The sequence below is a fragment of the Lygodium microphyllum genome, chromosome 30 (assembly GCF_053477565.2).
Source record: "Lygodium microphyllum isolate KBCC chromosome 30, Lygodium_microphyllum_v1.1.10, whole genome shotgun sequence".
Classification (NCBI taxonomy): Eukaryota; Viridiplantae; Streptophyta; class Polypodiopsida; order Schizaeales; family Lygodiaceae; genus Lygodium; species Lygodium microphyllum.
Genome location: NC_141164.1, coordinates 100,440,429 through 100,512,517, shown reverse-complemented (window position 1 = coordinate 100,512,517; position 72,089 = coordinate 100,440,429). Strand labels below are relative to the sequence as shown.

Sequence of the window (72,089 nt, the reverse complement as noted above, 5' to 3'; positions counted from 1 at the left end):
AGGGAATGGGCAACTAGTGATAGCCATTTGTGACATAAAATAGTGGCATCACTATTAACATTGCTATATAACATCACATTTGTCACAATGTTAGTGACGCTAATATCAACACCATTGTGAGAAAAAAAGTGTTGAAAACCCAAGCACAACATTTGCTACAAACATTTTCAAGAGAGAGTGAGAGAGATCATGTCTTTGAGAGGGAGAGGGAGAGGGAGAGAAGGAGAGCATCTCATTGCCGCCACCATATGTGAAGAAAAGGGAGAAGTGCACGAGGGAGAAAGAAGGAACATTGTGAGGAGGAGATGAAGAATCCATCCTTGGGTCTTTGCAGTTGTACATTGCCTCTTCTTGCTTTGTTCTTGTGTTTTCTTCTTTTCTTTTGTTTGTTTTTCTTTGTAATGAGATGCATTGAGAGAGAAAGAGAGGAAAGAAGAGAGGGAGAAGAAGGAAGGAAAAGGAAGAGAGAACGAGAGAGAGAAAAAATAGGAAAGATAACAAAGAAAGAGAGAAAGAGAGAGAGAAATGGAGTGAGAGAGGAGAATGAGTAAGAGAAACAACGAGGGAGGGAGAGAAACAAAGAGAGAGGCAATAAAGAAAGAGAAACAGAGGGGGAGAGAAAAAGAAATGGAGAGTGAAGGGAGAGATGGATAAAAGGATGAGGTAAAGAGAGAAAGGAGAGTGAAAAAAAAGAGAGCTAGAAAGAGAAGGGGAGAAAAAGGGATGGAAAGAGGGAGAAAAAGAGAGATAGAGAAAATAACAAATAGAGAGCGAGAGAGAGAAAAATGGAAACAATGAGAAAATTAGAGAGAATGGAATGATAGAAAAATAAAGGGAGAGGGGGAAGAGAGACACAAAGAGGGGTGGGGGGAGAGGGTCTTTCAATGTCTTGTTTTATGAGTTTGTTATTTTCTATATTTGATTTTGATAACAAGATGCGATGAGTGTGAGTGGAGAGGAAAAGAGAGAAAGACATAGAGAAAAGAAGGGAGGGAAAGGAAAAGAGAGAAGAAGTGAAAGTGGGGAGGGAAGATGGGGGAGAGAAAGAAACATTGAGAGAGAGGGGGGGATAGAGAAACAAAGAAGGATGAAGGGAGTCAAAGAAAAAAAGAGAAAGAGAGAGAATTTGAAACGTGGGAAGAGAAATAAATAAGGAGGAAGGGAGGCAAATAAAAATAGAAAAAAGACAGAGAAAAAGGGACGAGGAGAGAAATAAAAAGGGATATAGATAAAGATAGAGGAACATGGAGAGAAAAGGAATGGATAAAGAGAGATGGAGGGAAGGCAAACAAATAAAGGGAAAGGGAGAGAAAGAGGAGTAGAGATTAAAATGAAGGAAGGCCATAAATGAGGGGAACAAAAACCTATTGTTTGTCATAATGTAGACCAAATGGAGAACGATGATAGTCGTTATGTCCAAGATCGCGAGGCATATCTTAATCAGCATGTCATGTGACCTTGTTCTCGATGTAAGCTGGCAATTAGATGAAAGCATCGCTTGTCTATAGAATATGTACGACGCTTCGGCGAGTTTCAATCATAGATCATTGATTAGGTGATCTCAAACTTTGAGTGAACGGTAAGAAAAGTGTGTATCCATTATGCCTTACATTCGCAAAGTAATTGAATATCATATACAAAAAAAAACCCATAAAATTTATACAGGGATGTGACACTTCATCCCAAGGAATGCACCCATTGCGGCCAGTAGAAGAGTTCGTGGGCGTGTGATGAATAGAGTGCCTAAGCCAATATACCACAATTGGAAGGCATGACTCACTCTACACCCTTGATACCAGAGGAGACAGTCAGGCTTTCGGACCTTCCTCTAACCTTGGAGCCTGAGATGGAGGCAATGATCTATGCATTGATGCCCATGGATGCTGAGTCATCTGATCCACTAAGAGAGGAAACATCCATACCATTATATGATGGATACTGAGTATCTCGTGTGAAGATGTTGCTTGCACTCATAAGTGTGTAGGCAAAGCACAGGTGGAACTATGCGAGTGTGACTGAGTTATTCAGGTATATTCTACGCTCCATTGATCTTTTTGATTCCATTATAAAAAACACTTGTACTTTTTAAAGGCGTCTTTTGATTTTTTTTTTCAAGTTGCTTAAGTTTCATATATTACCACCTAGAAACACGATACATGAGTCTCGCGATGATGCACAATTGGTATTATGAAAGTTTGGCATGGACTACAACAACATCCATGCATGTGTTAACAATTGCATGCTCTTTTGAGGAGATTACGGGACTATGGAGATATATCCAAAGTGTGATGATCACAGATATCGATAGGACTTGCAAGGAGAAACCATCTCTATAAAATTTCTTAGATACTTTTCACTTAAACCGTGTATACGTCACATGTTTCATACATTGGGCATGGCAAGCTTGACAATGTGGCATACAAAGAATAGATCCACAGATGGAGTCCAACGAATATCAGTAGATTCACGTGCATGGAGCCACGTTGACTCCACCTTTCTAGGCTTTGCATGAGATTAGAGGAATCTTTGGCTTGTTGAGATATTTGCAATTATATCTACTTCAGTCTCTTTGTAAGAAGTAGTGAGGGCTCAGGACCAGAATCCCATATGCGTAGTAGGAGAAAGTACCACCACTCAATTCCTATAAAGCATTATACTTGCACTCTTTTTCGAATGCAATGATAATATTCTTTTCTTTCCAGTAAAGTGTCTTGTCACTGTCAATACACAAGATTGTGTTTATGAGTCCAAGTCTCAATCTTGGAACCTAATGCACTTGTGTGACAATATGTCTTTGTCAGGGTCAATGTCTTCATGAGTTTCTTCTTCCTCTTTCAACCTCCATAGCTTCCGCATCTACCATGCTCTAGATCCCATGTATTTTAACATGGTATTAGAGCACAGCTCAGTATGGCTTATCTTGTTTTAGTAGCTCTTCACCTTTGGTCCATCTCTACTTAGCTCAATCTCAGCATATGAACTCACTTTCCATCTCCACCTTCAAGCTTGCCTTCATGGCTGCCATAGTCGACAACACCTTGTCATATTGAAGCTTTCATATCTCTCTCCACAGGTCAAATCTCTTTGAAATTTCTTTTGGAGAATTGTTTCTCTGCTTCTAGAGCTCCTCCATGTCATCTCAAATCTCAAAGTTAGGCCAATTCAAACTTAGCATTGTGATTCTTCACAGTTGTTGTCGTGTGTGTCAGCCATAGCCTGTAGGACCTACCTAACTTGGAGGGCTGAGATCTCTTCAACCAAGGCACATCTCTCAAATTTTCCTTCTAAGAGGATCTTCCCCAGGTCAAGGCGCTCCATGCTATCACAAAAATTATTGATATTGATGCACAATGAGACCATCATTGTCATTTTTACAGGTCGCTGTCAAAATCTACGCCTGATTAGGTTGCACTGCTATTGCATGCTCTACAGGGTGCAATGCTAGCCATTACCATAGGGAATTGATAGCGCTTGAAGTAAGCTTAATCCTCATATAAAAGGCTTTCAGAATGATCAAGAATAGCTCTTGCAATGTCAAAAAAAGTAGACTACCCCTAGAAACCCTAACAGTGACTCCATAGTCAAAACTTCACCAAGCTCAAAAATCTCATCATTTTCTCTCTCCTGCCACTTGGAAAAACCCACTATCACTCAGATTTTGAAGGTCCTAGCATAAAAACAAGAAGGGGAATATTTGGATTTGAAATAACTTGAAGGATTTTGCATATTTGGAAGACTCAAGGAAGAAACATAGTATTTATTGACACTCATTTTAGTGCTCTAAACACTTGTGTCTTTTCCTGATGAAGAAGGGTCTCTGGGCCATTACCATCGGAAAAGAAAAGAAGCCTCGTGATGTAGACCTTGCTATCACTTGGCAAAAGAACAATGATAAGACTCAAGACATTATCAAACTAGAGCTAGACGATAGCTATATCCACCATGTGGATAACTGTGAGACTTTAGAGGATACTTGGAAGAGACTTGACACCTTGTTTGGTGCACGGTCTAAATCATCAAAGTATGGTCTCTTGATTGAGTTTTTCAGGCTTGAACTGAAGTCCAACACATCACTTGCCACACATCTAAAATTACATGGAAGGACTTCTAACCCAACTTGCAGGAATCAACATTAAACTGAAAGAAGATGCTTGCATCAATATTCTACTCAAGAGTTTGCCTCCTGAATATAATAATGTATCAACAACTTTAATCAACACGCCAAACTCGGAACTTGTTGATATACATGCATCATTGTTAGAGGAGGAAAAAAAGCAAGAAACAAAGGAAGAACCAAGCACATCTAGAGATGAACATGCATTATATGTTGGCAATAGGTACAAAGGCAAGAAGGATTAGCTCTTCTCTGACTTCTGCAAAAGGACCGGACACACCGAGAAGTTCTGCCACACTAGAAAGAGGTCCCAAAAGGCCTACCTAGTTGTAGTCAAAGAAGAAGGAAGAAGAAGACCACCAGGAGAAGGAAAAACCTCATCAGTCCTTCTATTCAGATAGACTTTTTTAGCTTTGTATTTCCTAGCCCTAATACCTCAGACATAAACTTGTAAACTGCTACAGCCTCTATACACTTTGTAAGACCCCTGCTATAGCCTCTAGATGTCCATCATGTTTGTGGTACCCACACTTAGCCTTTTTTGCAACAATCTCTGGAGTTTTGCCATGCCCACACTTTGCAGGTGTTGCTTTCACTAAAGCCTCTACACACTTTGTACTTCTGGTTGTGATTAAGGAGGGGTGTTGAGATAGTTGCAATCACATCTACTTCAGTCCCTTTGTAAGGAGTAGTGAGAGCTTAGGACCAGAATCCCATATGCACAATAGGAGAAAGTACCACCACTCAATTCCTATAAAGCATTTTACTTGCACTCTTTTTCGAATGCAATGATAGTACTCTTTTTTTTCCAGTAAAGTGTCTTGTCACTGTCAATACACAAGATTGTGTTTATGAGTCCGAATCTCAATCTTGAAACCTAATTCACTTGTGTGACAATTTGTCTTTGTCAAGGTCAATGTCTTCATGAGTTTCTTCTTCCTCTTTCAATCTCCATAGCTTCCTATCTGCCATGCTCTAGATCCCGCATATTCTAACACGGCTCGGTCTTGCTATGGATGGTGTGAATCCATTTGGTCTTCGCTCAACTTCTTAAAGTGTGTGGCATGTAGTCCTTGTTAACTACAATATCTCGCCATGGCTTTCCATGAAGAAAGGACACTTGATCCTTAGCTTGCTTGTTTCTAGGCACTACAAAGTCAAGAATATGGATGTCTAGCTCCATCCATTAGTTGATGAGCTCAATATTTTGTGGGATGAGGGGGTCACTGTGGAAGACATGAGCAAGCGCGATAGTCGATCGTCCGCTAATATACAAGCCATTCTCATGTGGACTATGTATGATTTTCTGGGATTCAAGGAGTGCTCAAGTAAGTAGGCTTTTGTTCTCGTTGGTGATATCTAACATAGCTCATTCAAGTTTGTGTTGATGACTAAATAGGGGTGTTGGGACATGCCTAGTTACCTCAAGTTATCATGCATGTCCATTGTGTGGGCCACAGTTTAGACTCCCGAAGGTCATGATCCATGAAGAAGATGGTATATCAAGGACACATTACTTCCTTACCAGAGAGTCATGAACTGAGGGAAAGTTTTCTTGGATGACCTCTACTACAAATGAACACCCAAAGCTTGTAAGAGTTGAAAATGGTCCACATGGAGTCACATCCAAATGGAATGTGAAGGCTCTCACTTTACTAGGAGTTGCCATATTGGACCTACTTACAGATCAACCATTTGTTGGATCCCATGAATATTTTCATGGGATCAATTTACTAGGAGTTGAGATTCGATATGTGCATAGACTCAAGGGTTCCATATTCTCGACTTCCCTTAGGTAGTATGTACTTGGAGTCATAGGAAAAAAACAAGGTCCTCTGCGAGTTGCTTAGCTGTGTCAAGAATTGGATTAGAGGGTCTTACACGGGGTTAATACAAGGATAGCACATGCGAATACCCAGTTACACGGATGGGATATTTAAGGTGTATAAGGACATGGTTAGGGTACCATTTTATGAATATACATCTGTCCTTTCACCTTCTTCCCTGTCCTTCCATGGCTACTAGCCATTTCTCTCTCCTCTTCTTGTCTTTCTCTCTCTTCTGCTAGTCTTTCTCTCTCATCTTCTTCCTCTTTCTCTCTCCTCTTTGTAGTCTCTCCCTTCTCTCCTTCTCTCTCCTAGGTCTCCATTACAGTTGGTATCAGAGCTCCAATCTTTGATCCTCCTCTCTCTCTCTCCTCCCTCTAGTTTTAGTTTCTTTTTAGTTTAGGAACCCTAGTTACTCAGGTGCACAGGTACATAAGGATGGGTACAGCATTGAAAGGCCACATAAATCAGGATTACTAGAGATGGTAGCCTTCGTGGAGTTTGCACAGAAGCTTTGGATGTATTTAGAATGTATTTAGAAGCAAACCACCAAACTGACCATTTCTCCGCTACCACTGCATGTTGTGGATAATGGAGGTCCACAGAGCCACGATTGCCTGTAAATGAGCTAGCCATTTCTGCAAGGTTTGCTCCTTTGCCTCCCAGTAATGACTTCATAGACTTGTCTTCTTGACCCCTGGCCACCATCATCATGCCCCAACCCTCTCAATTTCCAAGTAGATGACCTCCTTGACTTCTCCCACACCGATGAAGAAGACACTGGTGAGCAAGAAGCTTCCGCCTTGACCGAAGAAGACTAAGGATAAGAGACTGCGCCTGACTGCGCCTGGCTGCCCGACAGAGGGCACAGACAAGACATAGAAAAAATAGCCCAGAGGCTTTTCTTTTCCTACAGGTGGTGGCCTGCCAACCTACCTCTAGTAGCCTTTGCTGAGGTCGAAGGTTTGGGTTTTTCTCAAAACCCAAAGTCGGAAAATCCACGAGCAGAAGATGGGCGTCCACCAGATTTAGCAGATGCAGGTCAAGGGGACTTTTAACCAAGCCTCCTGCACTATTCCACCAGCCATAGCACCCACTCGAGTCCCACCACGAGCCACAGCATAATTAGAACCAGGCCCTGTTCCAGATGCAGCTGCATGTCCGCCAGATTCAGCTGATGCAGGTCGAGGGGGACTTTTAAGCAAGCCTCCTGCACTATTCCACCAGCCATAGCACCCACTCCAATCCCACTAGAGCCATCTCTGCACATTGTATGAAGTCCCAACACAGTGCTTGCAGATCCATCCAGGGAGCCAATTGAGTCATGCGCTACCTTGTTTCCTTGAATAGTAGCGGTTTGAAGTGCTTGCCGCTTAAGCCCCTTCTTCCCTGTAGCTAGCATTTACTATTTGCAGCAGCCTGACTACCATTCCCTATCGTTGTCCCTTGATCTATAGTAGAAGAGGAAAATGTCTCCCAATTTGAATTGGCCTTAATCTTAGTGTCAGGGAAAAGAGGCCCGGGCCAGTTGTTTTCATGCTCTTTAGATGTCATCGTAGGTTCATCCAGATTCAGCAGATCACCAAGCTTTCCTGACTTTTGATACGCTACGCATCTTAGAAGTGCATCTGTAAGATTTAGAGTTTCAGTTGTGCCTTCAGAAATCAGCATCGGTGCCACTTGACCAATTTCTGTAAGTAGACAAGCAAGTCCACCAATCACATGCTCATTATTGGTAGCCACTACTGACAATGCTGGACAAACCATCCCCACTCCTTTGCGGAGGGATCCATCAGAAAATTGGGAAGCCTTCTTCAATTTATAAGAATTCCAAATCTCCATCTTATCCTCCATGTTGGCATCAGGATAACTCTGCCACAGGCCTTCCATTTCTAAGCAGTAATTCACCATCCGGTTGTGATATTGTCTCACGTGATGATAATGCTCTTTCCTCTGTAGGCATCTTAGGGCTTACTGGTATCTCACTGCTTGGGGACGACAGAGGCCAGTTTTCAGAAGCTCATGCAAATCTGCCCCAGAGGGCCCGTTCTTTCCTTGCTGAAGATGCGACTATAAATCCAGAGGAGCACGATGAAGTTCTAGCTGTTTTGGCAGATGAGAATCAAAATGCTTGTGCTTTGTGTGGCGAACCATTTGAAGACTTTTGTAGTGAGGTGACAGAAGAAATGAGGGAGTTCCAGACATGGATAACCCCAATCATATTGCAGAAAACAAATTTGAGAATGAATGAGCTCTGGAAGCTCAAAGGAATACAGTCTCTTGGATCTTTACTCTGGCTGTGGTGGCATGTCAACGGGGTTGTGTATGGGTGCAACATTGCTGTCTGTAAAGCTTGTCACAAATGGGCCTTGATTTGAATGAGTATACATGCAAAAGTTTGAAATACAACCATCCAGAGACAGAGGTGTGCAATGAAGCTGCTGAGGAATTTCTCATTTTACTAAGGGAATGAAAGAAGCTGTGTGAGAAGTATTGCAAGGATGAGGATGTTGAAGATAAAAAGGCTCGTAGGCGGCGATGTTCACTCTCTGTAGTCAGTTCATCAGCAGATGATGAGAGTGATAATTCAGATATTGAGCCTGGTGAGTTTGAAGTTGAAAAGATAATTGGCATTCGGCATGTGAATCCGTCAAGCTCAAATAAGTCTGGAATTCAAATGAAGATTAAATGGAAGGGCTAGTAGAGAGAAATTCTGAAGCCAGCAAGGTTCCAGCAGACAGATGGTTAGAAAGTGCAGTTGGCAAAGGCTTGGGTAATTCAAAGGTTGTATCTGATAAGAGATCAGAGACTGGTAATGAGAGGGGGTCAGAACACCCAACTGGATTGGATAGTAGATCAGACAGTGGGGTTCAGAGAGAAGATCAGAGACGATTGCTCCTGTAGAAAGTGATGAAAGAAAACCTTTCAGGATTCCCTTGCGCATACAGGCAGCATTGATTCTGTCAAGTGCAAGAATTGCTTCCTCCTCCACTCCCATCATCAGGACCATCATCAAGACTGCAATGCTGTGGGAGATGTTTTCCCCTGAATTGTCTCATACAAGAATACACTTGCTTGGGCAGCAATCCAGATCAAGAAGACATTGTCTCCCCATGGCATTCCTTGTTCATCGAAACACATAATAATTGAAGGCATTGCAGGGTTGTAGATTGCATCTCTATCCTCGAAAAATCATCCATGCTAATACAGCATGAGCCCAGAATGTAGCCTATAGGAATGCATGAGAAACTGGAAGACATTGTGCCTTTCTCTCATAGCTATGATGTATGTGAATGAATTGAGTTGATTACCAGCTTATAGACATATTTGAGAGTAGATTTGTGAGCCTCCTTAAGAACAATGATGGAACTAAGGATGTATGACAGAGAGCAGGTGCAGATTGGCCCATGGGGATATCCATGCCTATCAGGGTTGAGAGGCGTATTGATAGACCTGGATTGTTGCATATTGATGGACAAAACATGCCTAGAAGGATGGATGGCCCAGTTTTGCCATGCCCGCATGGCAATCATGTTTTACAAAGAATGGAAGGCCCTGGTTTACTGCACCCCGAAGGTGTTGGCATTCTACCCCTTAGGGCCCTGGTATACTGCACCCCGAAAGGGATCTCACTTTAAGGATGATTGATGGTGTTGTTATGCTTCACCTTGAGGATGACAACAGTTTACAGAGAAGAGAAGGCCCTGATGTGCTTCACCCTAAAAATGTCAATGCTCTTAGGAGGATAGATGGTCATGGAATACTATGACCTGCTAGTGACAAGACTCTTAGGAGAAGGGACGGACCTGGTATGCCACAACCCGAAGATGATACTCTTAGGAGAATGGAAGGGACTGGGATTCCTGGTCCTGAACTTGATGATGTATTTAAAAGAGTACAAGGCCTCAGTGTTAATGCAGATCGTGGCAATGATTTTAGGCGGATGGAAGGGCTTGGTATGCAAAAGTCAGATGGCAACAATTTTGATAACCAAAGTATTGTACAATGCGACTTTGGGCAACACCTAGGCTATGTACCTTGTCATGAGGGTGGATCATACTCCAATGGATTTGATCAACAGTATGGCTATCATGGGCAGCACGATTATGGCCATTATGGATAGCATGATTACGCTTACAAGCACTCCTTTATGTAGCAACATAGTTCTTATGCAAGTCATGATCATAGACATGTATATGGTAGCTCATATAGCATTGGTCAGCATCATGCATATGGAGATTCTTATGTAATGTAGGAGCAGCAAGCAAGTGATTATGACCGACATTGTGCCGATACCTATGCTCATGGACTTGCCACTTATCATACTCATGGTCAGCCTAGGATGCAAGGACACTGTTGTAGTCACGTTGGACAGTCATCATGCAATCTTGGGCATCATGTTTATGGGCAACAATATGACCAAGGTTTTGGTAGTAGGCAGCAAAAAAATAGATGTATTTAGGAAGCAATATGAACATTTTTGTGACATGCATTCTCATAGAGATTATGGATAGCATGACCAATGCTGTGAGATCAATGATCAAAGGCAACATGCTTATGACGGTTATGCGTGTGATGCACAGCAGGGCTATTATCAACATATGCAGTATGGACATCATGAATATCATTATGAGCAGCAGCCACATTGGTATGACCATCCATATGGACAACATGAGCATGGACAACCATCGGCTGTACATGAGCAACAAGATGACTATGAGCAGCATGTCAAAACTATTACTGAGCTAATCGATGGTAATGAGCTTGTGTGTAAATTGCTATCTAAGGCTAAACTCATTAGACACCTTACTAGTGATACGATACGGGAATTGCATGCTGCGGGCTTATGCTATCGATGTGCTAAGCCAAAATCTTGTAATCATTAAGCCACATGTAGGGCAAAGACTGCCAAAATACTCTTGGTATTAGAGTACTATGATGCAAAGGATGGAGAAGATCTTGTTGAAGACCATTTTGGTATGGGTCCATAACAAGAACTTCAGTTCAAGAAAGAAGATCATGGGCAGCATGTAGATTTGGATGGTCATGACCCCATGCGGGAGCCTCTTCAGTCCACAGACCTGCAGTTTGAATGCTTGGACATCACTAAGAATGCAGGGTCCATGAATATGTAGCACTTAGGGGCTGACACAATAAACTTTTTAGCTTATGCAACCCCATGTGTTGTTAACAACATCCAAGCGCAGACCGAGCTTAATCATATGATGCTTATGGCAGACTCGATGCAATAGCTAGTGGTTCTGACCATTCTAGCTTTACTTGTGGATGGTAACCCAATGCATGGAAAGGATAACCGCTTTCCATTTGACCCTGTTGGTAGTGCAGAGACCCACGCTTGCATGGATGACCTGTATGCTGGTGATGCTTACCATGGAGGTTATTCATTTGATCCCGAGTGTTAAAGAAAAGCTCTATCTACATCAGCACTCCCCCGGTGTAGTCCCCTCACCTTGAGGCGGAAACCTTGGCTGAATGACAACTCGATTTGGGCATGTTTTGCAGTAGACAGCCATCTGTTTTTGAATAGTTTTGGGCTTGCATTAATTTCACCCATGCATGACCTACCTGGGCTGAAAGTACGCTCAACGAGCTTCGTTTTGACATGCGGAACGTCTCGTTTGGAGTTGCCCATGGCAAGTTATGATTAGTTTTCCACTGCAGGCCTGTTTGGGACAGCATGCTGTCCGGTGTTGTCCAGCCCTTCTTGTTTGGAATTGGTGCCTATCTTTGTATTGAGTTACCCTCTCCCCTCATACTCACATTGCATACATGCTCATAGGCCACCGTTCCACAAGATTCCCCCCCCCCCCCATCCCCATCCCCCCCACCCAGCCATACCAATACGCCCTCCTTTTGTTTTTGAGGGCAAAAACCTTCCGAGTCAGGATGGAATGTAAAGAATGGGATTAGAGGGTCTTACACGGGGTTAACATGAGGATAGCACATGCGAATACCTGGTTACATGGATGGGGTATTTAAGGTGTACAAGGACCTGGTTAGGGTACCATTTTATTAATATAAATTTGCCCTTTCACCTTCTTCCATGTCCTTCCATGGCTGCCAGCCATTTCTCTCTCCTCTTCTTGTCTTTCTCTCTCTTCTGCTAGTCTTTCCCTCTCTTCTTCTCTCATCTTCTTCCTCTTTCTCTCTCCTCTCTATAGTCTCTCCCTTCTCTCCTTCTCTCTCCTAGGTCTCCTTCATTGCAAGTTGTACACCCCTCAAAGAGCAATCTACCAATTTCGAGGTGGTAACACTTAAAAGAACTAGTGAAACTCTCAACATTTTTCCACTCACAGCAATTCAAAGGGTATAATTCTGTAAATACAAGACAAGTTGTTACATAGGTATCATGAAATTTCTCATTCTCAATGAGTTACAAATACTTACTGTTTGCAATGTTTCGTTGAAAGGGCACAGTGGGCACAATATATATTTATTTTTGCATGAATGCATGTTGTACAAACGCCTCTGTTACAAGGTGAGAATCGACATTGCTTTGTCTGAGAGCTAAAATTTTACCCTTCTAGTGCTTTGATATATCTGCAATTTCATATGCTTTTACCCTAAAAGCTCCCTTCATACTTGGACGCATATGTACCCAAGAAGAGCAATGATATGTATCAGTGATCCAATTCCCTTCTTTATCTTTTCTGTTATGTACTTCTATCGAGAGAATGCTTGTTCTTCTCTCGGGCATTATAACCTACGCATTAGATGTAAATATGTGTGTATTAACCCCTAAATAATAAGCATTTTAAGTCTGTCCAGTAATCACCAATATGCCATACAAATCAACATGACATTAAGAGATGTTTACACTTTTGTAAACAGACATAAACATCGATATCAAAACGCATGTGGATATATACATCAACATAAAGTATAGATTTAATTTCAAGACATCACTTTAATCATACCATTTATATAAAATATAATGAAAAGAATAGCATAAGAATACTTAGAGAATTTTGCCAAAATAAATTTTATTATAATAAAGAGGAGTCTGATTTGACTCAATACATTGTATGAAATGTGGGTATTATAGAGTAATTGTTACAAGGATAGCAGCCACATGGCATGCAAATCTTAATAGACACATTGGATTGATACTTGAGATATTCTAAGACTCAAACAAATTGTGTGTTATATGGATGATATGATATAAGAGTTTCATGGATCATTGCCAATTGGCATGGAGATCCAAATGGACAGATAGGACCAATAAAGCAGAGGATTTTTGAACCATCGACTTTCAGCAGATCCATATCATCCAACATAAAGGAATCACTCACCACATCAAAATAGTTGATGGAGAATTATATGCTTTACCTAAACCTTGTACAATATGTGCATGTATAAAAAACCACATGTATGAATCTTTTTTAACAAAAATACTTGCATTAATCCCTTTTAGCAAAAAATATCTAGATAACTGCATGAATAGAAGCAATACAAAACATGGCCAATTTACCTATAAGCTGATTTGCTGAAGATAAGATTGAATCATTGCTAATCAAAACCCATTGCAAATGATGGACATAAGAAAACATCAATCCCATCAAATATAAAAGTCACTAATTAAATGAATAAATTTTGGCACCACAAAATATGGTAGATTTACTTGTAAATTGAGCTATAGAATCTCTACTCTACCTTGTGTTAAGTGCTGCAACAACAACAATTGATCCTTAAGTTAGAAGTAGCATCAAACCCTATTGTAAAGATAGTAGAAAAGGGATAATGCAGAGAGGAAGAAAGAGAGTGTGTGTGAGTACGCGGGAGAGAGAAAGAAATGAGCACCTATCCAATCTTACCCAAATTGATCTCTATAAAAGACAATTTTGCAAGAGTTAGTATTTACATGAAGGTATACTAAAAAAACAATAGAAAAGAGGAAACATAGAGAGAGAAAGAGAGAGGGAGAGAGAGATAAGCACTTATGCAATGTCACCCAAAATGATATCTGCAACAAAACAACAAGGGTTAGAACTAACATTGTGTTGTATTGAAAAGATATCACAAAAAAAAAACCAAATAGAGAGAGAGATTAACACCTTTGCCTCTTGCTCCAAATAAACAATGCAAAAAAACAACAATTAGAACCAACATCAAATTCTATTGAAAACACAACACAAAAGAGAAACAACACATAGAGAGAGGGGAGAAAGAAAGGAGAGAGAGATGAGTACCTTTGTCTCCTGCCCCAAACAACCTCTGCAATAAAACAACAACAATAGTAAGAAATGACATCAAACCCTATTGGAAAAATAGCAAACAAGAAAAAATGCAAAGAGAGATGGACACATGTGTTTTGCCTAAAATCTAGAGCTGCGTGGAGAAGAAAGTGTAGAGGTAAGCGAACGCTTAAAACCCTAATTACTCTCAACAGGGAGCTTCAATGGAGACGAAAATTCACGAGTATAGAGAAGAGAGGGAAAGTGATATGTTGCTCAACTTTTGGGTCAAATTGATTTCGTGAGAGGAAAGAAAATTGAAATTGAAAATTGTCCAAAAAAAGGGGTGAAATACGAGATGAGAGAAACTCAAATTTTGTGTACTATTCATTATTATTATTTTTTTAATCCTCCACTACCCCCTTTTTTAATAGAAAACCCAAGATTTGGAGAGAGATGATTCACCCTCCATGGATGTCAACATCTAGCCTTCTTATTGGACAATCCAAAAGGCCCGCATCTTAAACTATATTATTTTTAAGGGCCCATTTGTAAGTTCATTTGTTTCCTAATGTTCTTTTTATTCTTCTTCCTTGTGAAGCTTGTATGTTAATAAAGGCAAAGGAGGTGGAGCTCACTTATGGCGCATTGCAAGGATTGTGGAGCTATCAACAAGTCTTTAACAGATAGACTACAATGAGAAGGTAAATCGCCGAGTTTGTTACACTTGTTTGGAGAGTTGCAATGGCAAGGTGAGAGATAGCCATAACCACATTGCTCGAAGTGCTTGAAATAGTAAGTGAGAGATAGCCATAGCAACATTGCTCACAAGAGTGACGACATGGAGATACTCGCAATAAATTTGAGATCTACCTTTATCTCTATTCCATCATGGGAGTGTGTAAGAAACATTAGAGCGGACTTCTTAGCACTTACTCTTTTCCCTAACACATGGGGGGCAGTCGATGGTAGCCATATCAACCTTGCAAGAAAACCCAACATTGAGGACATACTAGCTTGGCTATCGTGGAGCTTGCCGATGATCGGCCCCACCAACCGCCTTTCCTCTGCACTCAGAAACTAACAGGTTCGCTTCCAAATTCCAATTTCTTCTCCTTCAGTCCCGCTTTCCACCCCACCATTAAAGAAAATCTGTACGTTTATTGCCCTTCGTGAGCTTTTCCAATATTATCTGTGTTTGTGCTTATCTTTGCAATAGCTAACCCCCGTTGCTATAAATAAGACTTGTCGTTTCTCATTTTCTATAACTCCAGTCCATCAAAACAGCCTTGAAAATGTCCTACATCCTTTCGAATGCCTCATCATCCATGAATCCTTGGTCTCCAAGAAAGCGCCGTATCTTGATTGAGTTGATATTATCTTAAAAGTTGGCTGTTATAATCCATATTCTAATTGATATGATCTTCAAATTTGGATTTTATAATCCGAATTCTGGGCGTGACCCTCTTGATTGCCTTGACTTCTGTTTGCTCATTCTGGCTTTCCATAACATGAGATTGAGCATGAGAATGAGTCTCTATAAAGGCGTGGCCCTTTGATCAGCTCTCTAACTCTTCTCTTCCAAGTTCTTTTTCAAATTGGTTTTGGGGAACCACTTCTAAAGGGTTTGCCAACTTGCATTTTCAAGTACTTAATGATGTTGCCTTCCATTACTCTTGCAGCTGTCAGACAATCATCTCTCTTCCTATCCATATAGCTTGTTGACCCAGCAATTGTTCCCAAGCATGGACTAGAACTTGTGCAACCAGAGAAATACCCTTCATCTAAATCTTTTGCTCCAAGAGCAACACATCTTCTAGTTTAAGTCCCTGGGTGTGCCCTTTTCGTCTTTACTTTTGCTAACCATTATTTAATGGTATGGATTAAGGTTGGATTTAGTCCATGCACTCTAGTAACTTGAATGAGAATATCTAGTAGTGCTATGAAAGCTACATCATACCCAACCTATCATGGACACCAAGAAACCTAGTACTATCTTCTAAAAACTTCTAGAATATTTGAGAAGGTTCTAGAAGATTATTTTGAAAGGTTTTAAAACAACACACTGACATCAACGTTTGTATTAGTATTGCTTATGTCATACCTATATCGCTGATGTTTATATCATCAATAATGTGATCATCTAGAAGCTTCTCTGTAGCATCCTCGACTCTAGTATAAATAGGGGTCTTAGGCTACAAGCTCTTGAGTCTTGCCAAGGCTCGTTGTGAGCCTATTGCGAGATAAGTCCTCTCTAATTCTAGTTCAAACCATGTATCTCTAGTTATTGCCTTGTCTCATCTTTGATCTTGTTGTAAGATCTTCTCTTATATCGAGGATCTAGACTTGTTGTAAACAACATTGTATCAATCTTGTGGCAAGAAGTATATTGTTATAATTCCTTATCTTGTAAATAAAGAATCGAGTTAGTATTATTCTTTTTCATCAAATTAATTCCTTGTAAGTTGTGAGGCAACAATCCTTGTCCTTGCCAAGTTCTTGTCATCCTCATAATATTTTGGTAGGACTATATACCTCAAGGGATGCATCTATAAGAAATTATATATATAATGTGCATTCAACGAGTATTAGGAATTACCCACTCATTTCATGCTATAAGGCCATAAAATGACCCCTTTTACTTTACTAAACTTATGTTTCTTTAAAAAATTGTAATTAAAGCTTCCTATTGTAAGTATAGCCTTGTAAAATTTACTAAATAGAATACCCTTTATTTTGAGCTCACATTGTATTTTGCATTTGTATAAGGTGTATCCCTTGGGAATCTAGTATACACTTCATCGATCCCAAACTTCAAGGAGTGCACACAAGTGAATGAATCACAAGGGAATTACACTCTATGGTTCACCCATCACAATGTATATTATGCCACACCTATACATATGGCTTGGTAAACCAAGTGATACCAAATTGTTCCTAATAAAAATAACAACGAAACTCTAAACCTAAACAAGAATCCTAAGTAGCTAGTTGAGATGGAGGCCCTTTGCATGCAAATTTTGTATTTAGACATATGAGATTGGAATCAAAGTGACAGTAAAAAGAAGAGATTACGGTATAGGGTTCAATCATTCAAGAGTCATTTGTGGTGTAGAAGATGTCTATATATACTTGCACATGCCATCATGGTGACATTAAAAAGAAGAGATTAGGGTATAGGACTCAATCATTCAAGAGTCATTCGAGGTTTAGAAGATGTCTATATATCCTTGCACATACCATCAGGGTGTAGAGGATGTCTCTAAACTATGTTTGCATATATAATCATATGAGACTATCACAAGGATGTTTCAATGCCAACTTTACTAGTTTCTGTTAGAGGTGCAATAGACAATAAGTTCTAAAATGGATTTCCACTATGAATTCCAACTTTGTGGATTATAACGATAGCACCTCATGATCTTTAATAGGTGATACATCATATACCTAGTTAGGTGGAAATGGGAATAAAGGAATGGTAGTCCTAGCCCCCAATCAACTTCTAGTTGGGTGCTTGTGATGCTAAATAATAGGGAAATAAGCATTTATTTCTCTCATAAGAGAAAATGTAAAAGGTAAAATTGATTATTATATTTTTACTCAAGTTTATATTTTCTTCTAAATTGCCATTTTAGGTTCTTTGTTTGTATTTGGGTGGGATCTTTGATAGGTGATACATCATATACCTAGCTATTTGGAAATAGGAATAAAGGGATGGTATTCCTAGCCCTCGATTGACTTCTAGTTTAAAGGTGTATAGAGTGTTCTCTACTAGGCTTGTGATGTTAAATAATAGGGAAAGAAGCATTTATTTCTCTCATAGGAAAAACTGTAAAAGCTAAAATTGATTATTATATTTTTACTCAAGTTTATATTTTCTTTTAGATTTCAATTTTAGGGTATTGCTTTGTATTTGGGTGGGATCTTTAATAGGTGATGCATCATATACCTAGCTAGGTGGAAATGGGAATAAGAGGATGGTAGTCCTAGGCCTTCATTGACTTCTAGTTAGGTGTATAGAGTGTTACCTACTAGGCTTGTGATGTTAAATAATAGGGAAAGAAACATTTATTTCTCTCATAGGAGAAAATGCAAAAGGTAAAATTGATTATTATATTTTTAATCAAGTTTATATTTTCTTTTAAATTTCAATTTTAGGTTCTTGCTTTCTATTTGGGTGGGATGAGAAGCAAGGTTGTCTCTATATGGGCCACATAGAACCTTCTATGACATATGATTGTAGCTTTGTGGCAAAGTATGTAACGGAGAATGAAGTCTTACCTATTCCAAAGAGTCATCTTGCAAAGTATATATGCTTTGGAGGGGATGCTAAAGAATTACCATCAAGCTATAATAACTACACTATCAACATTATTGGGTTTATTTTATCATATCATATTTCAATGGTCTTTCGATTTGATAATCAAGATAAACATGGAAGCATGATGTGGGATTTGAAGAAGATTGAAGAAAAGCTCACACTTTAACACATGTAAGACAATAAAAATAGGAAAACAATATGTTATTTTAAAGCTTTAAATGTATTATCTTCAAAAGAAAACCAAAGAATTAAGGTATTTAGTACTAAGGTTTGTAAATCACTAGTATGATTGATACTATATTTTCTACTTTTTGTATTTCTATCATAGTGGGGAGTTGTATTAATGCTTATAGTGCATGCTAATAGGGTGGATTGTATGTAATCATCAATATCATCTTATATGACCACCTACTTTAAGTAATCCTTAGATGTAATGTTCATGGATAAAATAATACTTTTTTTCTAAACATCTATCTATCTCTTTTTAATGGAAAATATCACGCTTCTCATAGGGTGCACCTTCAAAAGTATAAGTTCATCACATCAATTTACCAACAACCCTCCACTTGATACTTATCCTAGACATTCCAATTTTGATCCTTTTCATTATTAGGAAGATATTCCTTTTGAAACATTTCCTTAAACTTGGCCCATGTCATAGGATGAGTAGTGGCACCAAGACTCATCTACCACTTGTAGGCCTTGCCCTCAAGTGTGAGGCTTGCTCCAAGGGCTCTAACAAATATAATTGATGCAAGTCACTCCACTTTTGTAAACGAGTGTTGATTGCAGTTTTGTTACAATCTTGTTCCTATCCTTGAAACACAAGTGGCTTCATATTCTTTAACATATTATTAACCTCATGTACCAAGAGAGCTAGAGGCCTTAGTGCCTTGAGGTAACCTTGTTGATAGAGCAATGCCAAAAACAACTCCATCTTCATGAGGTATACCCAGGATGCTCGAAGCTTGTCATTATACCAATTGCTTTAAAAGCTTCGAGATTTGTGTTACAACATTTTCATTGAGAGCAACATAATTTTTGTCTAATGTCACCATGCGAGCCACTAAATAACCAAATTCTTTCTTGTCCATTAGTTCAAATGCATCTAAATCATTCATGGTTTTAATCCTCATGCATGTATACAAGCTCATCATGCTATGAATGTGAAGACGAGGACATGGTGTGATGCTTGAGATTGAGAGGGAAAAATTACCACTTACCCTTAACGTCTTCACAATAAAACAATTTATAAAACTACAAGAGTAATGTTATAAAAATCTAGAGGAATTGTATGCAAAGAGGTAGTTGAAAGAGTCCTTCAAAAGCTATTTATATTCTCCCAAACATGCTTTTGAAAACTTTCTTTGTTATTTGGAGCAACTCCACACTTAACTTGATGGTTAGTTGCCTCCTTGCAGTTAAGTGTGCTTTGATGTAGACAATAATGGGATGGGTGATCTCCCGGGAAGTTTTGTCTTCAAGAGAATGCTTCCAAGTGCATAGCCAATGGTACCAACAAAGCCTTTGTAGTAGCATTGCCAAGTATACCAAGGTCTATGTCATTGTCGTCACTTTAATCGTCATACATGGTCTTGTTGCTATCAAATAGTGTTGCGAACTTCTTGATTTTCTATTGCCTTCTCACTTTGATACCACTATCATGTACGCATGGATGTATTACCTTTAGCAAGCATAGAAGTTAGCTCGTTAACTCCCCAACTACTCAAGATGATAACCTCTTTTAGCACCACATTGGTATCTTTAGGTAGATCCATGGACTATTTTAGACCCTAACTTTTATTGAGTCCATCCACACTGATTAATGCATATTCTTTGACCCTTTGGTCTATATACCCTTGTGCCCTAATTTTTACTATCCCTTAACCCCATAACCCTGTAAACACCTTAGCATAGTGATCCATTACCTACTATTAGGGCTATGATCAAGCTATCCTATAAACGGTGTAACGTGTCCCCTACTATCATCCAGGACACGTCTTAGCAGTCCATCGGAAAGGATGTCTAGAAAACTCCGCCCGGCACTCCCATGGAATGTTACGGGTTTTGCGATCTAGGCCTTTCCGCGTCTGAGCAGAAGTATCCTGGCCGTTCCCACCTAGGATTGACCGGAATTATGGTTTTCATGATTGGTCATTAGCTAACAGCAACTAGAGTCAGACTCGAGCGAACTACTTTACGCAGAAACGCCAGGTCCGAAGCGGATTCATGCTGCACTTGGTTCAAGGAGAATGGGAAACAAGAGGGATGCAAGGCTCAACCTCTCTGCCATAAGGCATAGTCCCATTCCGTTCCCCTAAAACAACGTAAATCGGGTAAGACATAACTCTAGGTCATTGTTCTCGTTATTCGTTTTGATGATGATGATCATCCCGCTGTTCTTCGAGATTTTTGAGAAAAGTTCCCGGCTAACCGGGACCACCCAACCGTAGGACGGACCCATGGCCCATCCTCCGCACTTTCCTCGGTTTGTTTTAGTTATGTAATTATCTAACACATTAATTTAACATATAACAATAAGCTTCTTTAATTAATCCTGTTAAGCACTGGTTCCTTCACGTAATCTTATCACGTGACATAGAAAAACAATATCAAGCAAGTTTTTTATTAACATTTCATCATTTTATCTTTGAAATACAAGGAGTTCCGCCCGTAGGCTTGTCCATAATCCGCCCGAAGGCTATCCAGTAATCCCCAGGGATCACTATTCCAAGCTTCCGCCCGTAAACTAGTATGCGGGCCTCGAGATCCAATCCCGAGTCACGTTAGCCTCTTGTGCAGGACCCGGAAGGTGAGGGATTTACGGCCAGAGCCCCCCCTGGCACCCAAGCATCCTCCTGCTCCAAGTAGAACTCAACGGAGAGACCTCTCGTGGCGGGTTCGGTCCACGTTCCCGTCGCGGTCAACAACCCCCTTGGTTAGGGTTAGGCAGGTAGTCGGGGGTAACTGAAACTGCCTCTTCCTTCAGGCCTTTAACCTAAAGTATAGGTACTCATTTAATTTGTAATTCATAATTCAAACAGAGACCTAAAATCTCTAGCAAGCAAAAACATTTCCATTAATCAACCGCGTTGTTTGGCAAACTGCTAAGGAAGTGTTCTTTCCTTTTTGAGTGTATCAGCACTCGTTCCCAAGGAGTCTTGTAAATTGGCAAGATCCTTTACATTCCGGTGTAGGGTGTACCTTATTAACCCAACTTGGTCAACCCTAAAGTTCCTTAGATATGCTAGTTTCCGGTTTACAACTTTCCTTAATTAGAAGGATATCCAAAAATACGTCCTTTTTGCAAGATAACTTGCGTAGGGATCTGCCATCCTTGATGAGGGTTTTTACCCTTTCTCCTTGTGAATCAATCACAAGACTAAATATAGTTGCTGCGCAAGTCCTGTGATGGAGTAATCCGTTTTAGATCCTTTAAGCTAACGTATGTCGGGCCTAGGGTTTCTTTTTAAGGATCTCGGGGACAGCCCTAGTTCTTTATCTTTACGAATTTGTTTGACCCTACAATAAGGAAAATAGTCAAGTGCTTAGGGTATGAATATTTCTATGTTTAGATTGGTTTGGATAATTTTTGGAAGGTAATATTAATCGTCTTGTCACAGTTTTGCTATCCTTGTGACAATTTACTTTTCAGTCAATACAGTTCAATTTAAACTTCCTTTTTCCTTGCAGATGAACTCATGCCAAATAACAAACATTTCCCTTGCTACAATGTGCAAATAGCAATGATAACTTCCTAGTAATTTGAGCAACAAAAGAAACCTTTCATGAATTTAATCATTTATAATGATTCGTTGTGAAAGGAATAAGACTAATGGTGCAAGATATAATTTCTATATCTTTAGGATTTAACTAAAATATACTACTATAGTAAATGGATAATCTGCTCGTAATTTATAATGCTTGATGCAATTCGAAGGAAACTAAGTTCTATACATTATCATTCAAAATAAGCTAAAATCCTTCATTATAAATAACTCGGACAAATATATCCTATCCCTAACAATTTCCCTTTTTCATGATTGACTTAAAACGGAACTAAAGCCAAGAAGAAAAACCTGGTTTTGGGGTGAGATATCCACATGGATACCGGGAGATGATCCTCCCGCGGCTACGCCTTGGACTTTCTTAGGAGGCATCACAAATGTGGTCCGTCGAATGTGGAAGTAGCTTTACAACTCCTCCTTAGAATTCCACCGTCGCTTCCTTGCATCATTCGTCAAAAGTAGTTTTTGGAAGGCTCCCTACTTGAATTCGGGAATTCGAAAGGGTGTTTTAGAAACTTTTACAACTAAGACCCATTGAAGCCATGGGAAAGGCTTAATGGCCTTTGTAAGCTCGCACGAACGGAAATAACAAGGTGTGAAAAAGACACAAGGTGTAGGAGAGCTTTAAGGAAAAATAATAACCGTAAAGGTTATAAGTAAGGGTCTAAGGACCCTTAGGCAATTTGTGAGAAAAGGGCTTATGAGGGTTTACACACGTAGGGGGGGGGGAATGATTCCAAGGCCAATGAGGAAGGCTAAAGGAAAAAAAAAAAAAACACGGGGGTTGGGTTCCAACTATGGGAAGGGGTATATAATGCTTTAAACACGGGGGTAATAAAATGGGTTTTGTAAGGCACATGAAGGGGGTGAAAGGGTTTTTGAAGCCCGTAAGAAAGGGCTTAAAGATTAAATCACAGGGGGGGGTTTGAAGCTAGGGGAAAGGGGCTTTTAGGGATTATACACAGGGGCAAAAGTAATAAGACCCTTAAGGCCTTTGTGCTCTTGGGGGGAGTGACACCAAAGTGAAGGGAAGGGGTTGTTTTTTTGCACGAGGGTGAAAGGGCCTTAAGGGTTTTTAAGAAACCGAGGGGGGGGGGATTCATAAAAGGTATAGGAAGGGGGGTTAAAGAGGCCCCCCCTTTGGAAGCTTCGAAAGATAAAGACCACGTGGAGGGGGAGGCTAAGATCTCCACGTGGGGGAAATTTGGGGGCCGTTACACGGCTGCGACGACCAGTAGACTGTGGCACTGCAGATGGTGGCGACCTCACTCCCTCTTGATCTCCCCAGCATGACCAATAGAACTCGCCTCCTTCCTCCAGCCTTTCCCCCCTCTCGCTCAGCGCCGGTGACGCCCCCCCTTCACGGCAGCTTCGTCCTCTTGATCTTCCGGCCGGGTCCCCTTCAGCCTGCGGCCCCTGATTTAAATAGGGGAGGGGAGGGGGATCCTCCCTCCCCTGCGTGGCATCATGCATACCTTCCCCCTCACTCCAAGCTCCACCAAGGAGCTTAATCGCTCCTTCTATTTCCCTCCCCCTCTAGCTCGTCAGTCGGCTGGGGGGATAAGGGGGAATTTAAAAAAAAAATCATTTTTATTTGAGGCAGTTCACACGTGTGTTTCTTTTAGCAAATCGGAATATTACATTCTTCATTTTTATTTGAGGGAGTTGACGCGTGTGTTTCTTTTAGCAAATCGGAATATTACATTCTCTCCCCCTTGGAGGAATCGAGATGTCCTCATCTCGAGATAAACTGGGGATATTGATGGTTGAGAGAGCCTTCATCTATCCAAGTGGCATCCTCTTCGGGATAATCTTTCCACTGGATGAGGCATTCTCTCAGGGTTCTAGATCTTAACTGTCTCTCCCTAACATCTAAGATTCTATCCGGCCTTAGTTCAAGGACTCCTTGACTAGGCATTACAATTTGTTGGTCATCAAGTACATGATTAGGGTTGGGTACATATTTTTTTAAGAGGCTGATATGGAATACATTGTGAACCTTTAGGTTCTCAGGGAGTTGCAATCTATAAGCATTGGGTCCTAGGCATTGGGTCTCAGGGAGTTGCAATCTGTCTTGACGCTTCAACTCTTAGGGTTGGATCAGAAAAGTTTAGGGGACTTCGACAATCATGACCATACAATGCCTGGAAAGGAGTCATCAGAATGCTCTGCTGGTAAGAAGCATTGTAGGAAAATTCAACTAATGGCAAGTATTGAATCCACCTCTTCGGCTCTCGACAGCAGTATGCCCTAAGTATATCCTCGATGACTTGATTTACTCGCTCTGTTTGGCCATCCGTTTGGGGATGGTAGGCGGTACTAAAACAGAGTTGAGTCCCAATAGCTTCAAAGATAGCTCTCCAGAAGTGTGATGTGAAGAGAGAATCTCGATCACTAATGATTCTTCTAGGTAACCCATGTAGCTTGAATATCTCTTTGATAAACAATCTTGCAATGTCGAAGGCTTTATAGTTTGTCTTTACTGGAATCAGGTGTGCAACCTTGGTAAGCATGTCAACCACAACCATAATGGAATTCTATCCTCCTTGGACTTGGGGTAAGCCCACAACAAAATCCATACTGATGAATTTCCATTTCATTTGGGGAATGTCAAGCGGTTGCAGTTTCCTTGGCATCATGACATGTTCGGCTTTGATACGCTGGCAAGACAAACACTCAGTGACATACTTGAGAACGTCACCTTTAAGCCTCTCCCAATGATAGCTCTTTCCAATTGCATTAAGAGTCTTAGCATAGCCAGCATGTCCTGCGAAAGGAGAATCATGAGCTTCCCATAATATCTTCTGCTTAAGTGACTGGCTTGTTGGTATACACAGCCTTGTTCTGTAGTAGACAAGTCCATTATCAATGGAAAATTCCTGATACTTAGCTTGCAACTTCTGATTCTGCTCCTTGGTAGATATTTCCTTTATCATTGTTTGGTAGGCCAAATCATGGCATGCTTCCTCTCTAGCTAGTTCAAGTATAGGGTTGTTTGGCATAGATACTTTTGTAGCCAGAGATCTGGCCATTGATGGATTCTGCAAGATTAGGGAATTTAGGAATGCCTTGCGACTGAGTGCATCGGCAACTACATTCTCCTTCCCGGGTCGGTACTTGATTTCAAAATCATATTCCTCCAATACTTCAATCCACCGACGTTGCCTCATGTTGAGCTCGTTCTGGGTAAAAATCCATTTGAGACTCTTATGATTGGTTACTAGAGTAAACTTGTTACCTAATAGGTAGTGTCTCCAAAGCTTTAGAGCATGGATGATAGCTAGTAATTCCAGATCATGTGTGGCATAATTCTTTTCATGACTCTTCAATTTCCTTGAAGAGTATGCTACTGGATGACCTTCCTGCATAAGTACACACCCCAAGGCAAGAATGCTAGCATCAGTTACTACCTCAAACTCCTTATTGAGGTCAGGAAGTTTTAGAATAGGTGCTGATACCAAAATTTGCTTCAATTTGTCGAAGCTATTTTGTTCGGAAGTTGACCATGTAATGGAAGTCTGCTTCTTTAGTAAGTCTGTAAGAGGTGTTGCAATCAAAGCATAGTTTTTGATGAAGACCCTATACCATCCTATCAATCCAAGAAAGCTACGTATCTCTTTGACGGATACTGGTATTGGCCATTCAAGCACATCTCTGACCTTGGCTGGGTCTACTGATATTCCTTCTGATGATACTATGAATCCCAGATATTCAATCTGATGCTTGAAGAATGCACACTTCTTCATTTTTGCATATAGCTTATGAGACTCCATTGTCTCAAGGACAATCAGAAGTTGAGGTTCATGATCTTCTTCCTATTTAGAATAGACTAAAGTGTCATCGAAGAAGACAAGCACGAAATCATCAAGATATGGTCTAAAGATATCTTGCATTAATCTATTGAAGGTAGCAGGTGCATTTGTAAGCCCGAATGACATAACCAGGAACTCAAAGTGCCCATATCTTGTATTGAAGGTTGTCTTTGGAATATCTTCTTCCTTGATCCTTATCTGATAGTAACCTGACCTGAGATCAATCTTGGAGAAGATCTTTGCACCTTGAAGACGATCAAGAAGCTCATCTATTCTAGAAATAGGGATACTTGTTCTAGACTGTTGATTGATTCAACCCTCGGTAATCAATACATAGTCGAAGTGTCCCATCTTTCTTTTTCTGGAATAGTACTGGAGCTCCCCACGGTGAGTTGCTAGGCCTGATGTAACCCTGATCTAACAGTTGCTTGAGTTGTTCCTTCAACTCAATTGCTTATGGTTTGGACATTCTATAAGGTCTCTTTGCAATTGGTGCAGCTCCAGGCAGTAGCCTAATCTCATGATCTACTTCTCTTTGAGGCGGAAGTTCAGTTAATTCCTCAGGGAATATGTCAGCGTATTCCTTTAGCCAAGAAGGTTCTTCATGAGACTCTTACTTTTGATCTAACTTATTGAGTTTGATCAGGTAAATGGGTAATCCTTTTCTGACTCCTTTTATGATCCGAGATACTTTGGCTAATTGGATTCTTGGCACTCCTGCCTCACCTTGAGTTGTGACAAATTCCCTTTCAGAGTTTCGAAAGGAAACTTGACCCTTTCCACAGTGGATGTGGGCGTCGTTGGGCTTAAGACAATCCATCCCGAGTAGACACTCATGGATACCTAGGTTCATGACTCTGAATTTGACTGAAGTTTTCTTTCCTCCCAGAAAGAATTCCACCTTAGTAGTTTGCCTGGTACAAGTTACCTCACATCCGTTTGCCAACTCCACAAGCAGGGTAGGTGCTTCGACTGTGGTTATTCCTAAACTTTTTGCACATGCTGGTGAGATAAAGGAATATGTACTGCCACAATCAATCAAGGTTTTGAAACCTTTACCTTGATAGTCCGATGGTGTCTGAATCACCGAGAACTGGCGATTCGGCCCTTTCTTGTGTAAAGCGGCATGGACTGTCGCTTTTTCGAATTCAGCTTCCATAGTCGGATCTTCCTCTTCTTTTTCTTCGCATCTTTGCCTATTGGCAATGCAAGCAGTTCTTCCTCTTCCATGGTTAACGGCTCCTTGACTGCGGCTTGCACCTTGGAAAGGCGTTTGACGATGTCCTCCGCTGAGCTTGGGACATTGCCTCTTGAAGTGACCGGGTTCGTTGCAGTGGAAACAACGGAGGTTTCGGCCATTACTTTGAGTAGGAACAAAGTTGTTGACGTTATTTGTCCTTGCTTTCTTTCTTTGTCCCTAATTATGACCTTGAATTCTCTTCATTTGAGGTCTGAATGCTCCTCTGTTCTGGTCACTATAGGACCAAGTTTTGTTACCCCTTGGTCTAGCTTGCACCTCTTGAATTATAGGCGCCGCTCGAATGAGTGCATCCTTAAGATCTGATGGACGCATAGATTCAAGACGGGTATTTACGGGTGGATTTAAGCCCGCACAAAATTTGGACACCTGCTGCGTCATGTCCATCTGTGGCGTATACTTTAAAAGTGAGACGAATTTAGAGTAGTATGTGTCAAGAGTGAGTCCTAGCTGTTTTAGCTCGTAGAACTCATTCATTTTCTACATACGATATGCAGGTGGTAAATATCTTCCCTGCACGGCTTTCTTCAACTTCTCCCAGGTAACGGACCCCTCTGAAATCCCTTGATCCCTGTACCATTGCTTCCACCAAAGTCTGGCTTCGCCGGTGAGCTTTAACTTGGCGAGCATGGCCTGGTTGGTAGGTGCAATACCAGCTGCTTCAAAGTAATCCTCCATGGATTCAATCCAAATTTCAGCATCAGCCTGGACGAATTTGCCTTTCTCGTCAAACTCGGGTGGCTTTATCTGCTTGAGGAGGAACTTCTTCTCCTGGGTCACAGCAGTACTTGATGTAGGAGGCGAATTTGAAACCTGTACCTGGGGTTGTGCCTGGATAAAAGATTTCTTAACGTTATTATATGATAATCGACGATAGCTTATCTTTCATTTTTAGTTCAGCTATCTCGTAAACAATGAAGCTACTTAACTTTTTAACAACTCTTATGCATAGCCAGATATTGATAAAAAGAAGTCTTTATTTGTATTTACATGGGCATAGCCTTATACAACGTTTCGTGTGATGATAAGCCAATCATTACATTCAGTTTGGGAAGAACAACGTTGTATTGCATTTGTCTACAGGAACTGTGTAATAGTAGGGTTTTGGGTCATGGATCTTTAGGAATCGATAGTTCATTGGAAGTTCAGGATACCCTTTCCGTTGGAATCCATACTTCTCATGGCGGCCCAACACTTTAATCGTGTCGGCTGGGATTACACGGGTTACTTCCTCATATACATATGAGTTCATTTCAACCCTCCGACCTTGAATATGTAAAGTCAAATTTACGTGAGCTTCCACAAAAATGAACAGCTTCATGACTTTCAAGTCTTCCAACCACTTGATCCTCTTTAGGTTGGTCTGTAGATAAGAAAATCGGTGGGCGGCTATATAGTAGATTCCTGAAGACCCCGTCCATCTTCGTTCTATGTATAAAGGTGATGGATTATAAATCTGCTCCAGGATGTTCATCATCCCAATTCTTTGTCTATAAAGCGGAGAATGCATTGCAGTCATAAACATGACCCGAAATACCAAAAATTTGTTCCACGCTTCATAACTCTAAAAGACAGCATTGAAGGTAAGGAAATGTTTGGACAACAACAATTTCTTTACTTCATTTAATTGAGATTTTATAAAAGCAATTCCGTTATTGGTCGGCTCTGATACCAACTGTAACGTGTCCCCTACTATCATCCATGACACGTCTTAGCAGTCCATCGGAAAGATGTCTAGAAAACTCCGCCCGGCACTCCCATGGAATGTTACGGGTTTTGCGATCTAGGCCTTCCCATGTCTGCCACGTAGCGGAAGTATCCTAGCCGTTCCCACCTAGGATCGACCGGAATTAGGGTTTTCATGATTGGTCATTAGCTAACAGCAACTAGCGTCAGACTCGAGCGAACTATTTTACGCAGAAACGCCAGGTCCGAAGCAGATTCACACTGCACTTGGTTCAAGGAGAATGGGAAACGAGAAGGATGTAAGGCTCAACCTCTCTACCATAAGGCATAGTCCCATTCCGTTCCCCTAAAACAGTGTAAATCAGGTAAGACGTAACTCTAGGTCATCCTTCTCGTTATTCGTTTTGATGATGATGGTCATCCCGCTGTTCTTCGAGATTTTTGAGAAAAGTTCCCGGCTAACCGAGACCACCCAACCGTAGGACGGACCCATGGCCCATCCTCCACACTTTCCTTGGTTTGTTTTAGTTATGTAATTATCTAACACATTAATTTGACATATAACAATCAGCTTCTTTAATTAATCCTGTTCAGCACTGGTTCCTTCACGTAATCTTATCACGTGACATAGAAAAACAATATCAAGCAAGTTCTTTTTTAACATTTCATCATTTTATCTTTGAAATACAAGGAGTTCCGCCCGTAGGCTTGTCCATAATCCGCCCGAAGGCTATCCAGTAATCCCCAGGGATCACTATTCCAAGCTTCCACCCGTAAACTAGTATGCGGGCCTCGAGATCCAATCCCGAGTCACGTTAGCATCTTGTGCAGGACCCGGAAGGTGAGGGATTTACGGCCAGAGCCCCCTGGCACCCAAGCGTCCTCCTGCTCCAAGTAGAACTCAACGGAGAGACCTCTCGTGGCGGGTTCGGTCCACGTTCCCGGCGCGGTCAACAACCCCCTTGGTTAGGGTTAGGCAGGTAGTCGGGGGTAACTGAAACTGCCTCTTCCTTCAGGCCTTTAACCTGAAGTATAGGTACTCATTTAATTTGTAATTCATAATTCAAATACAGACTTAAAATCTCTAGCAAGCAAAAACATTTCCATTAATCAACCGCGTTGTTTGGCAAACTGCTAAGGAAGTGTTCTTTCCTTTTTGAGTGTATCAGCACTTGTTCCCAAGGAGTCTTGTAAATTGGCAAGATCCTTTACATTCGGGTGTAGGGCGTACCTTATTAACCCAACTTGGTCAATCCTAAAGTTCCTTAGATATGCTAGTTTCCGGTTTACAACTTTCCTTAATTAGAAGGATATCCAAAAATACGTTCTTTTTGCAAGATAACTTGCGTAGGGATCTGCCATCCTTGATGAGGGTTTTTACCCTTTCTCCTTGTGAATCAATCACAAGACTAAATGTACTTGCTGCGCAAGTCCTGTGATGGAGTAATCCGTTTTAGATCCTTTAAGCTAACGTATGTCGGGCCTAGGGTTTCTTTTTAAGGATCTCGGGGACAGCCCTAGTTCTTTATCTTTACGAATTTGTTTGACCCTACAATAAGGAAAATAGTCAAGTGCTTAGGGTATGAATATTTCTATGTTTAGATTGGTTTGGATAATTTTTGGAAGGTAATATTAATCGTCTTGTCACAGTTTTCTATCCTTGTGACAATTTACTTTTCAGTCAATACAGTTCAATTTAAACTTCCTTTTTCCTTGCAGATGAACTCATGCCAAATAACAAACATTTCCCTTGCTACAATGTGCAAATAGCAATGATAACTTCCTAGTAATTTGAGCAACAAAAGAAACCTTTCATGAATTTAATCATTTACAATGATTCGTTGTGAAACGAATAAGACTAATGGTGCAAGATATAATTTCTATATCTTTAGGATTTAACTAAAATATACTACTATAGTAAATGGATAATCTACTCGTGATTTATAATGCTTGATGCAATTCGAAGGAAACTAAGTTCTATACATTATCATTCAAAATAAGCTAAAATCCTTCATTATAAATAACTCGGACAAATATATCCTATCCCTAACAATTTCCCTTTTTCATGATTGACTTAAAACGGAACTAAAGCCAAGAAGAAAAACCTGGTTTTGGGGTGAGATATCCACATGGATACCGGGAGATGATCCTCCCGCGGCTACGCCTTGGACTTTCTTAGGAGGCATTGCAAATGTGGTCCGTCGAATGTGGAAGCAGCTTTACAACTCCTCCTTAGAATTCCACCGTCGCTCCCTTGCACTGTTCGTCAAAAGTAGTTTTTGGAAGGCTCCCTCTTTGAATTCGGGAATTCGAAAGGGTGTTTTAGAAACTTTTACCACTAAGACCCATTGAAGCCATGGGGAACGCTTAATGGCATTTGTAAGCTCGCATGAACGGGAATAACAAGGTGTGGAAAAGACACAAGGTGTAGGAGAGCTTTAAGGGAAAATATTAACCGTAAAGGTTATAAGTAAGGGTCTAAGGACCCTTAGGCAATTTAGGAGAAAAGGGCTTATGAGGGTTTACACACGTAGGGGGGGGAAATGATTCCGAGGCCAATGAGGAAGGCTAAAGGAAAATTTTAAAGAAAAACACGGGGGTTGGGTTCCAACTATGGGAAGGGGTATATAATGCTTTAAACACGGGGGTAATAAAATGGGTTTTGTAAGGCACATGAAGGGGATGAAAGGGTTTTTGAAGCCCGTAAGAAAGGGCTTAAAGGTTAAATCACAGGGGGGGGTTCGAAGCTAGGGGAAAGGGGCTTTTAGGGATTATACACAGGGGCAAAAGTAATAAGACCCTTAAGGCCTTTGTGCTCTTGGGGGGAGTGACACCAAAGTGAAGGGAATGGGTTTTTTTTTGCACGAGGGTGAAAGGGCCTTAAGGGTTTTTAAGAACCGGGGGGGGGGGGGGGGGGGGGGGGATTCATAAAAGGTATAGGAAGGGGGGTTAAAGAGGCCCCCCCTTTGGAAGCTTCGAAAGCTAAAGACCACGTGGAGGGGGAGGCTAAGATCTCCACGTGGGGGAAATTTGGGGGCCGTTACACGGCTGTGACGACCGGTAAACTGTGGCGCGGCAGATGATGGCGACCTCACTCCCTCTTGATCTCCCCGGCGTGATCAACAGAACTCGCCTCCTTCCTCCAGCCTTTCCCCCCTCTCGGTCAGCGCCGGCGACGCCCCCCGTTCACGGCAGCTTCGTCCTCTTGATCTTCCGACCGGGTCCCCTTCAGCCTGCGGCCCCTGATTTAAATAGAGGAGGGGAGGGGGATCCTCCCTCCCTTGCATGGCATCACGCATGCCTTCCCCCTCACTCCAAGCTCCACCAAGGAGCTTAATCACTCCTTCTATTTCCCTCCCCCTCCAGCTCGTCAGTCGGCTGGGGGCATAAGGGGGAATTTTAAAAAAAAAATCATTTTTATTTGAGGCAGTTCACATGTGTGTTTCTTTTAGCAAATCGGAATATTACATTCTTCATTTTGATTTGAGGCAGTTCATGCGTGTGTTTCTTTTAGCAAATCGGAATATTACAAACGGTGTCAACTTAGGACACTTGTCCTAAAATAGATAATCAAAGTTTACATTAGAGATAGGGTAAGGAAGCCTTTTTGAGATTCTATAGTAGGCTACATACTCAAAGCATCCACAGTTAGTGCAAGGGTGATTTTGTCTAGAGCATTTTGAGGAAGGTGATCTCCCACCATAGTGTATATTGTATATTCTACATATAGGGCCATCATGGCTTTAGGACTTCCACAATCTGCAAGACCTCCTATTGCTATCTTTTAGCATAATTGAACATGAAGTCTTTGAAAGGGAGCGACGGATCGAAGGTTGGACTCGAGAGCTATGGCGAGAGAGCAAGAGCAAGAAAGGGAGAGACTAGAAATGGGAACTCCAACAGTCACAATGTGTGACCGGGCCTTTCTTTATTCAAATTGTCACTAAAAGAATAAAGAATAAAGTGACAGTGACAGGCGCCCACCACCTGCAGTGTGCAGTGGTGGTGACTGTCAGTGTAGTAATACACGGGCGGCTAGGCAGAGGCGCATTTACCCCCAACAACCTTCCACTTAAAAGTGAATCTACCCTAGTGAGGAGTGAAAAGAAAAAGAAAAAAGACAGTACAACATGTACACATGTACAACAGGATGAGGAAAGACGTCATCTCATCCCACGCCCATCAACCTCCTGAGGAAGGCAAAGTGCTCTGTAGAGAGGCTTTTCGTGAGCAGATCTGCAGGATTCTGGTCAGTTGAAAACTTAATAAGATCAATAGACTTGTCCTCAACAATCCCACGTATGAAGTGATACCTCACCTCAATGTGTTTCATCTTCGCATGGAAGATCGGATTCTTGGCTAACTGAATAGCACTCATAGAATTCGAATGAAGTGTAGGGATAGCATCAATACCAAGGTCAACAACTAAACGACCCAACCAAATGGCCTCCTTGCAAGCCTCAGTGGGCTGCAACATACTCGGCCTCTGTAGTAGAAAGAGCCGTGCATTTCTGCACCCTAGACATCCAAGAAACAGCACCTCCAGCATAGGTGAATACATAGCCGGAAGTGGACTTCCTACTATCTGCATGTCCTGCATAATCAGAGTCAGTGTACCCCACGATTCCTGTATCCTAGCTGCCATAGCATATGCATATATCTGCAGTGCCCTTCAGGTACCTCATGATACCCTTCACGGCATCCCAATGCTTCTTGCCAGGTGTAGCCATATAGTGTGCCACAACACCAGCTGCAAAGGCAATATCTGGACGAGTGGCTATCATGGCATATATAAGACTGCCCACTGCGGATGCATAGGGAATCTTGGCCATCTCGACCTTCTGCTCTTCTGTCTACAGACAATCAGCCTGTGATACCTTCACATAAGAAGGCAATGGACAGCTAATAGACTTTACATCCTACATGTGGAAGCGCTCAAGGACTTTATGAATGTACTCCCTCTATGACAAGTAGAGGAGTCCCTGATGCTTGTTGCGTGTAATGCGCATACCAAGTATGTGAGTGGCCTGTCCTAGATCTTTCATCTCAAAGCTCTTCTTGAGTTGAGCCTTAAGAGCATCTAGCTTATCATGAGCTTGATGCTGCTATCAACATTCATCCACATAGAGTACCAAAATCAATAAAGAACCATCACGAGCTTTCTTCGTGTAAAGACACAGATCCATAGCACTCCAGCTGTAGCCCTGTGACTGCATAAAGACATCAGACTTATGATACCACTCCCTAGGTGCCTGTTTCAAGCCATAAAGACTTTTCTTCAATTTGCACACTAGGGGCTCCACCAGGTTCTGCAAAGCCCTTAGGCTGCTCCATACAAATCTCATCATGCAAGTCCCCATGTAAGAAAGCTGTCTTGACATCCATCTAGTATAAATCCAAGTCAAGCTGAGCAACCAAAGCCAAGACTAAGCGCAGGGTGGTCATCTTAACCATAGGAGAAAAGACCTCATCAAAGTCCACAGCATGCTCTTTCTTAAAACCCTTTGCTACCAATCTAGCCTTGTATGCGGGCTTGGGGTGTTTAGGGGTACTTTTTAGCTTATACATCCACTTGCATGGCAAAGCCTCCTTGCGCATAGGCAAGGAAACCAAATCCCAAGTGTTATTCTTATGCAGGGAGTCTATCTCAGACTGCGTAGCCCTCTCCCAGGAGTGACTGTCACCCCTGCGCATAGCCTCATCATAGGTGAAAGGCTCTCCTGCATCTGTAACCAAGAAATAATGCATCGAGGGCTGAAATCTATCAGGTGGACGTATGTCTCTAGTAGACCGTCTCATAGTAGGCTCTGCTGCCTACCCAACTGCCTATCCAACACCCTAACCATGAGCATCTGCTGCAGCTGTAGGTTGCCCAACTGGCTGTGCGGGAGCTCTCGGCTCCTCCTGAAATATGACCGTGTGGATCTCAACAACTCTCTCAGGCTGCCTATACATTTTGTCTTCATGGAAGACTACATCATGACTGCGGATGACTTTCCGCGCCTGTGGATCCCAGAGACGATAACCCATCTCACCTGCATCCCCATAACCAATGAAAATGCATTTGACACTCTTGGGATCCAACTTACTTCTCTTGTCCCTGGGCACATGGAAAAATGCCTCACATCCAAAGACACAGAGATGCGCATAAGAGGGAGGTTTTCTAGTCCATACCTCCTCTGTAACCTGGAAATCTAAACCACTAGAGGGTGATCTGTTTATGACATGCACAGCTATACTAATTGCCTCAACCCAAAAGCTCTATGGTAGGCTTGCATGGCTAAGCATACTGCGTACACGCTCCTGGATGGTTCTATTCATCTGCTCAGCCAAACCATTCTGGGGGGTGTAGGGGGCGGTCAATTGATGCTTAATACCCCTCTCATCACATAACTGCTCAAAAGCACGTGAGACATACTCACTCCCATTATCTGTCCTTACGTATTTTAGCCTGTACCCAGATTGGTTCTCAACCAATGCAAGCCATCTCTGAAACACAGCCAAGACATCGGATTTCAGCTTAATGGGATAAAGCCCAAACTTTCCATGAAAAATCATCTATGAACGTAACAAAATACTTTGCATCACCCATAGACTGACATAGCATGGGCCCACAGACATACGAATGTACCAATGCCAAGGGCTCACTCATGCGTGGCCTACCAGACTTCTTATGCATAGATCTAGTCTGCCTGCCATAAAGACAATGCTCACATGCATCAAAACATGCATAATCAAGGGGCGGTAAGTATTGTAAACCAGAAAGCATTTTCATTCCCTTCAAAGACATATGGCCCAAACGGGCATGCCAAAGAGACACATGTGGGATAGAACCCACAGACAAAACATGATCAAGGGAAGAAGCTGATACAATCAAGGGGTAGAGACTGCCAGCCTTGGCACCTCTCCCAATCGCAAGTCTGCCACGAGTGATCTTCCATGCAAAGTCTCCAAAACATACATAATATCCTGCATCATCAAGCTGTCCAGTTGACATGAGACTGCGTGTCAAAGCAGGTACATGACATACATCCTGCATAACAAAACTACTGCCAGAAGGAAACTACATCCTAACATCACCAATGCCCACAATATCAAGAGAGCTGTCATCATCCAAGTGCACAAAACCTGAAATAGTATGGCATGAATGAAACCACCCTCGGCAAGGTGTCACATGAAAGGACGCATTTGAGTCCAAGAGCCAACATTGTGCATACATAGACTGTATCTTTGTCATCTGCGAAGCACTAGAAGAAGCTGCTAGGATATAATCATCATCATCAACATTCTCACGCTGCATAACATTGATCTCTTCAATTTTAACACTGGACTTTGCAGGTACTATGCTGCGATCAGAAGACTTATCCTGCACTTTGTCTTTCCCCTTATCTTTGCGCCTTTCATTGCGCAATTCATGGCATTGTGGCCTAATATGGCCCTTTTTCCCACAATGGTGACAAGTAACATCTGCATTCCTGCCACGAGATTTACTACGTGACTTTCCACGAGACTTGGACCGAGATTTCTGAGAATCCTGTCCACGGCTACTACCACTGCCATGCTTTCCATATCCATCATTCCTGCCTCTAACTGTCATAGCATGAGACACACGAGAGGCATCCAAATTCTTACGGTTAACCTCTTCATGCAGAAGAGCACTCTCAACATCAGATAATTTCAAGGTAGCAATAGAGACACATAATGCAGTGTGGAATACATCCCATGACTCATTAAGAGTACCAAGCAAGAAAAGAGGAGTGTCATCCTCTGCAAAAGTGATGTCCTGCGAAGTCAAGTTCTTGAGTATAGTATGGAACTGGCTCAAGTGAGCAGACATAGTCACATTCTCCTTCATGCGTAGATCCATAAGCTGCTTCAGCCAATACATCTGACTCGCTGGACTTTTCTTGTCATAGAGATTTTTGATCTTTTCCCACAACTGCCATGCACTCTGTTCTTCCTCAAGGACATTATAGTAAACATGTTCCGTGAGAGATAATACAATAATGGACTTGCATAACTCATCAAGCTCAAGCCATTCCTCATCTGGCATAGTTGCAGGCGGATACCCACTTAACCTCAAAGGTTTGATTTGCGATTTCTGCACTAACACCTGCCAAATCTGGCTCTTCCAATAAGAGTAATTTGTACCATTAAGCTTAGTGATGTTGAAAATAGCATGATCAATGGATGAACTCGCCATAACGCAGGCTGGAAGACTGTAGACAGTTTAAAATTGCTTGTTGTTTACTGCAGAAAATGACAAAAAATCACCAAAATCGAGGGAAAATGGCGAGGAAAGTGGAACCAAAGCTGCTACCCACCACTAGTGAAAGTACATCATTTCAGATTGTTTCAGCATGAAAAATCCATATCAGTCCATACATATATGCTTGTTGTAATAAATTTCAGATTTCAGTAAGAGAGAGCTAACAGTGTGAAAATCGGATCCCAAGGCAATCAGATATTTTACCAAGACCAAAGCCGACATCATGCGGGCATAGCATAAGTATATGACGGTCAATAAGCATGAATCCAACACCCAACTATGTCATACAAACATCTGCCAGTGAGTAGGCACACCCCCCAAGCAACGGGGCAAAGTGTTCCTGCCACTACCAAAACTTGACACAAGTAGGTGTCAGTTTACAAAGATATGGATCCAAAATTGAGACTTAGCTCATAAGCACACAGTGAACCAAGACATATGATGTATCATCCCAAAAGGTAAGAAGTCCCAAAGTCTCAAGTGTTTGTAACTGCTCAATAGCATGTAATGGCTCAATGCATAAAAGTACCACCTGCTTAATGTCTGATAAGCATTCAAGAATGCTCCCACTGGCACAAAAGCCGTATGTACGAGCTCAAGAGCTCAAGCCAATGCAAGACACAATGCCAATGACATAAGTCCAAGACAATACATCAATAGTACATCCCAAACATGCAGACGGTAGAGCATCCGTATGTAGCATCCATAAGCATATAAGACATCAAGTACATCCCAAGATACAACTCTAGCAAGCCAAATAAATAGCTCAAGCGCGAGAATCCAAGGTCACCGAGCTCCAGTAACAATAGGCTCCAAACAATGTAACTATTATTCAAGTCACATAGGAGTTTTTAAAAACCTCTTAAAATTAAAATAAAAGAAATCGTAACTCAATTGAATGGCAATGGGGGGGTCCAAAAAAGGAAAAAAGACAGACCATAAGCCTTTTTTAAAGAAGCATCGGCCAAATGCTCACATATATGTACTATAATAAGCAATGGTTTTCTCTAGGGTCACTCCTGCCAGGATGTTTCTCACAAAACCCCCTTATTTCACATGAAAATCGAAAACTCTCATGAGGCGTCGGGTGGTTTCCAGTTTTCTACAAAAACCTCTCAAAATCGTCCGCCCCCTTTAAAAACCCTCTCCAGAATAGTTCCATGGATTTCGAGGATTCTGGGCGGAGGGATTGAGGCGGCGCTGGAAGCCTTCTCTAAGGAACATCAAAGCGCACCGAGGAGCCGTTAACACGGCCACGGAGGAGTTACCAACAAGGCCACAGGTTTGGCGTTTCATGGCACTGGGATCACTGCCATGAGCAGCCGCGGAGCTACATCTTGTGAAGCCCTCAGCTTCTTCTCCTCCTCCTCCTCCTCCTCTTGATTGTAAACTCGTGACACCCTCCTTGACTGATTAGGTACGTAGTGATGAGGAGGACGCAGCTGGCGCCGCCGCATGCGCTCCTGGTTCCATACCCCTCGCAAGGCCACATCACGCCTCTCATGGAGCTCGGGAGGAAGCTGTCCGCCATGGGGGTCACCGTAACCCTCGTCACCTTCCACAGGTTCGTCCAGAGAATCCTGAACGCCAGAGCAGCAGCTGCAGCCGCCACGGACGGCCGGATGAATGGACACGCGGCGCGCGATCGCGATGCCCACGTTCGCCTGGCGGGCGTCCCGGACGGCCTGCCGCCCGATGCAGAGCGCGACGGGCTGCATATGGCCATTAGCACGCGCATGGAAGGAGAGATCGTGCAGCTCATTCACGCGCTCGCGTCCCCCTCCTGCGACTGTGATGATGATGCTGGTGAAGGAGCGGTTCCGCCCATCACCTGCCTCGTCGGCGACTTCTTCCTGTCCTGGATGCCCCGCCTCGCCCAGCGCGTCAACCTCCCCGAAGTTGTGTTCTGGCCCCAGACTGCCTCCGCTTACGCCATGTTCACCCTTGTCGATCTCATCGCCTCCAGCCACGGCTACAACCCCTACCACAACTATGACACTGAAATTCCTGGTATTCATGCAATCCTCACTCAATCACTAATTTCTCACTGGCAGTACAGTGCTGCTGATCGAACTATCCTGAGGCGTAGTAGTGCATAGCACGATCTCATTTTGGCTGGCTATTTTGTACTGCCACAGTCGATTTCTAGCTTAGATTTCTAGTATTGTATAGTAAGATCTCATCGTACTGTCACTGGACTCATAATATCATGTGGACGCAGATGTTCCCTTTTAGCTCAGGTTGCTTCTTTGCACCTTATCCAGCTACTTTTTGCCGGGCTGGCACGTAAGGTTTTCACATGGTACACCTCTGATACCGTGACGAATCGTTCAGCTTTCCGGTGCAATAATTCATGCACGGAACGGAAGCGACGTTTCAACTTTCCATGATACATATTCCTGCACCTTACACCTTCCATCTCGAGCTCCAACACCATTCACGAAAAACACTGGCCTTGTCTAGCTTGCTTTTTCTTACACTCGGCCTGTCGCCAATTGTCACGAAAGCAGTTCCATCGTTCATGCTCTTCCTGTGACACAATCAATGATGCCCGCTTTCTGTGCACTTTGTGAACAAGCATTCCACATTTGCATTTGTAATCAGATGTGCAGTCTAATTGCAAAAACCAGAGCCACGACCTCATCAGGCGGTAGGCCAACACCTTGCATGAAGACGGCGAGGCAGTTTTGACATTGCTGTACTAATCGCTACAGAAGCACTGTTAATCTCAAGGAGCTGAATTACAGTAAGGTATACATGTCCGTGTGGGGCAATTTGCTGCACCATGATGAGGGTATGCAGGGCTGGAGGAAATGAGTGTCTTGTTTGCCAATTTAAGTAAAGAACACCTTACAATGGTCTTGTAGTAAACAATTCTAAATAAACTTTTGACAAACAACTCTACATAATCTTATCAATGTTTGCACACTTTTCTTCAATAACAAAGGTTTTGATGTAACGGAGAGATGAGCTGACTCACTGCCTGTTGTGATCTCTCTCTGATTACATCTGTACGTAGCCATCAACTCATATGGACCAAGAGATGAGACAGTGGCGTGCATAACCTGCCTACCGGGCATGCCACCCGTGCATCCAGCAGATCTTCCGTTCCAGCATCCAGTAGGCAAGGGAGCTGTGGGCTGGATAAAAGGGGTGATCGATATACGCATGTCTAGCATGGATGGAGCGCTGGCGCTGCTGGCGAACTCCTTCGAGGAGCTTGAGCCGCATCACCATCAGCTCTCGGAAGTCACCGTAGCACGCGGCGCCAAGCGCCTCTCCTTAATAGGCCCCTTGATCCCCTCCTCCCCCGATCATCCTCTCATTAACTCGAGCTTGCTGGAAGAAGATCTGGATTGCATCAAATGGCTTGATGCTCACCCTCCCTCCTCAGTTGTCTATGTGTCCTTTGGAAGCCTGTCGAGGTACTCCAGCGAGCAGTTTCACGAAGTTGCGCTCGGACTCGCTGCCTCTCAGCAAAGGTTCCTCTGGGTGATCAGAAAAGACAGCCTGCTTGAGAAGGCAGATCCTATTAGTACTGCCTTGCCCCGAGGATTTCTAGAGGAGATTCAAGGGAGGGGCAAAATCATACATTGGGCTCCTCAGTCCCGCGTTCTTGCGCACCCGTCTGTAGGCGGGTTCTTCTCTCACTGCGGCTGGAACTCTGTTTTGGAAGGCTTGTGCCATGGCGTGCCCATCCTGGGCTGGCCTTACATGAACGATCAATTCTCCAATTGCTGGCTAGTGTCTCAAGTGTGGAAAACTGGCCTCAAATTGGCTGTAAATGAGAAGAACAAAGCTGGAAAAGAAGAGGTGGAGAGAGCTGTGAAGCTGCTTATGAGTAGAGGGGAGGATGCAGAGAGTATGAGAGCCCGGGCAAAGGAGCTTCGGGACTCAACACGCAAGGCTATCACGGAAGATGATGGTAGCTCTCACCGAAATTTGCAGCAGTTTGTGAAAGAGTTCTTGTTGTGTTGAGATTATTAATGCAATGATCGCCGCTTTTATTTGCGGGCTCAGACCTTAATCGACAGATTTCTCACCAAAAACGATTAAAATTTCTGCCTCTTGATTTGTGTGTAAGCTCCGCGCAAAGACTATGAGGGAATCAAAACGATGCTGTCAGAGTAGAGGTGAGTGGAGCCTGTGTCATAGGAGAACGATAGCTACCTGCACAGAGAGAGAGAGAGAGAGAGAGAGAGAGAGGGAGAGAGAGAGATGGCAGCTGCCCAGATCTGTGAGGGAAGGACGAGGACCGTAGATAGTCGTATGCAAAGCGAACAAACAAGGAGATTAACGAAAAGGGAAGGTTTAGGAGTACATTAGCAGGGGTATAGAATAAGGAATCACATATCATCGCAAAACGTAGCCAGTAATGGGATGATGCCACCTAGAACAGTGCTATTTAATGCATATTCTTACGCATTCCTGCAACAGCCCGTGCAGCCAAAGGGAACCCTGCTCTGCTACAGTCTACTATCTTCTCTTTACCAAATCAGTAAGAATTAGGAACGCTACTAAAGCCTTATTTAAGCCTACAACAGACAGATACTGTTGGAATTATAACTAGCTCAAAAAACACAAAATTTATTACTTATTAGAATCCAAAGGTCTGATTAAATCTGTATATGATCATTCCATACGAATCAATCGTCATTCAGTGTGTGTGCTTGCAACTTCAACCCTCTAATGAGGACGCCTTCTTTGCTTTTTTGGCAAGCAATTTTCATGATACCCTTCCTAGTTCTGCATGGATCGAGGACATGGGCAACATGTCATCTCACATCTCGATTTGATTGGTTGTAGGGTTATAAAATCCTTCCTCGACCGTTTTAGATTCAATTTGGCAACAGTAGTGTTCAATGAGCTACTGGGGTTGGCACCGCACAAATTGAGTTGATTAACAGTAATCTTGTCTCCATCGATGGCATCTATTATTAGCCTAACTTAGTCAAATATTTAATCTGAATCAATAAACTTACTAGCCACTCAACTTTCACCAAATTTCACCAAGATTATTGTCTCATTAAACATTGTTACACTCTGGTTGTTTTTATGTGGTGAAGTGCTCTTGTCATGGCCGCCTTTATATTCTAGGCTAAACAAGAGTGCCTACTCATGACACTCCTATGGCATTATCGGATTGGCCATTTGAATCATACCCCATGTTACATATCTTTAGGAATCCTCTTGCTCATTGTTTTCTTTAATCCAAACTACTTTTGTGTGAAGGATGCCTTAAATTTGGCAAACTTGCTAGTTCCCTTTTTGCCAAACATGTGTCCCATACTGTAGGGCCCCTCCAATTGATCCACACATACTTATGTGGCAATACTGTAGGGCCCCTCCAATTGATCCCCACATACTTATGTGACACAATGCCCACACCCTCTTTGACGCAACCACCTATCTTATACAAAATAGAGTCTATTCTAAAATCATCAATTCTTTCCCATTGACTCGATGGTTTGATCGTCTCCTTGACTACACTTCCTTTCATGTGTTTAGCTCACCAGGATAAAAGGGCTACCGCCTTTATGATCCTAACACCTAAAATTGTTTTTCTTTATCTATCATGTCATATTTGATGAAGACTCACTTATCTCTGCTCTTGCTAATAACCATGACCACTCACCTGCTGTTGTCACATTTATCAGTCAATTCCATTGATGATCTTCCTACCAAAAAGGCATCTCCCACTATAAGTTGGTAAGCTCCTCTTCATCTTGTGATTGTGCCACCTATCCTGCAAAGCACTACTTGCTCCACTCGTTTCACCACCCCTTTCTCTCCTTCCTATGTCAATTCCTATCCATTCACTAGCAACCCCACAACCTGATTTGAGGACCACACGAAAACTTGGTCGCTCTACACGGCCTACTTCAAAATGGCCTTCTCCTTATCCCACGAGGTTCATACGCCTCGATTATTGGCGCATTATAAAGCCACTTCCTGCCTCATCAGTATTTTGGATTCTTCCTCCTCTCCTTGATTGCTCCATCCCCTGATTTCATGGACAATCCAAGTCTTGCCTCAACGATTAGTCCATCCTCCCCTTCCCTTTCGTCTCCAACTAGAGAACATTCCCTAAGTGATCTGTATTCTGCTGTTGGCGTAATTAATAAAAAATAATCTTTAAAAAATTAAATAGGCAATCGACACTATGAAACGATACGATGTAACGGTGCGATTCAAGAGCACCGCCTATGTAACAACAGAACAATAATTAAAAAATATATTCAGATCTGTGCACTTGTGATCGTCTTCATCAGAGTCTGTTCTGTTCTGTTTTGAAATTAATTACCTGTATTAAGCGCTCACATGGTATCAATCTAGAGCGCTCCTTTCTAAGGCCCACACGTACCCGCTGAAGACTGCTGTGTGCTGTTGCTGACGAGTTGATCCGGACTGCTCATCAGACATGGCCGCTGCATCTTCCTCCTCTTACACTAAGTATTATCAGATTGAGAAATTGAATGGTTCTAACTATCTCCCTTGGAGTCTCAGGTTACAAATGATTCTTGAGAAAGCAGGACATCTTGGCGTAGTCGACGGTTCTGAACCGAACCCAGCCACCACTGCTGTACCTGCAGGACAAGCTGCTGCTGCCCAGGCCGACATTGATGCTTGGAAGAAAAAGGATTTAGAAGCCCGGACAGAAATCATAATCCATCTTGGGGATAAACAACTGCAATTGGTTCGCCAATCCAAGACAGCCCATGAAATATGGGACATCTTGAAGCAGCAATATCAACGGACAAATGTGGTTTCACGTGTTCTGTTACATAAGCAATTAAATGACTTAACCATGAAGTCCTTCAAATCTACTGATGCTTTTCTTGATGCTTGGCAGAAGGCATCTGATGATGTGCTGATCGCAGGTCTCACGCTTCCTGAGGAGATTCAAGTTACCACTCTCCTTGCTGCTTTACCTGAGGAGTGGCAGTCTTTTATTACCACCCACTCCAATAATGCAGCCTTAACTGTGGCCGAACTTGTTGCCCTTATACGCCAAGAGGACCAATTACGGGCACGATCTAATCCTACTGTCACTTCCCCTCTTCAAACTTCTATGGCCATGGCTGCCGGGGGATCACGTTTTCCTAATAGGTCGAGGCAGCGACCTCATGTTCGTGCTAGTCGATCCATGAACAGGCCACTACCTCGTATGGGTAATGCAAGGACATTCAGTGCCTCATCTCGCAATGTGCGAATCAATCCCAACTATAGGGGGAACAACTACAATCCCTCGTACAACCCTGCCTTATTCTGTACCTTCTGTCGGCGCAGAGGTCATGAGGAGCATGAATGCCGCACCAAACAACGGTCTCGTGGCAACCATACTCGGTCACGTAATCAGGCCAACATAACTGAGTTGGATGACTCCAACATTGATGATGATATCTCGACTCTCCGTTTGTTTATGGCTGCTGGACACACACTACCAAATGATCACACTTGGTATCTTGACACAGGAGCTACCCATAACATGACCGGTGATAGCTCTTGGCTACATGACTACAAGCCACTTCAACTTTCCATGGAGGTCCGTCTTGGAGATGACGGTGCTTATACGGCTGAGGGAACGGGTACTGTTTACCTTAAGCTCCCAACAGGAGATGTTACAAAAATAACGGGGGTCTATTACATCCCTGGCCTAGCCAAGAACTTGTTGTCTGTTAGTGCGGTCACTCAAAGTGGAACTTCTATCGAGTTCTTTCACAAGTATTGCATCATCAAAGCCTCAATACCCAATCACACCCCTGTCAGGCTGATCTGCCCACAAAAGGGTCGTCTCTACCCACTTGGCATAGGTGCAATGCCCTCTGTTATGCATTCCAATTCAGCCATCTCCCAGGCTGATGCTAACACAGAAACACTTCGCTGGCATTATCGGCTTGGACACCCCCATGTCCGCGCCATGAAGACTTTGCAGATGTATAAAATGGTCAAGGGCATGACTCTACCTCTGTCCAACATAGACCTTTGTGAAGCTTGCATATTTGGCAAGATGACTCGCACAAAGTTTCCTCGTTCCCGAACAAAGATGACAAAAGTGCTGGAACTTGTTCATTCTGATGTCTTCGGACCTTTACCTGTGCCTTCCTTGACTGGTCATAAGTATGTCGTATTATTCTTAGATGACTACTCTAAGTATGCCATAATCTACTTCATGAAGCACAAATCTGAGGTGTTTCAACACTTCAAGCACTATCACACCTTTGTTGAGCGGCATACAACACATCGTCTACAAACCCTTAGATCTGACAACGGTGGAGAGTATGTTTCCCACGAATTTCGAGACTATTGCCTTGATCTGGGGATAGTTCATCAGTTCAGCGTTCCTTATACACCACAACAAAATGGTCTAGCTGAGCGCAAATGGGGTACACTGTTCAATGCATCTCGATCTATGCTGCAAGTTGCTGGTCTTTCTCAATCCTTCTGGGAAGAAGCTACTGCAACTGCTTGCTACTTGCAGAATCGACTCCCCTCTAAAACTTTACCAAATGTCACTCCTTATCAGAGATGGACTAATGAGAAACCAGATTTGACTAATGTGCGCATATTCGGAACTCCTTGTTATTCACTCATTCCAGCTGAAGCTCGCACTAAACTTGATCCCCGTGCTGAGCGCTGCATTCTTATGGGCTATGGGGAGCGTTTTGGTGTTAAAGCATACCGTCTGTACAACCCCACGACCTTCAAGTTCCTTTTTTCTCGGGATGTTCTGTTTAATGAAGATGCTCTCTTATCTGCTCCTTTTACATCTACCTCCTTAGACCTTAGTTGCTATGACAATGATTCACATGCCTCTTCATCTCCGGGTAGACCTCCTCTACATGGCTGCCTTGATGCTGCTGCTGACACTTCATACACTTCCAGCTTTGAGGACTACTCCTTACCCAACTTCCCTCCACCTCCTCTTGCTCCTGCACCTCCATCACCACCCATAGCTCAATCCCCGGGAGTCACTATTGCAGGTATTTCTACTCCAGCTCGCGACTTTGTGTTTCAGGCCAGTCGCCCTACTTCTACTCAGTCTCGTCGTCGTCTACATCACATTTCCTCTCCTGATGTGGGGATAACTCATATCTCCTACCCGAGCTCTCAAAGACGAATCACTGCTGATTCTCGCAGTCGTCGTCGTCGAGTTCCCTCTGATAACTTCAACTCCTCCATTTCAGCTGATCAAACTCTCCCTTCCGCCCATGAAACTGCCCCAACTGCCTCTGATGCTTCTACATCGCGACAAGCTGAGAGTGCAGTCGCGTCTCAGATGGAAAGAACTCCACGCTTTCGTTCACTTTCAGAGATTTTGGATGACACAGCACCAGCAAATGCATTGTCTGCTGCCGCCCACCAGCATGCTTCATCTCCTATGAATATGGAGCCCTCTTTGCTGTTGGATGATACTTCCATCTCTGTTACAGAAGCACTTGCTTCCCCTGAGGCATCTCTTTGGAATGCAGCCATGGAGAGTGAAATGCAATCTCTTAAGAAAAATAACACATGGGTTCTTGTACCTCGCCCATCAAATAGGTCTATTGTGTCTTGTCGCTGGCTTTTACGCAAGAAGTATAATGCTGATGGCTCTGTTCAACGGCATAAAGCTCGTCTTGTAGCTCGAGGATTCTCTCAAGCACCTGGAATTGACTTCCATGAGACATTCTCTCCTACACTCGGTTTGTCCACATTCCGTATTCTCATGGCACTTGCTGCCCAGTTTGATATGGAGCTTCATCAGATGGATGTTGAGACCGCCTTCCTTAATGGTTTTCTTGATGAAGATATATATATGTCCCAACCTCCACACTTTGTTGATCCTCAACACCCTGATTATGTTTGTCATTTACAACGAGCTCTCTATGGTTTGAAGCAGTCTCCACGACAATGGAATGCTCGTTTTCACAGATTTATGCAACGGGCTGGCTTCAATCGTTGTATTACTGATGTCTCCGTCGATACTCGTCAAGGGAAAGATGGCTTGCTCATTCTTGCTTTGTATGTGGATGATATTGTCCTCATGGCTCCTTCTTTATCCGCCATCAATCATATCAAGCAAGAGCTCTCTGAAGAATTCAGCATGACCGATGGGGGGGAAATTTCTTATATTCTCGGCATCCGAATTCTACGACAAAGGCCATACTCATTAACTCTTGAGCAATCCCGATTTGCTGACACTATTTTGGCAAAGTTTGATGTGCCAGACTCATCATCTATTCACACACCTCTTCCTATACGGATTCGAGATCTCTACATATATTCAAAGTCTGGTCCAGCCAATTGGATACACACAAAAGAAACTAGATTATATAGAAGTATTCTTGGGAGTATAAGATATCTTGTATCTTGTACCCGACCAGATTTAAGTTTTGCAGCTGGGATCTTGTCTCGATTTATGCACGATCCAAAGTCGATTCATCATCAATATGCAAAGAGGCTACTTCACTACATTGAAAGAACCAAGTCCATGAGAATTGTATACCATACTAATGGACATAGAACTCTCTCAGTCCAAGGGTTTACTGATGCTGATTGGGCTTCAGATCTTCTAACTCGTTGCTCTACAGGAGGATATGTGTTTACATTAGCCGGTGGTCCTATTTCTTGGAGAAGTAAACATCAATCAACCATAGCTTCCTCATCATGTGAAGCTGAGTATAAAGCTGCGTCTGATGCTGCTAAAGAAGCTATTTGGATCGGTAACTTCTTAAAAGAATTAAATCTACAAGTACAATTACCTCATATTATTTACTGTGATAGCATGGCAGCCATTGACGCATCAAGGAAACCAAAGCAATCTGAAAAGCTGAAGCATCTGGACATACAAGATCACTTTGTTCGTCAGAAAGTCGAAGAAGAAATCATTAGTCTGACTTATGTCAACACCAATAATAATGCTGCAGATTTTCTCACAAAAAGTTTGCAGATGGACAAGCATTACAACTGTTGCTCTATGATCGGATTGGAGATCTAACAATTTTTTATTATGGGGGGGTGTTGGCGTAATTAATAAAAAATAATCTTTAAAAAATTAAATAGGCAATCGACACTATGAAACGATACGATGTAACGGTGCGATTCAAGAGCACCGCCTATGTAACAACAGAACAATAATAAAAAAATATATTCAGATCTGTGCACTTGTGATCGTCTTCATCAGAGTCTGTTCTGTTCTGTTTTGAAATTAATTACCTGTATTAAGCGCTCACATCTGCAACATCTCGTCTTGATAATTTCCTCTTTGAATAGCTCTATCAGCTTGAGTACACCTACTCCACCTTAGCAATTAGTGCTCCTGTTTTATATCTGGATGATGATCCTCTCACGGTAGCTATTGCCCTCAGTAGACCTGATGTAGCTGAATGGTGCCTTGCCATAGAGGCCAGGCTCAATTCGTCAAGGTCCAATCATACTTGGACATTATTCCCCCTCTCTTCTGATCACAAACCTATTTCTTGTAAATGGGTTTTGCGCAAAAAATATAATCTTGATGGATCTATTGCGCAATACAAATTGTGCCTTGTTGCATGAGGCTTTGGCGAGATCACTCTTTAGGCATACTTGTAGTTCATCAATCTAGATATGTCACCAAAATTTTATCTCAATTTGGCATGATGAATCTTAAACCTTGCGGTACTCCTCTTTCCCTCACTTCCAAACTATCCTATGCAAGCTCCCCTAGTAAGACCCATGATCAATCATACATGCAACAATTTCCATACAACTAGCTTTTAGGCAAACTCCACTTCCTTCTCGCTGGAACTCGTTTGGGTCTACGCCATAGTGCCAATTTCCTCTTGCACTTTATGTGTAACCTTGCCATGATGCATTGGAAATCTCTTTAGAGGGGTGGTTTGCTACTTGAGATACATATCTAATTATGGTTTGACATATTATCACTCTCAATTTGATTGACCCTTAATTGCTTTGGTTGGTTGGTCTCATTCAGATTTTTTTTTGGAGGGGGGGATAAATTCTTCATGCTCTACTAATAGTTTCACATTTGTGATTGCAAGTGTAGTTGTGATTTGGCAATCTACGAAACAAGTAATTGTGACATTATCTTCTACCGAAGCTAAGTTTGTTGTAGTGGCATTAACACTAAAGAAGGTCAATGGATTAAGATCTTAATAGCAGAGCTTAAACTTCTATCTAAACCAACCTTGAAGATATTTTGCAACAACATGTCATGTATCTACCTCACAAAGAACCCACAACATTTAGATAAGACAAAGCACGTTGATGTGAAGCACCATTTCATTCAAGAATCAATTGAAGAGAAGAAGCTAGAGCTACAACACACACCAAGCGGCAAACATGTGTGCTGATTTTTTGAATGGGGGCCTATTGGAATTAAAACTAACTCAAATAAACAAAAAAATATATTATTTTATTAAAATCAAAAGGTCATGACCAATTAGTTAAATGGTCATGACACACTCTGTATATGATAATTCTATGCAAATAAATCATCATTCAATTGAGAGCACATAATTGTATTTCACTACAACAAAAAGGCCTCATAGACACACATTTAGACACGATTTTTGAATATAGAGAAATTCTTACGGGCGCGTCTATCCGCCCGTTTATTTGCACGTCTACCATTTCGCGTCTATAATCGCATGTATCAACGAATTTACACGCACAAATAGACGTGCAATAGACACACATATACACACGCATATAGACACGCTGGTAGACGCGCTTTTACAAGCACTTGTAGACGCGAACGAAAAACAAAAATATCATTAAAAAAAAAAGATATTTAATTTCTTTTTTAAATTTGAATTATGAAGCGCGTGTAGTTTGCATTATAGACGCGCGTATAAACACGAATTATCTGCAATTTAGACGCACAGATAGACGCGCAAAACAAAACTGGAAAAACAAAAAACCAGAGAGCCTCTGGTTTTTTTTTTTCCCCCTCCCATACATCAGATTGTGCATTTGGGAAAAAGACAATGTATCTTACGGGCACGAGAATTGAAAATAAAAGTCCATGTATTCATTATATATCAAAAGCATTTATAAGGGAAGTTTAAGTGCTTGCGACCTAAAGCGTGGCCGCAAGCAGTAGGCTCAAAGAGATATCATACATATACAAGAAAAGAAGGCCTCATGAGGAGGTATGGTGCTCCTCTATGAATCTGAAGAGGAAACATCTTCGCTAGTACCACCATGGCTACTAGCGTCGCTATCCTCCTCCTCACTATGCTCCACATCTGGGTTCGCCTACACACACAAAAGATCAGGGTTGCTTACATAGACAAGGTGGAGAAAAAGTTATAATTAGCTATACTTTTAATAGGAAAGTAAGAAAAACATACCTCCTCTGGCTGTCGAATCCTCATGGCCCGGTTGTATTGGTCCTCAGTGATGAGACCCTCCTCATAGAAGTGAAGCCATATCGCTGCGCAGTTATGGCCTCGATGGTAACCTACCTCTCTAGGAGTAGGTGTCCTACCAACGATGGTAGTCTGCAAAACATTTAGATATATACAAACAATTATGAGTCACAATATATTAGAATAAAATATATAAAGAATTGAAAGAAATATAAATTAAAAAAAACTAGAAATCAAAATATACTTACAAACTCTGCCTCCCATGACTCTCTGCCGCCCGATCCGTAATGCGACGATCCCATTGTTTCCATTTGGATCCGTCGCGCCTCTGCGTGCTGGCAACTCTTCACTTTCTCTGCTTCTTTCTTCTTGGCTTTCTTCCACTCTATGCGGTGGCACATAGGTGGTTGGTTATAGGCTCCACACCCCTCCTCCAGCCTCCGCAGTGAGTCCCTGGCCCATGTCATGAGGTGGGATCTTTTGTTGTGAAGCATATCCCTCACTTTTGTACGTCCCCAATCATCCAAGAATCGCTGACCCTCAGGATTTGGGTACCTCCTATGAACTGCCCTCAACACCTCCTGCCACAAGCCGCTTTTCTGATTTTTGAAGGCAATGAAACAATCTTTATACATCGCATGCACGACGCTCCTCATGTATGCCATTACATCCCTTCCCTCATCATCATGAAAGATGCCACCAGTATCTGTAACTCTATAGTACTGGCATACAACCTCCTCTACGTGATCTACTGGTGAGGGTGATCGCTCGCCACCTCCTAGGCAACCCCCACACAAGCCTCGTCCTCCCCCTCGACTCTCTCTCCTCCCTCTCTGTCCACTACCCTCTGCCTCGCTGGACGCACGAGCTTCTGCAGATGCACGTGCTTCTGTAGATGCTTGTGCTTCAGTCGATGCACGTGGAGCACGTGGAGTACCTGCATATGGAGTACCTGCATGTGAAGTCTGGGAAGTAGTGCCAGGCAAAGACATCAGAGGCGTCCCACACATGACACTGAACACCTCGTCCGCTGTGGGAGAGCGGCCAAGGTGTCTGGTCATCTCTCCCATGAAGTCTTCCCTACTAGAAAAACCTCCAAAAAATGCATTGACCCCCTGCCAAAGGAGGCCAATGTATCATTCATGCGATCCACATCCGGGTCATTGCTAGATGAACCAGGATACGACATCTGCAAAAAAAACACAGGAAAAAGAGAAATTTATTTGCATACAAAAAATCATATATTACCTACATTTTCAAAGAGCTTTCTTTAGACATTGAGCATAAAACTTAAGTGCTAATGCTTCTCATAAACAAGAAAACTGATAAACACAAACATGGGATTGGTCACATTAATCATTGCAAAAATATATTGTTTACTATCAAAATTAGGAGACCTGGCGCGTGTATCCCCACGTCTAAATTGCAGGTTAGACGCGCCCTCAGACGCGCTCCAGAGTGAACCTTTTGTCCAGCATGTCTATCTGCGCATCTAAGATGCAGCACAAACGCGCTGTCAGACGCACATTCCAGGTCAATGCATGTGTATAATCGCGTGTAGACTGCAGGTCAACCTTCTGTGCAGCGCGTGTATCATCGCGTGTACAGTGTAGAGCACACGCGCTAGCACACACGCACTAAGGCGCGCCCTCAGGCGCTATGAGAGGAAACATTTTTCGCGTCTATATCTGCATCTACACTGAGATGTAGACGCGCTATCAGACGCACTCGGTCGACTGATTTTAGGCCGACGACCACCATTGATGATTTACAAAATGCAATACATAATAGAATCACAAATCCTAAATACACAGACAGAGTAGAGAGAGGAAGAGAGAAACAAAGAGAGAGAGAGAGAGAGAGAGATTGCAATGTCACACCTCAGCTTGTATGGAGAATGGGACCGAGAAAAATCACCGGTATTCATTGTTTTTTTTTTACCACTAAGATTGCATGTCTATGTTACAGGAATTATATATCAACGTACATGAAACTCCCTTTTGTGGTTGAGCAGGATGCAGTGCCACATCCTCAGATGCTCCCTCTCGGGCGTCGAGAGGCTGCAAAACGTCGATCCACTATATGTAGCATCATCTACTCCGTTGTATGAAGGTTGTACATACTCCGTTCTTCGTGCGTCCCTCGAGATACTTAACCTGCAAACAATTTATGGATAGAGTAATGTCAGTTTGGATGTGTTATTGAAGTAGGTATCAATTCAGTTTGGCTTATGAATCATAATATTAATTATTCTACTTTGAAATCAGACAGAAATATATGTTGGTGGTTTTTTAACTCACTTTTAAAAATATATGTAGGTTATTATCACAAATGCTTCCAAAAGGAAACAAATTGCCAACTAAGAGAGAGCAAGCAAGACATTACTTGACATCTCTGGGAGGCCTCGATTATGTCAAGATCCATGCATGTGTCAATGATTGTGTCTTATTTCGTGGGATTCATGAGTTCGCACGAGAGTGTCCTGTTTGTGGCGAATCAAGATACGAAGTGGAGATGAAGTCAATGGATGTGCCTCGTAAGGTTTTGCGACATTTTTTGATTGTTCCATGTATAAAACTTATGTTCAAATGTAAGTCTATTGGAAAGCTCATGTCATGGCATGCTAGTCATCATTCAAGTGATGGAAAATGGAGGATCTCTGCGGACACACCGGCATGGCAACATATAGATAATTTGTGGCCCGTTTTTAAAGAAGAGCCAAGAAATTTGAGATTTGGTTTAGGTATGGATGGAATCAATCCATTTGGCATCAAAAGCACATCATACAGTGTATGGCCAGTGGTATTGGTGAACTATAATATTCCTCCATCCATGGTAATTAAAAAGGGACATGTAATGTTGTCCCTTCTGATTCCTGGAAAGCACAAGGTAAAAAACATGGACATTTACTTAGAGCCTTTGATTGAAGAGTTAGAAATGTTATGGGAAGGTATTGAGGTGCAAGATACAAGTGCATTTGCATCCTCTAGAGATTTCACATTGAAGGCCATGTTGTTGTGGACCATGCACGACTTTCCAGGATACGGAGAGTGTTCAGGTACATGTATATAACTCTATATTTGAAATTCAATACTTGAATCAATTGTATTTTATTAATTCACTTGTTTTTTCAGGTTTAACCACGTCAGGATATCATGCATGTCCTATTTGCGGTCCCTCTCTAGTTTTCTCTAGGCCGGCACATTTAAAGAAGGTTATCTACGACAATCATCATCGATTTCTTCCTATTGACCATCCCAAATATGTTCTTCCTACTAATGGAATGACTCCACAATCTCTAACCATTCGAGATTGGAAGGAGAGATGGATTAATGCCGACAGCCACCCTCCACTCGGCGTGAGTCGGTAAGAAGTGCATTTCTCTCGATTGACTTTAAAGTATTTAGCATGATGAATTGTTTACATAATATATTGTTTCTTTGTTAGGTTCTCTATATTTTTTTGTCTTCTGTACTAGACTGAACTCAAGATCAATCACCTGTTGGACCCCATGTACATATTCAAAAATGTTGTATCTACATTATGGGATCACTTGATAGGGGCTCGTGATTCAGTTAATGTAAGGGAGGATTTACGTAACATTGGTCACATGAGATGAGTCTGGCCACGCATTGGATCCAGAGGAAAGATTGAGCTACCTCATGCACCTTGGATGTTGTCAAAGAATGAGGAAAAAATAGTGAATGAACAAATATATAGCTTTCGAACACCCACAGGATGTATGAGATGTCTCAAGGGAGCCTTCATAAAGAAAAAGAAAAGAGGTGTGGAGCAACTATCTAGTTTGAAGTCCCACGATTGGCACAAAATGATTCAAGTAAGGGTATCTCTAACCATGAATATATTAATTAGTGGAGTAACTATGTGTAAACTTTGGGGTATGATGACTTTTTCCTCAACTAATCATTTGATCTATGAATATTGTTTACGTTCAGTTCGTACTTTCTACTAGCATATCCCATTGTGTATCCAAAGATGTACGTGATATCATTTACAAGATGGGAGAGCTTGTGAGGTGTGTATACATTGTATTTTTTCATTATATATCTTTGAATTTCTACACAAAAATAAACAAGCACATCATACATCTTGACAGATACGTGAGCTCGAATGAAATTGATCCAAACACATTGCAAGATGCTCGAGTATTATCTATTGAGGTGGTTTGTTTGGTGGAGGAAATTTTTCATCGATCCATTTTAACTACTCAATTACATTTACTCGTACATTTGATTGATGAGATCGTACTTTGTGGGGCAGTTCATGTAAGGTGGATGTTTTTTCTTAAGCGCTTCATGAAAACCTTGAAAGATTTTGTGAGGCAAAAAGCACGGCCTGAGGGAACCATGGCTGAGGGTTGGTTAGTGCAATCATCCCTTGTTTATATCTCTGAATATCTTGCTAAAGTGGATCCCTCTCAACCACGACTATGGAAAGATGATGAAGACTTGAGGATGACCTCTATAGTACCTCAAGGAAAAGGAATGAGTAAAGTGCTAACAAAGGAAGAACTTCGTAAGTTAAATAGTTTTTGTGTGCTCAATAGTGATGTAATGAGCAAATGGGTGACACTATATAATGAAGCAAGGACAAGAAGAAAAAGCGAAAGACAAGAATTTCGCACTAGATATGGACGTAATGTCTCATTTCCAGATCATCTAAATGCACTCCCACGTCATATTGATATAGATTGGTTATATGAGGAAATGGAGAGAATGGAAAAAGAGGAGAAAATTAATATATCTCAAGAAGAGTGGGAATACGCATGAGGTTGCTTATTAAAGGTTAGACATACTATCAATTAATTTGTTTCTATAAGTTTTATTTTATATAAATAATTGACATGTTTGATCTTTTATCTTTTACTACTAGTCCACATTATTCAATGCACTTTGGTGTGAGGGTAAACAGATTGTGGTGTCCTTGCTCACTTCGAGGATGCCAATGGTACCATGGAAGGTTATTGTGGCTTGATCCAAGATATTCTGAAGCTTGACTTCAGACGATTCTTTATATATGTACTGGATGGAAGTGGTTTAAAAAAGTGGTAACAAATGGTGAGCATTGCACAATCAGATGTCATCCAAGTGGTTTTGTAATCATTGACTCTACAAAATTTCACCAAAACAAGTATGACACATTAGTACTACCTCAACAATGCGAGCAGGTATATATGCAAAGGCTAATTTTTTTATATGTATACATGTGATACATATACACAATAGAATAAGTACTTAAGTTTTTTGCTTTTGTTTTTCAAATATAGGTTGTGTATCATCCAATGGTAAACAATAACTGATGGTGGTATGTCATCCCTATATCTAATCGTTCAAAACCAATATATGGTAATATTACCGACATGGAGATAGCAGATGACAATCCAACAATTAATGATGATGTGCATGATAACACCATAATGGATGATATGCGTGATATAGTACAAGATGAACCTCGCGAGGATGTTCAAGGAAACGGAGAAGAAGATAATAATGTGATTGTGGATGATATTGATGAAGTTATTGAGCAATATAGCAACACATCTGATAGTGGGATAGACTTATTTGTTTCGTTATCTCTCGGTAACATAGACCTAGAAGTAGATAGTTTAGCAAGGGCTGATCTCATTGAAGATGAGATGGATCATTCACTGTAACATACTTAATTTGCTTATTGATTCAATGTGTATTTCTAATTCTATGGTTTTTATCATGCGCACACGTGCATACTCAAGAATCGATAGTCAATTTTAAAGCTAAATTGAATTTTCCATAATAAAAAGGAAGTATCTTTTATCATCTTCAAGTACGTAGAGAAATTACGAGATACATATTGCAATGCTTGCTACTAATTGTAAGGTTTCTGTCGCTTGCCGCTAATTACTTATATTAGGCTTGTCAACTGGAGGAACTGCCATTCATTAGAGAGCAATGAAAAAGTAATTATTAACTCTATTTTTTTAATTCAATGATTCAATGTGTATTCTTAATTCTATGATTTTTATCATGCGCACACGTGCATGCTCAAGAATCAATTTCAAGTGGTTAAATAATTATTAACTTTGGTTTTTTAATTATGTGAATTGCTAATTTTAGGTGGTTAAATAATTGTGCGTCTGGTGGCGCGTCTATATTAGCGTCTATTTGCGCGGATATATAGACGCAAAATTCGTATCTATTTACACGTACGTTTACACGCACTTATAGACGCTGTGATAGTCGCGCCCGACTTTGCGCGTCTAACATGCGCGTCTATGCCTCGTTTCTGTTGTAGTGTTTTGACATGTGTTTTTGTGTTGAAAATGCAATCTACACTTGCTAGAGAAAACTAGCTCAGTATTAGTACAACGGCCATATGTTGAGACTAGGTTTGAATCCTAGAATGAAGGAAGATTTTCATAATTGGATAGACTATAGGTCATGCATCACCTTAATGTTTTGGGGGCTAGATGGCTAGTCCAATTATGAAAAACCACAGATTAAGCACATACTCGCATGAACAATACTAAGATAGTTCACCTCCGAAGAAGGGTGTTAGAAGACATTGTAGCCCCTATAGAGGACTATACTCACCTAAGAGGGTTTGTCATGATTCATCTCCTATAGCCTGCAATGATCAAAACCCTAACTGTGGGTCTCTGGCAGCCATAGCGAGGAGCTTCAAGCTTCATCCATTTTCAAAAATTTTCAATATTTGGTCATCAACAGTGATTTTAATCACTGAGTTAACTCTTTCAGAGTGAGTTATGAACATGAGAACTTCATTTTAGTGGTTTCTCTACTCGAAGGGTCATCATCAAGACTGACATTTGTCATCTCTAGCAACATGAGCTACAGACAAGTGCTTGTAAGCACTAAGTCACATTGCCTAATCATCACTGTTGCTAATACTTATATAATCCGAATGTTTTTCATCAGGAAAATAAAACAACTAAGTACCATGCATCAAGTTGTAAGGCTATATGTACAACTATAAACACATAGACCATCATACACTAGAAGTGTATTGCATATCTTGAGTGATTTCTTCTTTAGCATATTGGTCAATGAAATTAGAGGGATAAGTGTCATTGTACATTAGCAGGGCTATAGAATAAGGAATCACATATCATTGCAAAACGTAGCCAGTAATGGGATGATGCCACCTAGAACAGTGCTATTTAATGCATATTCTTACGCATTCCTGCAACAGCCCCCATGCAGCCAAAAGGAACCCTGCTCTGCTACAGTCTACTATCTTCTCTTTACCAAATCAGTAAGAATTAGGAACGCTACTAAAGCCTTATTTAAGCCTACAACAGACAGATACTGTTGGAATTAAAACTAGCTCAAAAAACACAAAATTTATTACTTATTAGAATCCAAAGGTCTGATTAAATCTGTATATGATCATTCCATACGAATCAATCGTCATTTAGTGTGTGTGCTTGCAACTTCAACCCTCTAATGAGGACACCTTCTTTGCTTTTTTGGTAAGCAATTTTCATGATACCCTTCCTAGTTCTGCATGGATCGAGGACATGGGCAACATGTCATCTCACATCTCGATTTGATTGGTTGTAGGGTTACAAAATCCTTCCTCGACCGTTTTAGATTCAATTTGGCAACAGTAGTGTTCAATGAGCTACTGGGGTTGGCATCGCACAAATTGAGTTGATTAACGGTAATCTTATCTCCATCCATGGCATCCATTATTTGCCTAACTTAGTCAAATACTTAATCTGAACCAATAAACTTATTGGCCACTCAACTTTCATCAAATTTCACCAAGATTATTGTCTTATTAAACATCGTTACCCTCTGGTTGTTTTTATGTGGTGAAGTGCTCTTGTCATGGCCGCCTTTATATTCTAGGCTACACAAGAGTGCCTACTCATGACACTCCTATGGCATTATCGGATTGGCCATTTGAATCATACCACCATGTTACATATCTTTAGGAATCCTCTACTCATTGTTTTCTTTAATCCAAACTATTTTTGTGTGAAGGATGCCTTAAATTTGGCAAACTTGCTAGTTCCCCTTTTGCCAAACATGTGTCCCATACTGTAGGGCCCCTCCAATTGATCCCCACATACTTATGTGACACAATGCCCACACCCTCTTTGAAGCAACCACCTATCTTATACAAAATAGAGTCTATTCTAAAATCATCAATTCTTTCCCATTGACTCAATGGTTTGATTGTCTCCTTGACTACACTTCCTTTCATGTGTTTAGCTCACCAGGATATGCCTTTGTCCCTCTACATGATTCCAAAAAACTACAAGTTCATGCTACCCTTGTTATCTTTGTTGGATATGGAGAGCCACATGGTGTTAAAAGGGCTACCGCCTTTATGATCCTAACACCTAAAATTGTTTCTTTATCTATCATGTCATATTTGATGAAGACTCACTTATCTCTGCTCTTGCTAATAACCATGACCACTCACCTGCACACGAAAACTTGGTCGCTCTACACGGCCTACTTCAAAATGGCCTTCTCCTTATCCCACAAGGTTCACACGCCTCGATTATTAGCGCATTATAAACCCACTTCCTGCCTCATCACTATTTTGGATTCTTCCTCCTCTCCTCGATTGCTCCATCCCCTGATTTCATGGACAATCCAAGTCTTGCCTCAACGACTAGTCCATCCTCCCCTTCCCTTTCGTCCCCAACTAGAGAACATTCCCTGAGTGATCTGTATTCTGCAACATCTCGTCTTGATAATTTCCTCTTTGAATAGCTCTATCAGCTTGAGTACACCTACTCCACCTTAGCAATTAGTGCGCCTGTTTTATATCTGGATGATGATCCTCTCACGGTAGCTAATGCCCTCACTAGACCTGATGTAGCTGAATGGTGCCTTGCCATAGAGGCCAGACTCAATTCGTCAAGGTCCAATCATACTTGGACATTATTCCCCCTCTCTTCTGATCACAAACCTATTTCTTGTAAATGGGTTTTGCGCAAAAAAATATAATCTTGATGGATCTATTGCGCAATACAAATTGTGCCTTGTTGCATGAGGCTTTGGCGAGATCACTCTTTAGGTATACTTGTAGTTCATCAATCTAGATATGTCACCAAAATTTTATCTCAATTTGGCATGATGAATCTTAAACCTTGCGGTACTCCTCTTTCTCTCACTTCCAAACTATCCTATGCAAGCTCCCCTAGTAAGACCCATGATCAATCATACATGCAACAATTTCCATACAACTAGCTTTTAGGCAAACTCCACTTCCTTCTCGCTGGAACTCGTTTGGGTCTACGCCATAGTGCCAATTTCCTCTTGCACTTTATGTGTAACCTTGCCATGATGCATTGGAAATCTCTTGAGAGGGTGGTTTGCTACTTGAGATACATATCTAATTATGGTTTGACATATTATCACTCTCAATTTGATTGACCCTTAATTGCTTTGGTTGGTTGGTCTCATTCAGATTTTTTTTTGGAGGGGGGGGTAAATTCTTTATGCTCTACTAATAGTTTCACATTTGTGATTGCAAGTGTAGTTGTGATTTGGCAATCTACGAAACAAGTAATTGTGACATTATCTTCTACCGAAGCTAAGTTTGTTGTAGTGGCATTAACACTAAAGAAGGTCAATGGATTAAGATCTTAATAGCAGACCTTAAACTTCTATCTAAACCAACCTTGAAGATATTTTGCAACAACATGTCATGTATCTACCTCACAAAGAAGCCACAACATTTAGATAAGACAAAGCACGTTGATGTGAAGCACCATTTCATTCAGGAATCAATTGAAGAGAAGAAGCTAGAGCTACAACACACACCAAGCGGCAAACATGTGGGCTGATTTTTTGACAAAGCCATTCACGAGAGAAAAATTTGAAGCCTCTTGCTCTCATCTAGGATAGAGGAGGATTGATCAAAGATATAGACTTAGTTTTATGGGGGCTATTGGAATTAAAACTAACTCAAATAAACAAAAAATTTGTTAAAGCTAGTCTCACTCTCTCCAACATCAGCTCATCATCCTCTATATATAGTGCGGTATCATCTGTATACTCTCAATCTAACAACTCCGACTCCTCCCTCATCGGAAGTCGAAGGCCACATAGCCCGCTCACACGTGATTGGAGGAAGTAGGACATTGCCTCTGCAAAGAGTAGGTACAGATACGGGGCCAGAGAATAGGCTTGCTCCCCTCCTACCACCTATGAGTACCCTGCTGGTAGGTGACATGTAAAGTGTAGAGACCCCTCGGATCCATGCCTGGGGGAAGCCCAACCTCACCATGGTGCCCTCTAAGAAGTCCCAATCCACCCAGTCGTAGGCTTTCTCGAAGTCCAGGAGAAGTACGGCCAACCCCTGACCACTGTGCTGGGCCCACTCAGTGGCCCCGAAGAAGGTGAAGACATTGTTGACGATGCTCCTATCCTAGACAAAACCTATCTATGTGTCATGAATGATGTTTGGAAGCATGAGGCAGAGTCACCTAGGCAATCATTATGTTACACTTAGATGAGTCATTGATTAATCATGTTGATCAACTAAATACTGCTAAAGAAATTGTAAAAATACTAAAATCTTCCTTAAAATTGAATTCTTTAGCTTGGAATATCAATTAGGAGAAGACTTGGGAAAATTCATCTCTCACATGAAGGAACTTATGGCATAGCTTGCCTCAGTACAAGCTCCAATCCATGAAGAAGATGCTATAGCTATTCTCCTAAAAGCTATAAAACAGGTGTTTCCTACTCTTGTAACCACTCTTACCAACATTCCAGATCCTACATTAGCAAGTACCATCCAATCCTGTTTGGATGAAGAAAAGAGGAACCACAAAGAAAGCAGCAACAGTCAGGCATCTTCAACTTCCTGTGATCAAGTATTGGTACATACAGCTCTCACTAGATGTTCTTTCTGTAAGAAAAAAGGAAATATTGTAAACAACTATTGGAAGTATCTCGAGAAAATGAAATGTAACAAATGCAAGAAGACAGGGCATATCACTAGTAAATGCCCCAATACTCCTAATGTACCCAAAGAACTGGTGGCCAATTATGCCTCCAATTCATCTGAAGATCGACTTTTTTTAGTCTTTAAAACATCTACCTAAAAACACTCTTGTAGCTTGATTTATAAAGGCATCCCGGCTATGTAAAGGAGGGGAGGGGACATCTTACATGCCTTGTAATCCAATGCCACCCTGGCATTGAGGGGGGTGTTAGAAGATAGGCATAGGAACCCACTGTAAGCAAGGGTGCATAAGGGAAGATGGGTGTGAACAGCCTTAGGGGCAGGGAAAACCCTAACCCTAGATTGGCAGAGGCTATATAAAGAGCCTATGGGTCACTATCAAAGGTGGGAGAGTGTACCCAAGTTTTACTTGTAAGCAACTTAGTAAACAAGATACTATTCTTGTATTTTGAGCTCTCTCATTCCTCTTGTGCACACATTCCAATGATGTAACTCTGATTTCTCACAAAGGGGAGGTACAAGGACCCCCACCTAGTTTTCGACTTGGTATCAAAGCTCAAGGTGTTGAGCTTGGGTGGCACTAGGATCTCAACCAAGGTGTGGCTTGAGAGGGGGTGTTGGAAATGCAATTTGCACTTGCTAGAGAAGCTAACTCACTATCGGTGTAGCATAATGTGTTGAGAGACTAGGTCCGAATCTTAGGTCAAATGGAGGAAGATTTTCATAATTGGATAGACCATAGCTCATCCATCACCTTAAGGTTTTTGGGGCTAGATGGCTAGTCCAATTATGGAAAACTTCTAGTTAAGCGCACACTAGCATGAACAATACTAAGATGGGTGACCTCCCAAGAAGGGGAGGTACAATGACCTCCACCTAGTTTCTAACTAATATCATGTAGAAATTGCACAGCACAACAAATAGAATCTAAGCAAGGATTAGGGAACACACAATAGATATGAGAAGAAAAGAGACACCTTTAATTTCAAATGAATTAATACAAAGATGGCTCTATCCACTCATGTGCTTCTGTGGCTCCCCGATCCCAAAGTAGGGATCCTTGATAACTCCCGTATTCCACAACTTGATGCATTGTGGCCTCAAGTTGCTACCAGCATAACTACTCTATCTAACCCAAAGACTAGATCCACAAGGGTTACCTTTTGCCATGCGGTCACATAAACCTCATTTGACATACAAGTTGGGACCCACCCAATGTCCATGTTCACACATAGCTTCTCCTCATAATGGGGGCCTTACAACTTAGAGCACCATGGATCATTGGTGGCACCTTACAAGGATAGGTCATTGAGCATATCTAACACCCCTCCTCAATGTCTAGTTGTGCAGGTAAACTAAATTATCAGCTCAACACCAAGTCTCTAAATATGAATTCGAAAGAGATATTTCATAAGAGCTTTGGTGAAGATATCTGATTTATTCTTCTTCATTGGATAGTAGACCAACAGCTCTAGTGTCCCATCCTCGATCAAGTCAGGCACATAGTAATATTGGATCCCAATGTGTTTGCTATGTGCATGCAATACAAGATTTTTGGCAATGGTGATGCAACTCTCATTATCACATCTTAGCACTTTTGGATCCTCATCATGTATTTCCATATGCCATAGGATCCTCCTTAACCATGATGCTTCACATGTAGCAAAATATGTCTCCTTGTACTTTGCTTTGATAGAAGACAATGCCATAGTTGGTTGCTTCTTACTGATCCAAGAGAATATTCTTGAACCTAAAGAGAAACAATATCCAAAAAAACTTCCTAGAATCATCGTCACCTATCCAATTTGAGTCAGAATTTTCCATAAGAGCACTTTCGGAACTATATATGATACCATAGTCAAGAGTTCCCTTCAAATACCTAAGCACCCGCATCCCATTTTTCGAATGACTTTCTTGTGGTTTGTTTGAGAACTTGCTCAAAATACCAACAACAATTTAACTGATATCTAGCCTAGTGTTACACGTAGATGAGGCTGCCAACCAACCTCATGTTCCTCCCAATGCCTACTAGTGCTAATGTATCCTCAATGGATGACTTCACATTGACCTCCATAGGTGTAGCTATCTCCTTAACACTTGGTCATGCTAAATTCTTTTAAGATCGCCCATTCATACTTCTTTTGAGAGATGAAGATTTTGCCAAGCTCATTCAATCCCCAAAAAATAGTGTAGCAAGCCCAAGTCTATCATTTCAAACTCAAATCTCAAAGCCTTTTGAGTTTGATGGATCATATCTTTATAGTCACCTGTGATAAGAAGGTCGTCCACATATAGGACAATTACTATATTAGACTTTTCACCATCTTTGTAAACATACAAGTTAGCATTAGAGGCACATCTTTTCAAATTCAAACCTAGAAAGAATTTATCTATCCATTGATATTATGCTCTTGGGGCTTGTTTTAGCCCATACAATGCCTTCTTTAGCTTACAAACTTTGTTCATGAAAATGGGGGGTCTCAAAACTTGGTGGCTAACCCATGTACACCTCTTCCTTGAGGTCACCATTCAAGAATGTTGATTTGACATCCATTTGGTAAAAAAGCTACTTCTTATAATCGGCCCACTGCAAGTACTATGAAAATAGTAGTCATTGGAGTAAATGATTCTTGAAAATAAAATCCTTCAACCTATCAAAATCCCTATGCAACTAATCTATCTTTGTACTTCTCCAAGCTGCCATTAGCCTTTTACTTTACCTTCTAGACCCTTGGTGTCAGTAGTCTTCCTCTTTTCTAGTTGATCCACTAGCTCCCAAGTATCATCCTTCATTATGATGTCATACTGAGCTTGCATAGCTACTCTCCATGTTGGATCAGTAAGTGCTTCTTCTAAGTCTGTTGGCTCCTTTACTTCTCTCATAATCTTAGCACATCAAGGCCATATTGACTATGTGAGTACAAGCCTTTCTTTGCTCCTCTATTCTTAGTAACCTCCTTGGTCCATTTTCCTTTTCCTCAATTGTGGTAGGCATAGGATTACTAAGATCACAGAGCTGCTTTACCCATTGCAGCAATGGCTTTTTCACTCGCGTGATTGCAGGTTTGTGAACTTTATCCTCATCATCCAAAGATGATGCTTAATTCTCCTTGAGGGTAGGGACAATTCTTGGGATAGATTTATAGTGGACTACTTCTTTGTTCGATGATAAAGTGGAAGAACTTATATTCTTTTCCTCCACTATATGTGTGGTTTCTCCTTGAATACCACATCACGGCTTGCTATGATCTTCTTTGCCTCCTGATCATACAATTTGTAAGCCTTTTTCTCATCACTATAACCTAAGAAGATACATTTTATGATTTTTGGATTTAAATTGTTTCTCTTGTCCTTTGGAACATGTGCATAACATCTAAAAGTTCTAAAATGTGAGACAGATCATTTCTTACCAAAATAAACCTCATGAGGAGTTTTGCCTTTCAGAGCCTTTGTGTAACTCCGATTGAGAATGTACATTACAGTATTAATAACTTTTGCCTAAAATTGGTTAGGAAATCCCTAGCCCTTAAGCATATACCTTGCCATTTTGACAATGGTGCAATCTCAATGCTCAATAATGCCATTCTACTAGGGTTTATTAGGTGTCATCAATTGATGCTTAATCCCTTTGCTCTTGTAAAGGTATTCAAACTCCTTTGAGTTGAACTCATCACCCCCATTTGTTCTAAAATTCATAGTTTTCCTTGTTTGATTCTCATTCTTTAAACTTACCAAAAGCTTGATCCTTATCATGAAGGAAGTACACCCACAACTTCCTAATGTAGTCGTCAAAACGATTAACATAAAATAAGAGAATCCTCCCAAGGCCTTTGTAGGCATTTTGACACACAAGTCAACATGCACCAACTCTAGAAGAGCTTGCGCTCTATTCTTGCTTTCTTGTGGAAATTCTTTTCTCTCTTGCTTGCCCATCAAACAAGCTTCACCTGGTTCCTTCATTTTAGTTTATTGCAGGTAGCTTGCTTATGCATCTCCTTCAACACTGCGAAACCAAAGTGACCAAATCTTTCATGCTAAAGTTTACTTGTGCCCATGCCACTAGTGGTGGCTGTAAGAGCACTTAGCTCATACAGGTTGTTCCTTATTTCTTCTTTGCCAATAAATTTTCCAACACTATTGATAATTTTTGCACCTCTCTTAGTGAACCTCACCTCATAGCCAATATCAATTGTAGAAGCACATTTATCTTAATCTCTAGAACATACAATACATTTGAAAGATTTTTGAGTTCACCATTTTTCAATAACAAAGATTTTATATCATTCCCAAATATTCACAGTGATGGATTATGCAAAGGCTTAATAGAACTATATAGACCTCTCTTGTTGATCATGTGATAAAAGGCACCATGTCCGGACCTAAAATAGGCCCGAAACTGGCTCTAAGGTACTAGCTGGGCCTTTACCACTCACTTAAAACCATGATAGTACATGGCCTCCTGGCCAGGAGGATCTAAGAAATTTACGTTTGTCCAATTTTGTAGTCCAACAAATGCTTCTTTCCCCACTCCTCAGAGGGAGTCCCTAAACATGTTGGTGTTACACACCACGTAGCACACACACAAGGAGCACCCCTTGGTTGATCATTGCGGCTCCACTACGACTCTCCTACACCTCCGCGATTGGCCCCAAGATGTGTCATGAACATAAAACATATTCAAAAAAAATTCCACTCTTTCAATTAAGTGATCCAAGAGATGATAGATAAACCTCACCAAATAACTCCCAAGGAAACAAATATCTAGCCCTACGTCTTGGGATACCTCACACTCTTAGTGTCGGTCTTCATTTATACAAATAGGTGTTATGCATGTAGAATACAATACTATGTGGTGCATCAATGCAAGTGTGTTTATGACCATCATGCTCAAACAAATGTTCACTAAAAATGAGCAAAGTTGTCATCGTGTTGGGGGTCGAAGGTCTACCATCGGGGTTTAGAGCAGAAGAGGAGTGAGAGATTCAAGGTAAGGAGAGAGAGAAAAGAATGGGGTTTGATAAGTCGGGTTTTAGAGATGATTCAGTTGGAGAAGAAGACCTCAAGCTTTTTCATATACTTAGCATACATGAATGGCATCAAAGACTTTGACTCGATTACATCAAATGCCTATGAGGTTAATAGACCAATACATGTAGAGATTTTATCTCAGATTTAATCCAAATACATATTTCAAATGCAAGCCCAAACGATTACAATTTCATGAATGCCAATGAACAACAACTCCAAGATACAAGTATTTGAGTAGTAGATTCCACTACTTCCAAGACATAAACCAAAAGCTCTTGAAATGCACTGACAAAGCTTTTAATTCACTTCATCCCTGTTTTATAACAATAATTTCCATCTCATAAACAAGCTCAAAAAATGCACATAAACTCAAGAATAAGCCTCTCTAATCACTCTCAAATGAAGCCCTGATGATTAGAGATCAATATCAACACTTGCAACCACATAGATCACTTGATTTCCCTTCAAGAAGTCAAGAACAGTAGGCTGCCCTATTTATGACAGTTTTTGGGAGAGCCTATTCAGCCCATACATTGGCAAAAATCACCTCTTGACTTGCCCCAAAGTCACTCAAGTACTTGGGCACAAGAAGGGGCTTCAATGGTACACGGATATGGTAAGAGAAGGGAAGAGGGCGCCCATAAGAGTAGACTGAATACTTTTTCTCTATTTTTTTCCCTTTCATGGACTGTCATACAACTCATTTTCGTGACCAAATGGATGGGGCAAAAAGGACTCTCACCTTCTTTGTTTGTATCTCCTCTTTATCTTCAGTTTGCTCTGTGTTTGCATGCTTTGGAGCATTCACCATAGTCTTCAAATCTCCCTCCATCTTCCACAAGTGTGCAGGCCCGAAAAATGCGCTGAAAAACGCGGGCTGCATTCCTCTTCTTCTTCCATACAAAAAATGGACCATATAGGTCACTTACTAGTTACACAAGTCTCTTACAACCATTACTTCATGTCCCATACAAACCAAATGGACTTTGGGCACTCTTCTTGAGTTCCAAGGAAATACACCTGATGAACCAATGTGACATAACCTGTAAATTGTCAATTACCACCTGTTGATCAAGTTGAAGGTCCTCATAGACTTAATTTTTGTCAATTTACATGATACAAACTGAAAATTGCATGTCAAGTTACAAAGGAACTTATGAGATTAAATGGCATCTGAGACAAATGTAGGAAAATAATGACTGAATTATGTATGAAAGTTTCTCATGTGAATCCTAATGAAGTTCTTCTGCAAACATAAGAACTCCATGTTTTATGCCATGAACAGAAAACCCTTTGACAATGTGAAAGTGTGAAGACAATTCTTTTCATGACTTTTTTCTACTACGATAATGCTTTGTTGCTCAAGGCTAGCACCGAGCTTCCTCGTACTACTAGTCCCCTTAACTTTTAAACAACAACAAACTCTATATGATATGCACCATGAAACATCAGAATTTAACATACTTCAACCACTCAACAACCTTCTACTCCCTACCATTTCAATTTTTGCATGCGTTGATAAGTGTAAGGCATGGTTTTTTGTGTATTTTTCTTTATTGAAAGTGATAAAAACTCACTCTAACTGAATTAAAGCCAAACCTCATGCTTCAACTCCATCATACGTTCAAAACATAAATCTTATTTTTTCTTTTTTTAATGATATGCAAAACCTAAATTTTCTCATTTTTCTTAATTTTTTTCTATTTATTTATAGAAAATTGCTGATAGTTACTGATTTTCTAGTTTAGATTGATTAGTCTAATGGAAAATGGTTTGTCTAGCACATTTCATTCCGTAGGAATGGCAAATGCACACCAAAAATCCAAAAACCACATATTTTTCCTTAAACCGCCCAGTCTCGCATTTTGCGTGTTTTGCATAAAATTATCATGTGACTGGTTTTTTCATAATTCTTTTAACATGATTGATCAAACAGAGGATTGGTAATCAAATCCAAGCATTGCTGACCATTTCAAATCACAATTGATCATAAAACGATAAAATCTACATTTTTCTCATAAAATCGCACATTATGATGCGCATTTTTTGACATTGGAGGCCCGCTGATGCTCTTCCACGGCCGTTGACGATCCATCCAACTCTGATTCACGTCTCTTTCGAGTCTCACTTCATCGTTTGACGAAAAACATCCATCCCTCTCTCTTTTACATTGATCCCCCTTAGTCCATCCCCCTCTCTTTTACATTGATCCATGAGAATAAACCACAAGAGGAGAGAGGAGAGAGAAAGACTAAAATTGCATATTTTGATTTGATGTGTCATTTTCGATTATTCCTAAAGCTATGACGGGCGGTGAATTGATGGAGCCTGCTGTGCCAAGAGCATTCCTTGGATGATTTGTAGGTTTAAACATGATAAAAATTTGAGAATTTGGGGGTGCCGAAAAAAACGACACCCCCCGCCCTCCCCCCACTTTTGCAAAATGGTGTCTTTTTATATCATGAAGCTTTTTTAATCTTTAAGCTTAAGTTTCAAAAACTAGTTCAAATTTGTGTATTCACACTTTCTACCAAGTGGTTTTTCCACTTTCAGAGGGGTAAATGCGCGTCGAATTGAGATCTATCTGGACGGTTGGCTTCATGATGTACTTTTTGACTCCTAGATCATATAGCTACTTCATAATGGAAAATCTTATGGGGATTAAATGGGGGTCAAACGGACTCCAATCTCGACGAACCGAGACTTGTGTTGGCTTTCTAGCATCGAACTCCATCTAGGAAAACTCTATCTCATCGATCTCCAACCATTTCATTTTACATGAAAAATTGGTCTTATACAGCCTCCCGGGCTCTTTCCTATTTCAAAAATTGCCTCTAAAACTCGCTCTCATTGGCGACCACCACAGGATAGGGCAACTTAGCCTGTGGAATCCCATGAACTGATCTACACAAATAACAACCATAAAAAGCATCAAGCTGCCACCAAAAAATACTCAACAAAGCACAAGAACAGCTCTCACCCTATCCCTTGACAAAATCAAGGCATAAAGATCCTCAAGGGATAGGCCTAGTATAATCTAATAGAAATCTAGAGTGAGTCGAGAACCAATTAATCCAACACAAATTGGCGAAAGAACCATCAAAGAGGTCATCCTACAAGTGGTCTAAACTACCTACCTAACTTAGGACAACTAGACTAGGAACTCCTACTAGGCGATGACTCCTTTAGCCTGGTCATCATTTTTTTAAAAAAAACACAGTTTTCTTTCAAAGTTTCCATACTCGAGCGTGTAAAAAGAAGGGAGCTGAGGGTAGATTGACCCAAGGAGAGCAAGGCATCGGACTCAAGTCCTAACTCAGCACCCAAGAACCTACCAAGCTCTCCCGAGGCGGCACTTAATCCTTTTTTGTTTCGCTTACTTTTATTTTTTCTCTAACATTTCTTATACATGATTCTGACTAGCTGCTATCCCTAGGAAGTAAAGGCATCCGTAATTGTCCCCAGGAACCTACCAAGCCTCCGCAAGGTGATAATTAACTGCTTTAAGGTTTTTTTTTTTTCTCCTTTGTAGGTGAGGGATTAGAATCCCTTCTTACACACCTCTGTAATTTTATCTTTAGATAGAGTCAGAGCTTTCTCTTATTTTCTATTTTGGTAGGTTTTTATAAATTGCCTCACCCTAGTGGGGACTCCTAAAACAGTTGCCTAGCAAGCTAGAAAGGATAGGGCCACTAGGACTACCTTCTATAACAGGTCTTTAATGCTTGCCAATGTCTTGATAGGAGGTAAAAAACTACTAAAATCTCCCCTAGATATACCTAACCAAACTCTATGACTTCATGCCTTGATTGTCGCGGTCCCCACAAATGAAAAGAAAATAAACCCCACATATATATATATAACATTATCAGCTTAAGAGAAAAACTCGGAAACACGACCACAATACTTGGAATGGCCACAAGAAGCCCCCGCGTAGCAAAGGCTCCCTTGAGGCACTTCGTTAAATATATCTGATGCAATCACTAAAATAGAAAACCATTAAATGTACCCGCACCAAACATGCACATGGTCCTCTTGGCCTAAATGATTCTAGGAGGCATATTCCACGGTGGATTTTGTGATTATATTTATTTGTTGGGGCTCATACACAAGGTGGATTCCTTATGCAAGAAGTTGATGGGGACGCCTGTCCTTTTTGGATGTCAAATTAATTTAATGTGCCCATGGGTAATTCCATAGCGGATGATTCTGTAAAAATACATATTAAATTAATAGACGTTTACGAGTTTAGAGTGCACACTCGAATTAAATTAAGGTCAGGACAGAGTTCAAACCTTTTTAATTATTTTGTAGCTCAAAACTGCTAGGTATTCACTTTTTTTTGGGTTTTATTTAATTATTTTTTAACAATTGTGAATGCTTCACTTGATGTATAGAGCAGGCAGCGATGGCGTTGGGTAGCATTCGACGATGACATGAATCCAAATGCCTAGAAGAATTACTATTTTGATAGGCACATGCCTTATCACTAAAGGCGTGGTGCCAATATTTATTTAAGCGCTGAACAAAAAAATTATTATCTTGTATGTGCAAAGGCACTCAATTAAATATTTCATTATTTGATATTTGTATTTGGGCATAGCCCGGGATGCCCATACGCCTTACTCTATATTTGGGCAAAAACAAACACAAAAGCAAAAGCATGATATTTGTAAAGTGGACTATTTTTTAGCTTGAATATAAATAAATCTATAAATACATGCCTTATGAAGCACATCAAGAGGCATATTCCATAGTGTATTTCGTGATTATATTTATTTATCGGGGCTCGTACACAAGATGGATTCCTTATGTGAGAAGGTGATGGGGACGTCTGTCCTTTTCGAGCGTTAGATTATTTTAATGTGCATGTGGGTGATTCCATAGCGGGTGATTCTGTAAAAATACATATTAAATTAATAGACATTTACAAGTTTAGAGTGCGCATTCGAATTCAATTAAGGTTAAGATGACAGAGTTTCAACCTATTTAATTATTTTGTAACTGAAGACTGCTAGGTATTCACTTTTGTTCGGTTTTATTTAATTATTTTCTAACAATTGTGAATGCTTCAGTTGGTGTGTAGAGCAGGCAGCGATGGCGTTGGGTAGCACCGGGAGATGACATGAATCCAAATGCCTAAAAGAATTACTATTTTAATGGGTGGGGATATCATGCCGCTACGCACACATCGTGTAAAAGAAATCTAGAGTGTGGCTTTCTTATTGATTTAGAGAGCCAATGCCATTTTAAACATTAGTGTTAGTGTCCATGGTTCAAAAATATTAGATTTTTGGGCAAGTTTTAGCCAAATTTTGATATTCTAGATATTATCTCTTGTAAAAATCCATAAAACTATAGATAACTTCTAGATTAGGATAACATGTAAAAGAAAGCATATAGCTTTCAGCTAATTCGAGAGGATTTTATGTAAAAAGAGAGATTGGCGAAATCGCGCAACATGCGATTGTTGTTTTTAGGCAA

General features: G+C 41.3%; 1 protein-coding gene across 1 annotated transcript; it reads left to right on the top strand.

Moving 5' to 3' along the window:
- Window positions 1-38,297: 38,297 nt before the first annotated feature.
- On the top strand, window positions 38,298-41,300 carry LOC148010177 (linamarin synthase 2-like). Its single transcript, XM_087672969.1, has 2 exons — window positions 38,298-39,279; window positions 40,289-41,300. Exons 1-2 carry the CDS (start codon window positions 38,697-38,699, stop codon window positions 41,245-41,247), a joined length of 1,542 nt encoding a protein of 513 aa, XP_087529095.1. The 5' UTR covers window positions 38,298-38,696; the 3' UTR covers window positions 41,248-41,300.
- Window positions 41,301-72,089: the final 30,789 nt, after the last annotated feature.

What these genes read in the sequence shown, in the direction of transcription:
- LOC148010177 (XM_087672969.1), top strand. Translation starts at nt 38,697, where the DNA reads ATGAGGAGGACGCAGCTGGCGCCGCCGCATGCGCTCCTGGTTCCATAC. An exon ending in CTATGACACTGAAATTCCTG is followed by an intron (nt 39,280 to 40,288) that starts GTATTCATGCAA and finishes ATCTGTACGTAG; the next exon opens with CCATCAACTCATATGGACCA.